The sequence below is a fragment of the Triturus cristatus genome, chromosome 10, assembly GCF_964204655.1.
Source record: "Triturus cristatus chromosome 10, aTriCri1.1, whole genome shotgun sequence".
Classification (NCBI taxonomy): domain Eukaryota; kingdom Metazoa; phylum Chordata; class Amphibia; order Caudata; family Salamandridae; genus Triturus; species Triturus cristatus.
Genome location: NC_140593.1, coordinates 825,573,173 through 825,645,261, shown reverse-complemented (window position 1 = coordinate 825,645,261; position 72,089 = coordinate 825,573,173).

Sequence of the window (72,089 nt, the reverse complement as noted above, 5' to 3'; positions counted from 1 at the left end):
ACCAATTTCAGGCATTAAAGTGACTCTAAACACACTTGTTTTTGTTCCAAAAGTGATAATTTACATGGAATAGTCATTTGCAGTCGAAAAATTAAACATTAAAAAATTTCCATTTCTGACCATCTGGAGAAATTTCGACAGGTCACGGGTCATCGTTTTTCATCAGAAAATTGATTTTTTGGACTGTTGAAAAATTGATTCAAAATGTCATTTGGAATGTGCCTCATGTTGAAAAACTACTTTTTAAAGCCTCAATGTGACCAAAATTGCCATTATTACAGACATTTTCTCCTATTCAGAAGCTTCTATTTCGACCAATTTCAGGCATTAAAGTGACTCTAAACACACTTGTTTTATTTCCAAAAGTGATAATTTACATGGAATAGTCATTTGCAGTAAAAAAATTAAACATTAAAAAATTTCCATTTCTGACCATCTGGAGAAATTTCGACAGGTCACGGGTCATCGTTTTTCATCAGAAAATTGATTTTTTGGACTGTTGAAAAATTGATTCAAAATGTCATTTGGAATGTGCCTCATGTTGAACTACTTTTTAAAGCCTCAATGTGACCAAAATTGCCATTATTACAGACTTTTTCTCCTATTCAGAAGCTTCTTTTTCGACCAATTTCAGGCATTAAAGTGACTCTAAACACACTTGTTTTTGTTCCAAAAGTGATAATTTACATGGAATAGTCATTTGCAGTCGAAAAATTAAACATTAAAAAATTTCCATTTCTGACCATCTGGAGAAATTTCGACAGGTCACGGGTCATCGTTTTTCAACAGAAAATTGATTTTTTGGACTGTAGAAAAATTGATTCAAAATGTCTTTTGGAATGTGCCTCATGTTGAATAACTACTTTTTAAAGCCTCAATGTGACCAAAATTGCCATTATTACAGACATTTTCTCCTATTCAGAAGCTTCTATTTCGACCAATTTCAGGCATTAAAGTGACTCTAAACACACTTGTTTTATTTCCAAAAGTGATAATTTACATGGAATAGTCATTTGCAGTAAAAAAATTAAACATTAAAAAATTTCCATTTCTGACCATCTGGAGAAATTTCGACAGGTCACGGGTCATCGTTTTTCATCAGAAAATTGATTTTTTGGACTGTTGAAAAATTGATTCAAAATGTCATTTGGAATGTGCCTCATGTTGAACTACTTTTTAAAGCCTCAATGTGACCAAAATTGCCATTATTACAGACTTTTTCTCCTATTCAGAAGCTTCTATTTCGACCAATTTCAGGCATTAAAGTGACTCTAAACACACTTGTTTTTGTTCCAAAAGTGATAATTTACATGGAATAGTCATTTGCAGTCGAAAAATTAAACATTAAAAAATTTCCATTTCTGACCATCTGGAGAAATTTCGACAGGTCACGGGTCATCGTTTTTCAACAGAAAATTGATTTTTTGGACTGTAGAAAAATTGATTCAAAATGTCTTTTGGAATGTGCCTCATGTTGAATAACTACTTTTTAAAGCCTCAATGTGACCAAAATTGCCATTATTACAGACATTTTCTCCTATTCAGAAGCTTCTATTTCGACCAATTTCAAGCATTAAAGTGACTCTAAACACACTTGTTTTTGTTCCAAAAGTGATAATTTACATGGAATAGTCATTTGCAGTAAAAAAATTAAACATTAAAAAATTTCCATTTCTGACCATCTGGAGAAATTTCGACAGGTCACGGGTCATCGTTTTTCATCAGAAAATTGATTTTTTTGGACTGTTGAAAAATTGATTCAAAATGTCATTTGGAATGTGCCTCATGTTGAAGAACTACTTTTTAAAGCCTCAATGTGACCAAAATTGCCATTATTACAGACTTTTTCTCCTGTTCAGGAGCTTCTATTTCGACCAATTTCAGGCATTAAAGTGACTCTAAACACACTTGTTTTTGTTCCAAAAGTGATAATTTACTTGGAATAGTCATTTGCAGTAAAAAAATTAAACATTAAAAAAATTTCCATTTCTGACCATCTGGAGAAATTTCGACAGGTCACGGGTCATCGTTTTTCATCAGAAAATTGATTTTTTTGGACTGTTGAAAAATTGATTCAAAATGTCATTTGGAATGTGCCTCATGTTGAATAACTACTTTTTAAAGCCTCAATGTGACCAAAATTGCCATTATTACAGACTTTTTCTCCTGTTCAGAAGCTTCTATTTCGACCAATTTCAGGCATTAAGTGACTCTAAACACACTTGTTTTTGTTCCAAAAGTGATAATTTACTTGGAATAGTCATTTGCAGTCGAAAAATTAAACATTAAAAAATTTCCATTTCTGACCATCTGGAGAAATTTCGACAGGTCACGGGTCATCGTTTTTCATCAGAAAATTGATTTTTTGGACTGTTGAAAGATTGATTCAAAATGTCATTTGGAATGTGCCTCATGTTGAAGAACTACTTTTTAAAGCCTCAATGTGACCAAAATTGCCATTATTACAGACTTTTTCTCCTATTCAGAAGCTTCTATTTCGACCAATTTAAGGCATTACAGTGACTCTAAACACACTTGTTTTTGTTCCAAAAGTGATAATTTACATGGAATAGTCATTTGCAGTCAAAAAATTAAACATAAAAAAATTTCCATTTCTGACCATCTGGAGAAATTTCGACAGGTCCCGGGTCATCGTTTTTCATCAGAAAATTGATTTTTTGGACTGTAGAAAAATTGATTCAAAATGTCATTTGGATTGTGCCTCATGTTGAAGAACTACTTTTTAAAGCCTCAATGTGACCAAAATTGCCATTATTACAGACTTTTTCTCCTATTCAGAAGCTTCTATTTCGACCAATTTCAGGCATTAAAGTGACTCTAAACACACTTGTTTTTGTTCCAAAAGTGATAATTTACATGGAATAGTCATTTGCAGTCAAAAAATTAAACATAAAAAAAAATCCATTTCTGACCATCTGGAGAAATTTCGACAGGTCCCGGGTCATCGTTTTTCATCAGAAAATTGATTTTTTGGACTGTAGAAAAATTGATTCAAAATGTAATTTGGATTGTGCCTCATGTTGAAGAACTACTTTTTAAAGCCTCAATGTGACCAAAATTGCCATTATTACAGACTTTTTCTCCTATTCAGAAGCTTCTATTTCGACCAATTTCAGGCATTAAAGTGACTCTAAACACACTTGTTTTATTTCCAAAAGTGATAATTTACATGGAATAGTCATTTGCAGTAAAAAAATTAAACATTAAAAAATTTCCATTTCTGACCATCTGGAGAAATTTCGACAGGTCACGGGTCATCGTTTTTCATCAGAAAATTGATTTTTTGGACTGTTGAAAAATTGATTCAAAATGTCATTTGGAATGTGCCTCATGTTGAACTACTTTTTAAAGCCTCAATGTGACCAAAATTGCCATTATTACAGACTTTTTCTCCTATTCAGAAGCTTCTTTTTCGACCAATTTCAGGCATTAAAGTGACTCTAAACACACTTGTTTTTGTTCCAAAAGTGATAATTTACATGGAATAGTCATTTGCAGTCGAAAAATTAAACATTAAAAAATTTCCATTTCTGACCATCTGGAGAAATTTCGACAGGTCACGGGTCATCGTTTTTCAACAGAAAATTGATTTTTTGGACTGTAGAAAAATTGATTCAAAATGTCTTTTGGAATGTGCCTCATGTTGAATAACTACTTTTTAAAGCCTCAATGTGACCAAAATTGCCATTATTACAGACATTTTCTCCTATTCAGAAGCTTCTATTTCGACCAATTTCAGGCATTAAAGTGAATCTAAACACACTTGTTTTATTTCCAAAAGTGATAATTTACATGGAATAGTCATTTGCAGTAAAAAAATTAAACATTAAAAAATTTCCATTTCTGACCATCTGGAGAAATTTCGACAGGTCACGGGTCATCGTTTTTCATCAGAAAATTGATTTTTTGGACTGTTGAAAAATTGATTCAAAATGTCATTTGGAATGTGCCTCATGTTGAACTACTTTTTAAAGCCTCAATGTGACCAAAATTGCCATTATTACAGACTTTTTCTCCTATTCAGAAGCTTCTATTTCGACCAATTTCAGGCATTAAAGTGACTCTAAACACACTTGTTTTTGTTCCAAAAGTGATAATTTACATGGAATAGTCATTTGCAGTCGAAAAATTAAACATTAAAAAATTTCCATTTCTGACCATCTGGAGAAATTTCGACAGGTCACGGGTCATCGTTTTTCAACAGAAAATTGATTTTTTGGACTGTAGAAAAATTGATTCAAAATGTCTTTTGGAATGTGCCTCATGTTGAATAACTACTTTTTAAAGCCTCAATGTGACCAAAATTGCCATTATTACAGACATTTTCTCCTATTCAGAAGCTTCTATTTCGACCAATTTCAGGCATTAAAGTGACTCTAAACACACTTGTTTTTGTTCCAAAAGTGATAATTTACATGGAATAGTCATTTGCAGTAAAAAAATTAAACATTAAAAAATTTCCATTTCTGACCATCTGGAGAAATTTCGACAGGTCACGGGTCATCGTTTTTCATCAGAAAATTGATTTTTTTGGACTGTTGAAAAATTGATTCAAAATGTCATTTGGAATGTGCCTCATGTTGAAGAACTACTTTTTAAAGCCTCAATGTGACCAAAATTGCCATTATTACAGACTTTTTCTCCTGTTCAGGAGCTTCTATTTCGACCAATTTCAGGCATTAAAGTGACTCTAAACACACTTGTTTTTGTTCCAAAAGTGATAATTTACTTGGAATAGTCATTTGCAGTAAAAAAATTAAACATTAAAAAAATTTCCATTTCTGACCATCTGGAGAAATTTCGACAGGTCACGGGTCATCGTTTTTCATCAGAAAATTGATTTTTTTGGACTGTTGAAAAATTGATTCAAAATGTCATTTGGAATGTGCCTCATGTTGAAGAACTACTTTTTAAAGCCTCAATGTGACCAAAATTGCCATTATTACAGACTTTTTCTCCTGTTCAGAAGCTTCTATTTCGACCAATTTCAGGCATTAAGTGACTCTAAACACACTTGTTTTTGTTCCAAAAGTGATAATTTACTTGGAATAGTCATTTGCAATCGAAAAATTAAACATTAAAAAATTTCCATTTCTGACCATCTGGAGAAATTTCGACAGGTCACGGGTCATCGTTTTTCATCAGAAAATTGATTTTTTGGACTGTTGAAAGATTGATTCAAAATGTCATTTGGAATGTGCCTCATGTTGAAGAACTACTTTTTAAAGCCTCAATGTGACCAAAATTGCCATTATTACAGACTTTTTCTCCTATTCAGAAGCTTCTATTTCGACCAATTTAAGGCATTACAGTGACTCTAAACACACTTGTTTTTGTTCCAAAAGTGATAATTTACATGGAATAGTCATTTGCAGTCAAAAAATTAAACATAAAAAAATTTCCATTTCTGACCATCTGGAGAAATTTCGACAGGTCCCGGGTCATCGTTTTTCATCAGAAAATTGATTTTTTGGACTGTAGAAAAATTGATTCAAAATGTCATTTGGATTGTGCCTCATGTTGAAGAACTACTTTTTAAAGCCTCAATGTGACCAAAATTGCCATTATTACAGACTTTTTCTCCTATTCAGAAGCTTCTATTTCGACCAATTTCAGGCATTAAAGTGACTCTAAACACACTTGTTTTTGTTCCAAAAGTGATAATTTACATGGAATAGTCATTTGCAGTCAAAAAATTAAACATAAAAAAAAATCCATTTCTGACCATCTGGAGAAATTTCGACAGGTCCCGGGTCATCGTTTTTCATCAGAAAATTGATTTTTTGGACTGTAGAAAAATTGATTCAAAATGTAATTTGGATTGTGCCTCATGTTGAAGAACTACTTTTTAAAGCCTCAATGTGACCAAAATTGCCATTATTACAGACATTTTCTCCTATTCAGAAGCTTCTATTTCGACAATTTCAGGCTTTAAAGTGACTCTAAACACACTTGTTTTTGTTCCAAAAGTGATAATTTACATGGAATAGTCATTTGCAGTCAAAAAATTAAACTTTAAAAAATTTCCATTTCTGACCATCTGGAGAAATTTCGACAGGTCACGGTTCATCGTTTTTCATCAGAAAATTCATTTTTTGGACTGTTGAAAAATTGATTCAAAATGTCATTTGGAATGTGCCTCATGTTGAAAAACTACTTTTTAAAGCCTCAATGTGACCAAAATTGCCATTATTACAGACTTTTTCTCCTATTCAGAAGCTTCTATTTCGACCAATTTCAGGCATTAAAGTGACTCTAAACACACTTGTTTTTGTTCCAAAAGTGATAATTTACATGGAATAGTAATTTGCAGTCAAAAAATTAAACATTAAAAAATTTCCATTTCTGACCATCTGGAGAAATTTCGACAGGTCACGGGTCATCGTTTTTCATCAGAAAATTGATTTTTTGGACTGTAGAAAAATTGATTCAAAATGTCATTTGGATTGTGCCTCATTTTGAATAACTACTTTTTAAAGCCTCAATGTGACCAAAATTGCCTTATTACAGACATTTTCTCCTATTCAGAAGCTTCTATTTCGACCAATTTCAGGCATTAAAGTGACTCTAAACACACTTGTTTTTGTTCCAAAAGTGATAATTTACATGGAATAGTCATTTGCAGTCGAAAAATGAAACATTAAAAAATTTCCATTTCTGACCATCTGGAGAAATTTCGACAGGTCACGGGTCATCGTTTTTCATCAGAAAATTGATTTTTTGGACTGTTGAAAAATTGATTCAAAATGTCATTTGGAATGTGCCTCATGTTGAAGAACTACTTTTTAAAGCCTCAATGTGACCAAAATTGCCATTATTACAGACTTTTTCTCCTATTCAGAAGCTTCTATTTCGACCAATTTAAGGCATTACAGTGACTCTAAACACACTTGTTTTTGTTCCAAAAGTGATAATTTACATGGAATAGTCATTTGCAGTCAAAAAATTAAACATAAAAAAATTTCCATTTCTGACCATCTGGAGAAATTTCGACAGGTCCCGGGTCATCGTTTTTCATCAGAAAATTGATTTTTTGGACTGTAGAAAAATTGATTCAAAATGTTATTTGGATTGTGCCTCATTTTGAATAACTACTTTTTAAAGCCTCAATGTGACCAAAATTGCCTTATTACAGACATTTTCTCCTATTCAGAAGCTTCTATTTCAAACAATTTCAGGCATTAAAGTGACTCTAAACACACTTGTTTTTGTTCCAAAAGTGATAATTTACATGGAATAGTCATTTGCAGTAAAAAAATTAAACTTTAAAAAAATTCCATTTCTGACCATCTGGAGAAATTTCGACAGGTCCCGGGTCATCGTTTTTCATCAGAAAATTGATTTTTTGGACTGTAGAAAAATTGATTCAAAATGTAATTTGGATTGTGCCTCATGTTGAAGAACTACTTTTTAAAGCCTCAATGTGACCAAAATTGCCATTATTACAGACATTTTCTCCTATTCAGAAGCTTCTATTTCGACAATTTCAGGCTTTAAAGTGACTCTAAACACACTTGTTTTTGTTCCAAAAGTGATAATTTACATGGAATAGTCATTTGCAGTCAAAAAATTAAACATAAAAAAAAATCCATTTCTGACCATCTGGAGAAATTTCGACAGGTCCCGGGTCATCGTTTTTCATCAGAAAATTGATTTTTTGGACTGTAGAAAAATTGATTCAAAATGTAATTTGGATTGTGCCTCATGTTGAAGAACTACTTTTTAAAGCCTCAATGTGACCAAAATTGCCATTATTACAGACATTTTCTCCTATTCAGAAGCTTCTATTTCGACAATTTCAGGCTTTAAAGTGACTCTAAACACACTTGTTTTTGTTCCAAAAGTGATAATTTACATGGAATAGTCATTTGCAGTCAAAAAATTAAACTTTAAAAAATTTCCATTTCTGACCATCTGGAGAAATTTCGACAGGTCACGGTTCATCGTTTTTCATCAGAAAATTCATTTTTTGGACTGTTGAAAAATTGATTCAAAATGTCATTTGGAATGTGCCTCATGTTGAAAAACTACTTTTTAAAGCCTCAATGTGACCAAAATTGCCATTATTACAGACTTTTTCTCCTATTCAGAAGCTTCTATTTCGACCAATTTCAGGCATTAAAGTGACTCTAAACACACTTGTTTTTGTTCCAAAAGTGATAATTTACATGGAATAGTAATTTGCAGTCAAAAAATTAAACATTAAAAAATTTCCATTTCTGACCATCTGGAGAAATTTCGACAGGTCACGGGTCATCGTTTTTCATCAGAAAATTGATTTTTTGGACTGTAGAAAAATTGATTCAAAATGTCATTTGGATTGTGCCTCATTTTGAATAACTACTTTTTAAAGCCTCAATGTGACCAAAATTGCCTTATTACAGACATTTTCTCCTATTCAGAAGCTTCTATTTCGACCAATTTCAGGCATTAAAGTGACTCTAAACACACTTGTTTTTGTTCCAAAAGTGATAATTTACATGGAATAGTCATTTGCAGTCGAAAAATGAAACATTAAAAAATTTCCATTTCTGACCATCTGGAGAAATTTCGACAGGTCACGGGTCATCGTTTTTCATCAGAAAATTGATTTTTTGGACTGTTGAAAAATTGATTCAAAATGTCATTTGGAATGTGCCTCATGTTGAAGAACTACTTTTTAAAGCCTCAATGTGACCAAAATTGCCATTATTACAGACTTTTTCTCCTATTCAGAAGCTTCTATTTCGACCAATTTAAGGCATTACAGTGACTCTAAACACACTTGTTTTTGTTCCAAAAGTGATAATTTACATGGAATAGTCATTTGCAGTCAAAAAATTAAACATAAAAAAATTTCCATTTCTGACCATCTGGAGAAATTTCGACAGGTCCCGGGTCATCGTTTTTCATCAGAAAATTGATTTTTTGGACTGTAGAAAAATTGATTCAAAATGTTATTTGGATTGTGCCTCATTTTGAATAACTACTTTTTAAAGCCTCAATGTGACCAAAATTGCCTTATTACAGACATTTTCTCCTATTCAGAAGCTTCTATTTCAAACAATTTCAGGCATTAAAGTGACTCTAAACACACTTGTTTTTGTTCCAAAAGTGATAATTTACATGGAATAGTCATTTGCAGTAAAAAAATTAAACTTTAAAAAAATTCCATTTCTGACCATCTGGAGAAATTTCGACAGGTCACGGGTCATCGTTTTTCAACAGAAAATTGATTTTTTGGACTGTAGAAAAATTGATTCAAAATGTCTTTTGGAATGTGCCTCATGTTGAATAACTACTTTTTAAAGCCTCAATGTGACCAAAATTGCCATTATTACAGACATTTTCTCCTATTCAGAAGCTTCTATTTCGACCAATTTCAGGCATTAAAGTGACTCTAAACACACTTGTTTTTGTTCCAAAAGTGATAATTTACATGGAATAGTCATTCGCAGTAAAAAAATTAAACATTAAAAAATTTCCATTTCTGACCATCTGGAGAAATTTCGACAGGTCACGGGTCATCGTTTTTCATCAGAAAATTGATTTTTTTGACTGTAGAAAATTGATTCAAAATGTCATTTGGAATATGCCTCATGTTGAAGAACTACTTTTTAAAGCCCCAATGTGACCAAAATTGCCATTATTACAGACTTTTTCTCCTATTCAGAAGCTTCTATTTCGACCAATTTCAGGCATTAAAGTGACTCTAAACACACTTGTTTTTGTTCCAAAAGTGATACTTTACATGGAATAGTCATTTGCAGTCAAAAAATTAAACATTAAAAACTTTCCATTTCTGACCATCTGGAGAAATTTCGACAGGTCACGGGTCATCGTTTTTCATCAGAAAATTGATTTTTGGGACTGTAGAAAAATTGATTCAAAATGTCATTTGGAATGTGCCTCATGTTGTAGCACTACTTTTTAAAGCCCCAACGTGACCAAAATTGCCATTATTACAGACTTTTTCTCCTATTCAGAAGCTTCTATTTCGACCAATTTAAGGCATTAAAGTGACTCTAAACACACTTGTTTTTGTTCCAAAAGTGATAATTTACATGGAATAGTCATTTGCAGTCAAAAAATTAAACATAAAAAAATTTCCATTTCTGACCATCTGGAGAAATTTCGACAGGTCCCGGGTCATCGTTTTTCATCAGAAAATTGATTTTTTGGACTGTAGAAAAATTGATTCAAAATGTCATTTGGATTGTGCCTCATGTTGAATAACTACTTTTTAAAGCTCAATGTGACCAAAATTGCCTTATTACAGACATTTTCTGATATTAAGAAGCTTCTATTTCGGCCTATTTTAGGCATTAAAGTGACTCTAAACACACTTGTTTTTGTTCCAAAAGTGATAATCTACATGGAATAGTCATTTGCAGTCAAAAAAACGAAACATTAAAAAGTTTCCATTTCGGACCATCTGGAGAAATTTCGACAGGTCACGGGTCATCGTTTTTCATCAGAAAATTGATTTTTTGGACTGTAGAAAAATTGATTCAAAATGTCATTTGGAATGTGCCTCATGTTGAAGAACTACTTTTTAAAGCCTCAATGTGACCAAAATTGCCATTATTACAGACTTTTTCTCCTATTCAGAAGCTTCTATTTCGACCAATTTAAGGCATTACAGTGACTCTAAACACACTTGTTTTTGTTCCAAAAGTGATAATTTACATGGAATAGTCATTTGCAGTCAAAAAATTAAACATTAAAAAATTTCCATTTCTGACCATCTGGAGAAATTTCGACAGGTCACGGGTCATCGTTTTTCATCAGAAAATTGATTTTTTGGACTGTAGAAAAATTGACTCCAAATGTCATTTGGAATGTGCCTCACGTTGAATAACTACTTTTTAAAGCCTCAATGTGACCAAAATTGCCATTATTACAGACTTTTTCTCCTATTCAGAAGCTTCTATTTCGACCAATTTAAGGCATTAAAGTGACTCTAAACACACTTGTTTTTGTTCCAAAAGTGATAATTTACATGGAATAGTCATTTGCAGTCAAAAACTTAAACATAAAAAAATTTCCATTTCTGACCATCTGGAGAAATTTCGACAGGTCCCGGGTCATCGTTTTTCATCAGAAAATTGATTTTTTGGACTGTAGAAAAATTGATTCAAAATGTCATTTGGATTGTGCCTCATGTTGAATAACTACTTTTTAAAGCTCAATGTGACCAAAATTGCCTTATTACAGACATTTTCTCCTATTCAGAAGCTTCTATTTCGGCCTATTTTAGGCATTAAAGTGACTCTAAACACACTTGTTTTTGTTCCAAAAGTGATAATCTACATGGAACAGTCATTTGCAGTCAAAAAATTAAACATAAAAAAATTTCCATTTCTGACCATCTGGAGAAATTTCGACAGGTCACGGGTCATCGTTTTTCATCAGAAAATTGATTTTTTTGACTGTAGAAAAATGATTCAAAATGTCATTTGGAATGTGCCTCATGTTGAAGAACTACTTTTTAAAGCCCCAATGTGACCAAAATTGCTATTATTACTGACTTTTTCTCCTATTCAGAAGCTTCTATTTCGACCAATTTCAGGCATTAAAGTGACTCTAAACACACTTGTTTTTGTTCCAAAAGTGATACTTTACATGGAATAGTCATTTGCAGTCAAAAAATTAAACATAAAAATTTTTCCATTTCTGACCATCTGGAGAAATTTCGACAGGTCACGGGTCATCGTTTTTCATCAGAAAATTGATTTTTTTGACTGTAGAAAATTGATTCAAAATGTCATTTGGAATATGCCTCATGTTGAAGAACTACTTTTTAAAGCCCCAATGTGACCAAAATTGCCATTATTACAGACTTTTTCTCCTATTCAGAAGCTTCTATTTCGACCAATTTCAGGCATTAAAGTGACTCTAAACACACTTGTTTTTGTTCCAAAAGTGATACTTTACATGGAATAGTCATTTGCAGTCAAAAAATTAAACATTAAAAAATTTCCATTTCTGACCATCTGGAGAAATTTCGACAGGTCACGGGTCATCGTTTTTCATCAGAAAATTGATTTTTGGGACTGTAGAAAAATTGATTCAAAATGTCATTTGGAATGTGCCTCATGTTGTAGCACTACTTTTTAAAGCCCCAACGTGACCAAAATTGCCATTATTACAGACTTTTTCTCCTATTCAGAAGCTTCTATTTCGACCAATTTAAGGCATTAAAGTGACTCTAAACACACTTGTTTTTGTTCCAAAAGTGATAATTTACATGGAATAGTCATTTGCAGTCAAAAAATTAAACATAAAAAAATTTCCATTTCTGACCATCTGGAGAAATTTCGACAGGTCCCGGGTCATCGTTTTTCATCAGAAAATTGATTTTTTGGACTGTAGAAAAATTGATTCAAAATGTCATTTGGATTGTGCCTCATGTTGAATAACTACTTTTTAAAGCTCAATGTGACCAAAATTGCCTTATTACAGACATTTTCTCCTATTCAGAAGCTTCTATTTCGGCCTATTTTAGGCATTAAAGTGACTCTAAACACACTTGTTTTTGTTCCAAAATTGATAATCTACATGGAATAGTCATTTGCAGTCAAAAAAACGAAACATTAAAAAGTTTCCATTTCGGACCATCTGGAGAAATTTCGACAGGTCACGGGTCATCGTTTTTCATCAGAAAATTGATTTTTTGGACTGTAGAAAAATTGATTCAAAATGTCATTTGGAATGTGCCTCATGTTGAAGAACTACTTTTTAAAGCCTCAATGTGACCAAAATTGCCATTATTTTAGACTTTTTCTCCTATTCAGAAGCTTCTATTTCGACCAATTTAAGGCATTACAGTGACTCTAAACACACTTGTTTTTGTTCCAAAAGTGATAATTTACATGGAATAGTCATTTGCAGTCAAAAAATTCAACATAAAAAAATTTCCATTTCTGACCATCTGGAGGATTTTCGACAGGTCCCGGGTCATCGTTTTTCATCAGAAAATTGATTTTTTGGACTGTAGAAAAATTAATTCAAAATGTCATTTGGATTGTGCCTCATGTTGAATAACTACTTTTTAAAGCCTCAATGTGACCAAAATTGCCTTATTACAGACTTTTTCTCCTATTCAGAAGCTTCTATTTCGACCAATTTAAGGCATTACAGTGACTCTAAACACACTTGTTTTTGTTCCAAAAGTGATAAATTACATGGAACAGTCATTTGCAGTCAAAAAATTAAACATAAAAAAATTTCCATTTCTGACCATCTGGAGAAATTTCGACAGGTCACGGGTCATCGTTTTTCATCAGAAAATTGATTTTTTTGACTGTAGAAAAATGATTCAAAATGTCATTTGGAATGTGCCTCATGTTGAAGAACTACTTTTTAAAGCCCCAATGTGACCAAAATTGCCATTATTACTGACTTTTTCTCCTATTCAGAAGCTTCTATTTCGACCAATTTCAGGCATTAAAGTGACTCTAAACACACTTGTTTTTGTTCCAAAAGTGATACTTTACATGGAATAGTCATTTGCAGTCAAAAAATTAAACATAAAAATTTTTCCATTTCTGACCATCTGGAGAAATTTCGACAGGTCACGGGTCATCGTTTTTCATCAGCAAATTGATTTTTTTGACTGTAGAAAATTGATTCAAAATGTCATTTGGAATATGCCTCATGTTGAAGAACTACTTTTTAAAGCCCAGATGTGACCATAATTGCCATTATTACAGACTTTTTCTCCTATTCAGAAGCTTCTATTTCGACCAATTTCAGGCATTAAAGTGACTCTAAACACACTTGTTTTTGTTCCAAAAGTGATACTTTACATGGAATAGTCATTTGCAGTCAAAAAATTAAACATTAAAAAATTTCCATTTCTGACCATCTGGAGAAATTTCGACAGGTCACGGGTCATCGTTTTTCATCAGAAAATTGATTTTTGGGACTGTAGAAAAATTGATTCAAAATGTCATTTGGAATGTGCCTCATGTTGTAGCACTACTTTTTAAAGCCCCAACGTGACCAAAATTGCCATTATTACAGACTTTTTCTCCTATTCAGAAGCTTCTATTTCGACCAATTTAAGGCATTAAAGTGACTCTAAACACACTTGTTTTTGTTCCAAAAGTGATAATTTACATGGAATAGTCATTTGCAGTCAAAAAATTAAACATAAAAAAATTTCCATTTCTGACCATCTGGAGAAATTTCGACAGGTCCCGGGTCATCGTTTTTCATCAGAAAATTGATTTTTTGGACTGTAGAAAAATTGATTCAAAATGTCATTTGGATTGTGCCTCATGTTGAATAACTACTTTTTAAAGCTCAATGTGACCAAAATTGCCTTATTACAGACATTTTCTCCTATTCAGAAGCTTCTATTTCGGCCTATTTTAGGCATTAAAGTGACTCTAAACACACTTGTTTTTGTTATAAAAGTGATAATCTACATGGAATAGTCATTTGCAGTCAAAAAAACGAAACATTAAAAAGTTTCCATTTCGGACCATCTGGAGAAATTTCGACAGGTCACGGGTCATCGTTTTTCATCAGAAAATTGATTTTTTGGACTGTAGAAAAATTGATTCAAAATCTCATTTGGAATGTGCCTCATGTTGAAGAACTACTTTTTAAAGCCTCAATGTGACCAAAATTGCCATTATTACAGACTTTTTCTCCTATTCAGAAGCTTCTATTTCGACCAATTTAAGGCATTACAGTGACTCTAAACACACTTGTTTTTGTTCCAAAAGTGATAATTTACATGGAATAGTCATTTGCAGTCAAAAAATTAAACATTAAAAAATTTCCATTTCTGACCATCTGGAGAAATTTCGACAGGTCACGGGTCATCGTTTTTCATCAGAAAATTGATTTTTTGGACTGTAGAAAAATTGACTCCAAATGTCATTTGGAATGTGCCTCACGTTGAATAACTACTTTTTAAAGCCTCAATGTGACCAAAATTGCCATTATTACAGACTTTTTCTCCTATTCAGAAGCTTCTATTTCGACCAATTTAAGGCATTAAAGTGACTCTAAACACACTTGTTTTTGTTCCAAAAGTGATAATTTACATGGAATAGTCATTTGCAGTCAAAAACTTAAACATAAAAAAATTTCCATTTCTGACCATCTGGAGAAATTTCGACAGGTCCCGGGTCATCGTTTTTCATCAGAAAATTGATTTTTTGGACTGTAGAAAAATTGATTCAAAATGTCATTTGGATTGTGCCTCATGTTGAATAACTACTTTTTAAAGCTCAATGTGACCAAAATTGCCTTATTACAGACATTTTCTCCTATTCAGAAGCTTCTATTTCGGCCTATTTTAGGCATTAAAGTGACTCTAAACACACTTGTTTTTGTTCCAAAAGTGATAATCTACATGGAATAGTCATTTGCAGTCAAAAAAACGAAACATTAAAAAGTTTCCATTTCGGACCATCTGGAGAAATTTCGACAGGTCACGGGTCATCGTTTTTCATCAGAAAATTGATTTTTTGGACTGTAGAAAAATTGATTCAAAATGTCATTTGGAATGTGCCTCATGTTGAAGAACTACTTTTTAAAGCCTCAATGTGACCAAAATTGCCATTATTACAGACTTTTTCTCCTATTCAGAAGCTTCTATTTCGACCAATTTAAGGCATTACAGTGACTCTAAACACACTTGTTTTTGTTCCAAAAGTGATAATTTACATGGAATAGTCATTTGCAGTCAAAAAATTCAACATAAAAAAATTTCCATTTCTGACCATCTGGAGGATTTTCGACAGGTCCCGGGTCATCGTTTTTCAACAGAAAATTGATTTTTTGGACTGTAGAAAAATTAATTCAAAATGTCATTTGGATTGTGCCTCATGTTGAATAACTACTTTTTAAAGCCTCAATGTGACCAAAATTGCCTTATTACAGACTTTTTCTCCTATTCAGAAGCTTCTATTTCGACCAATTTAAGGCATTACAGTGACTCTAAACACACTTGTTTTTGTTCCAAAAGTGATAAATTACATGGAACAGTCATTTGCAGTCAAAAAATTAAACATAAAAAATTTTCCATTTCTGACCATCTGGAGAAATTTCGACAGGTCACGGGTCATCGTTTTTCATCAGAAAATTGATTTTTTTGACTGTAGAAAAATGATTCAAAATGTCATTTGGAATGTGCCTCATGTTGAAGAACTACTTTTTAAAGCCCCAATGTGACCAAAATTGCCATTATTACTGACTTTTTCTCCTATTCAGAAGCTTCTATTTCGACCAATTTCAGGCATTAAAGTGACTCTAAACACACTTGTTTTTGTTCCAAAAGTGATACTTTACATGGAATAGTCATTTGCAGTCAAAAAATTAAACATAAAAATTTTTCCATTTCTGACCATCTGGAGAAATTTCGACAGGTCACGGGTCATCGTTTTTCATCAGAAAATTGATTTTTTTGACTGTAGAAAATTGATTCAAAATGTCATTTGGAATATGCCTCATGTTGAAGAACTACTTTTTAAAGCCCCAATGTGACCAAAATTGCCATTATTACAGACTTTTTCTCCTATTCAGAAGCTTCTATTTCGACCAATTTCAGGCATTAAAGTGACTCTAAACACACTTGTTTTTGTTCCAAAAGTGATACTTTACATGGAATAGTCATTTGCAGTCAAAAAATTAAACATTAAAAAATTTCCATTTCTGACCATCTGGAGAAATTTCGACAGGTCACGGGTCATCGTTTTTCATCAGAAAATTGATTTTTGGGACTGTAGAAAAATTGATTCAAAATGTCATTTGGAATGTGCCTCATGTTGTAGCACTACTTTTTAAAGCCCCAACGTGACCAAAATTGCCATTATTACAGACTTTTTCTCCTATTCAGAAGCTTCTATTTCGACCAATTTAAGGCATTAAAGTGACTCTAAACACACTTGTTTTTGTTCCAAAAGTGATAATTTACATGGAATAGTCATTTGCAGTCAAAAAATTAAACATAAAAAAATTTCCATTTCTGACCATCTGGAGAAATTTCGACAGGTCCCGGGTCATCGTTTTTCATCAGAAAATTGATTTTTTGGACTGTAGAAAAATTGATTCAAAATGTCATTTGGATTGTGCCTCATGTTGAATAACTACTCTTTAAAGCTCAATGTGACCAAAATTGCCTTATTACAGACATTTTCTCCTATTCAGAAGCTTCTATTTCGGCCTATTTTAGGCATTAAAGTGACTCTAAACACACTTGTTTTTGTTCCAAAAGTGATAATCTACATGGAATAGTCATTTGCAGTCAAAAAAACGAAACATTAAAAAGTTTCCATTTCGGACCATCTGGAGAAATTTCGACAGGTCACGGGTCATCGTTTTTCATCAGAAAATTGATTTTTTGGACTGTAGAAAAATTGATTCAAAATGTCATTTGGAATGTGCCTCATGTTGAAGAACTACTTTTTAAAGCCTCAATGTGACCAAAATTGCCATTATTACAGACTTTTTCTCCTATTCAGAAGCTTCTATTTCGACCAATTTAAGGCATTACAGTGACTCTAAACACACTTGTTTTTGTTCCAAAAGTGATAATTTACATGGAATAGTCATTTGCAGTCAAAAAATTCAACATAAAAAAAATTCCATTTCTGACCATCTGGAGAAATTTCGACAGGTCACGGGTCATCGTTTTTCATCAGAAAATTAATTTTTTTGACTGTAGAAAATTGATTCAAAATGTCATTTGGAATATGCCTCATGTTGAAGAACTACTTTTTAAAGCCCCAATGTGACCAAAATTGCCATTATTACAGACTTTTTCTCCTATTCAGAAGCTTCTATTTCGACCAATTTCAGGCATTAAAGTGACTCTAAACACACTTGTTTTTGTTCCAAAAGTGATACTTTACATGGAATAGTCATTTGCAGTCAAAAAATTAAACATTAAAAAATTTCCATTTCTGACCATCTGGAGAAATTTCGACAGGTCACGGGTCATCGTTTTTCATCAGAAAATTGATTTTTGGGACTGTAGAAAAATTGATTCAAAATGTCATTTGGAATGTGCCTCATGTTGTAGCACTACTTTTTAAAGCCCCAACGTGACCAAAATTGCCATTATTACAGACTTTTTCTCCTATTCAGAAGCTTCTATTTCGACCAATTTAAGGCATTAAAGTGACTCTAAACACACTTGTTTTTGTTCCAAAAGTGATAATTTACATGGAATAGTCATTTGCAGTCAAAAAATTAAACATAAAAATTTTTCCATTTCTGACCATCTGGAGGATTTTCGACAGGTCCCGGGTCATCGTTTTTCATCAGAAAATTGATTTTTTGGACTGTAGAAAAATTGATTCAAAATGTCATTTGGATTGTGCCTCATGTTGAATAACTACTTTTTAAAGCCTCAATGTGACCAAAATTGCCTTATTACAGACTTTTTCTCCTATTCAGAAGCTTCTATTTCGACCAATTTAAGGCATTACAGTGACTCTAAACACACTTGTTTTTGTTCCAAAAGTGATAATTTACATGGAACAGTAATTTGCAGTCAAAAAACTTAAACATAAAAAAATTTCCATTTCTGACCATCTGGAGAAATTTCGACAGGTCACGGGTCATCGTTTTTCATCAGAAAATTAATTTTTTGGACTGTAGAAAAATTGATTCAAAATGTCATTTGGAATGTGCCTCATGTTGAAGAACTACTTTTTAAAGCCCCAATGTGACCAAAATTGCCATTATTACAGACTTTTTCTCCTATTCAGAAGCTTCTATTTCGACCAATTTCAGGCATTAAAGTGACTCTAAACACACTTGTTTTTGTTCCAAAAGTGATACTTTACATGGAATAGTCATTTGCAGTCAAAAAATTAAACATTAAAAAATTTCCATTTCTGACCATCTGGAGAAATTTCGACAGGTCACGGGTCATCGTTTTTCATCAGAAAATTGATTTTTGGGACTGTAGAAAAATTGATTCAAAATGTCATTTGGAATGTGCCTCATGTTGTAGCACTACTTTTTAAAGCCCCAACGTGACCAAAATTGCCATTATTACAGACTTTTTCTCCTATTCAGAAGCTTCTATTTCGACCAATTTAAGGCATTAAAGTGACTCTAAACACACTTGTTTTTGTTCCAAAAGTGATAATTTACATGGAATAGTCATTTGCAGTCAAAAAATTAAACATAAAAAAATTTCCATTTCTGACCATCTGGAGGATTTTCGACAGGTCCCGGGTCAACGTTTTTCATCAGAAAATTGATTTTTTGGACTGTAGAAAAATTGATTCAAAATGTCATTTGGATTGTGCCTCATGTTGAATAACTACTTTTTAAAGCCTCAATGTGACCAAAATTGCCTTATTACAGACTTTTTCTCCTATTCAGAAGCTTCTATTTCGACCAATTTAAGGCATTACAGTGACTCTAAACACACTTGTTTTTGTTCCAAAAGTGATAATTTACATGGAACAGTCATTTGCAGTCAAAAAACTTAAACATAAAAATTTTTCCATTTCTGACCATCTGGAGAAATTTCGACAGGTCACGGGTCATCGTTTTTCATCAGAAAAATAATTTTTTGGACTGTAGAAAAATTGATTCAAAATGTCATTTGGAATGTGCCTCATGTTGAAGAACTACTTTTTAAAGCCCCAATGTGACCAAAATTGCCATTATTACAGACTTTTTCTCCTATTCAGAAGCTTCTATTTCGACCAATTTCAGGCATTAAAGTGACTCTAAACACACTTGTTTGTGTTCCAAAAGTGATACTTTACATGGAATAGTCATTTGCAGTCAAAAAATTAAACATAAAAAAATTTCCATTTCTGACCATCTGGAGAAATTTCGACAGGTCCCGGGTCATCGTTTTTCATCAGAAAATGGATTTTTTGGACTGTAGAAAAATTGATTCAAAATGTCATTTGGAGTGTGCCTCATGTTGAATAACTCCTTTTAAAGCATCAATGTGACCAAAATTGCCTTATTACAGACATTTTCTCCTATTCAGAAACTTCTATTTCGGCCTATTTCAGGCATTAAAGTGACTCTAAACACACTTGTTTTTGTTCCAAAAGTGATAATTTACATGGAATAGTCATTTGCAGTCAAAAAATTAAACATTAAAAAATTTCCATTTCTGACCATCTGGAGAAATTTCGACAGGTCACGGGTCATCGTTTTTCATCAGAAAATTGATTTTTTGGACTGTAGAAAAATTGATTCAAAATGTCATTTGGAATGTGCCTCATGTTGAAGAACTACTTTTTAAAGCCCCAATGTGACCAAAATTGCCATTATTACAGACTTTTTCTCCTATTCAGAAGCTTCTATTTCGACCAATTTCAGGCATTAAAGTGACTCTAAACACACTTGTTTTTGTTCTAAAAGTGATAATTTACATTGAATAGTCATTTGCAGTCAAAAAATTAAACTTTAAAAAATTTCCATTTCTGACCATCTGGAGAAATTTCGACAGGTCACGGGTCATCGTTTTTCGTCAGAAAATTGATTTTTTGGACTGTAGAAAAATTGATTCAAAATGTCATTTGGAATGTGCCTCATGTTGAAGAACTATTTTTTAAAGCCTCAATGTGACCAAAATTGCCATTATTATAGACTTTTTCTCCTATTCAGAAGCTTCTATTTCGACCAATTTAAGGCATTACAGTGACTCTAAACACACTTGTTTTTGTTCCAAAAGTGATAATTTACATGGAATAGTCATTTGCAGTCAAAAAATTCAACATAAAAAAATTTCCATTTCTGACCATCTGGAGAAATTTCGACAGGTCACGGGTCATCGTTTTTCATCAGAAAATTTATTTTTTTGACTGTAGAAAATTGATTCAAAATGTCATTTGGAATATGCCTCATGTTGAAGAACTACTTTTTAAAGCCCCAATGTGACCAAAATTGCCATTATTACAGACTTTTTCTCCTATTCAGAAGCTTCTATTTCGACCAATTTCAGGCATTAAAGTGACTCTAAACACACTTGTTTTTGTTCCAAAAGTGATACTTTACATGGAATAGTCATTTGCAGTCAAAAAATTAAACATTAAAAAATTTCCATTTCTGACCATCTGGAGAAATTTCGACAGGTCACGGGTCATCGTTTTTCATCAGAAAATTGATTTTTGGGACTGTAGAAAAATTGATTCAAAATGTCATTTGGAATGTGCCTCATGTTGTAGCACTACTTTTTAAAGCCCCAACGTGACCAAAATTGCCATTATTACAGACTTTTTCTCCTATTCAGAAGCTTCTATTTCGACCAATTTAAGGCATTAAAGTGACTCTAAACACACTTGTTTTTGTTCCAAAAGTGATAATTTACATGGAATAGTCATTTGCAGTCAAAAAATTAAACATAAAAAATTTTCCATTTCTGACCATCTGGAGGATTTTCGACAGGTCCCGGGTCATCGTTTTTCATCAGAAAATTGATTTTTTGGACTGTAGAAAAATTTATTCAAAATGTCATTTGGATTGTGCCTCATGTTGAATAACTACTTTTTAAAGCCTCAATGTGACCAAAATTGCCTTATTACAGACTTTTTCTCCTATTCAGAAGCTTCTATTTCGACCAATTTAAGGCATTACAGTGTCTCTAAACACACTTGTTTTTGTTCCAAAAGTGATAATTTACATGGAACAGTCATTTGCAGTCAAAAAACTTAAACATAAAAAAATTTCCATTTCTGACCATCTGGAGAAATTTCGACAGGTCACGGGTCATCGTTTTTCATCAGAAAATTAATTTTTTGGACTGTAGAAAAATTGATTCAAAATGTCATTTGGAATGTGCCTCATGTTGAAGAACTACTTTTTAAAGCCCCAATGTGACCAAAATTGCCATTATTACAGACTTTTTCTCCTATTCAGAAGCTTCTGTTTCGACCAATTTCAGGCATTAAAGTGACTCTAAACACACTTGTTTTTGTTCCAAAAGTGATACTTTACATGGAATAGTCATTTGCAGTCAAAAAATTAAACATTAAAAAATTTCCATTTCTGACCATCTGGAGAAATTTCGACAGGTCCCGGGTCATCGTTTTTCATCAGAAAATTGATTTTTGGGACTGTAGAAAAATTGATTCAAAATGTCATTTGGAGTGTGCCTCATGTTGAATAACTCCTTTTAAAGCATCAATGTGACCAAAATTGCCTTATTACAGACATTTTCTCCTATTCAGAAACTTCTATTTCGGCCTATTTCAGGCATTAAAGTGACTCTAAACACACTTGTTTTTGTTCCAAAAGTGATAATTTACATGGAATAGTCATTTGCAGTCAAAAAATTAAACATTAAAAAATTTCCATTTCTGACCATCTGGAGAAATTTCGACAGGTCACAGGTCATCGTTTTTCATCAGAAAATTGATTTTTTGGACTGTAGAAAAATTGATTCAAAATGTCATTTGGAATGTGCCTCATGTTGAAGAACTACTTTTTAAAGCCCCAATGTGACCAAAATTGCCATTATTACAGACTTTTTCTCCTATTCAGAAGCTTCTATTTCGACCAATTTCAGGCATTAAAGGGACTCTAAACGCACTTGTTTTTGTTCTAAAAGTGATAATTTACATTGAATAGTCATTTGCAGTCAAAAAATTAAACTTTAAAAAATTTCCATTTCTGACCATCTGGAGAAATTTCGACAGGTCACGGGTCATCGTTTTTCGTCAGAAAATTGATTTTTTGGACTGTAGAAAAATTGATTCAAAATGTCATTTGGAATGTGCCTCATGTTGAAGAACTATTTTTTAAAGCCTCAATGTGACCAAAATTGCCATTATTACAGACTTTTTCTCCTATTCAGAAGCTTCTATTTCGACCAATTTAAGGCATTACAGTGACTCTAAACACACTTGTTTTTGTTGCAAAAGTGATAATTTACATGGAATAGTCATTTGCAGTCAAAAAATTAAACATTAAAAAATGTCCATTTCTGACCATCTGGAGAAATTTCGAGAGGTCACGGGTCATCGTTTTTCATCAGAAAATTGATTTTTTGGACTGTAGAAAAATTGATTCAAAATGTCATTTGGAATGTGCCTCATGTTGAAGAACTACTTTTTAAAGCCCCAATGTGACCAAAATTGCCATTATTACAGACTTTTTCTCCTATTCAGAAGCTTCTATTTCGACCAATTTAAGGCATTAAAGTGACTCTAAACACACTTGTTTTTGTTCCAAAAGTGATAATTTACATGGAATAGTTATTTGCAGTCAAAAAATTAAACTTAAAAAAAATTCCCTTTCTGACCATCTGGAGAAATTTCCACAGGTCACGGGTCATCGTTTTTCAACAGAAAATTGATTTTTTGGACTGTAGAAAAATTTATTCAAAATGTCATTTGGATTGTGCCTCATGTTGAATAACTACTTTTTAAAGCCTCAATGTGACCAAAATTGCCTTATACAGACATTTTCTCCTATTCAGAAGCTTCTATTTTGACCAATTTCAGGCATTAAAGTGACTCTAAACACACTTGTTTTTGTTCCAAAAGTGATAATTTACATTGAATAGTCATTTGAAGTCGAAAAATTAAACTTTAAAAAATTTCCATTTCTGACCATCTGGAGAAATTTCGACAGGTCACGGGTCATCGTTTTTCATCAGAAAATTGATTTTTTGGACTGTAGAAAAATTGACTCCAAATGTCATTTGGAATGTGCCTCACGTTGAATAACTACTTTTTAAAGTCTCAATGTGACCAAAATTACCATTATTACAGACTTTTTCACCTATTCAGAAGCTTCTATTTCGACCAATTTCAGGCATTAAAGTGACTCTAAACACACTTGTTTTTGTTCCAAAAGTGATAATTTACATGGAATAGTCATTTGCAGTCAAACAATTAAACTTTAAAAAATTTCCATTTCTGACCATCTGGAGAAATTTCGACAGGTCACGGGTCATCGTTTTTCGTCAGAAAATTTATTTTTTGGACTGTAGAAAAATTGATTCAAAATGTCATTTGGAATGTGCCTCATGTTGAAGAACTATTTTTTAAAGCCTCAATGTGACCAAAATTGCCATTATTACAGACTTTTTCTCCTATTCAGAAGCTTCTATTTCGACGAATTTAAGGCATTACAGTGACTCTAAACACACTTGTTTTGTTGCAAAAGTGATAATTTACATGGAATAGTCATTTGCAGTCAAAAAATTAAACATAAAAAAATTTCCATTTCTGACCATCTGGAGAAATTTCGACAGGTCCCGGGTCATCGTTTTTCATCAGAAAATTGATTTTTTGGACTGTAGAAAAATTGATTCAAAATGTCATTTGGATTGTGCCTCATGTTGAATAACTACTTTTTAAAGCCTCAATGTGACCAAAATTGCCCTATTACAGACATTTTCTCCTATTCAGAAGCTTCTATTTCGACCAATTTCAGGCATTAAAGTGACTCTAAACACACTTGTTTTTGTTCCAAAAGTGATAATTTACATGGAATAGTCATTTGCAGTCAAAAAATTAAACTTTAAAAAATTTTCATTTCTGACCATCTGGAGAAATTTCGACAGGTCACGGGTCATCGTTTTTCATCAGAAAATTGATTTTTTGGACTGTAGAAAAATTGATTCAAAATGTCATTTGGAATGTGCCTCATGTTGAAGAACTATTTTTTAAAGCCTCATTATGACCAAAATTGCCATTATTACAGACTTTTTCTCCTATTCAGAAGCTTCTATTTCGACCAATTTAAGGCATTACAGTGACTCTAAACACACTTGTTTTTGTTCCAAAAGTGATAATTTACATGGAATAGTCATTTGCAGTCAAAAAATTAAACATAAAAAAATTTCCATTTCTGACCATCTGGAGAAATTTCGACAGGTCCCGGGTCATCGTTTTTCATCAGAAAATTGATTTTTTGTACTGTAGAAAAATTGATTCAAAATGTCATTCGGATTGTGCCTCATGTTGAATAACTACTTTTTAAAGCCTCAATGTGACCAAAATTGCCTTATTACAGACATTTTCTCCTATTCAGAAGCTTCTATTTCGACCAATTTCAGGCATTAAAGTGATTCTAAACACACTTGTTTTTGTTCCAAATGTGATAATTTACATTGAATAGTCATTTGCAGTCAAAAAATTAAACATTAAAAAATTTCCATTTCTGACCATCTGGAGAAATTTCGACAGGTCCCGGGTCATCGTTTTTCATCAGAAAATTGATTTTTGGGACTGTAGAAAAATTGATTCAAAATGTCATTTGGAGTGTGCCTCATGTTGAATAACTCCTTTTAAAGCATCAATGTGACCAAAATTGCCTTATTACAGACATTTTCTCCTATTCAGAAACTTCTATTTCGGCCTATTTCAGGCATTAAAGTGACTCTAAACACACTTGTTTTTGTTCCAAAAGTGATACTTTACATGGAATAGTCATTTGCAGTCAAAAAATTAAACATTAAAAAATTTCCATTTCTGACCATCTGGAGAAATTTCGACAGGTCACGGGTCATCGTTTTTCATCAGAAAATTGATTTTTGGGACTGTAGAAAAATTGATTCAAAATGTCATTTGGAATGTGCCTCATGTTGTAGCACTACTTTTTAAAGCCCCAACGTGACCAAAATTGCCATTATTACAGACTTTTTCTCCTATTCAGAAGCTTCTATTTCGACCAATTTAAGGCATTAAAGTGACTCTAAACACACTTGTTTTTGTTCCAAAAGTGATAATTTACATGGAATAGTCATTTGCAGTCAAAAAATTAAACATAAAAAAATTTCCATTTCTGACCATCTGGAGGATTTTCGACAGGTCCCGGGTCAACGTTTTTCATCAGAAAATTGATTTTTTGGACTGTAGAAAAATTGATTCAAAATGTCATTTGGATTGTGCCTCATGTTGAATAACTACTTTTTAAAGCCTCAATGTGACCAAAATTGCCTTATTACAGACTTTTTCTCCTATTCAGAAGCTTCTATTTCGACCAATTTAAGGCATTACAGTGACTCTAAACACACTTGTTTTTGTTCCAAAAGTGATAATTTACATGGAACAGTCATTTGCAGTCAAAAAACTTAAACATAAAAATTTTTCCATTTCTGACCATCTGGAGAAATTTCGACAGGTCACGGGTCATCGTTTTTCATCAGAAAAATAATTTTTTGGACTGTAGAAAAATTGATTCAAAATGTCATTTGGAATGTGCCTCATGTTGAAGAACTACTTTTTAAAGCCCCAATGTGACCAAAATTGCCATTATTACAGACTTTTTCTCCTATTCAGAAGCTTCTATTTCGACCAATTTCAGGCATTAAAGTGACTCTAAACACACTTGTTTGTGTTCCAAAAGTGATACTTTACATGGAATAGTCATTTGCAGTCAAAAAATTAAACATAAAAAAATTTCCATTTCTGACCATCTGGAGAAATTTCGACAGGTCCCGGGTCATCGTTTTTCATCAGAAAATGGATTTTTTGGACTGTAGAAAAATTGATTCAAAATGTCATTTGGAGTGTGCCTCATGTTGAATAACTCCTTTTAAAGCATCAATGTGACCAAAATTGCCTTATTACAGACATTTTCTCCTATTCAGAAACTTCTATTTCGGCCTATTTCAGGCATTAAAGTGACTCTAAACACACTTGTTTTTGTTCCAAAAGTGATAATTTACATGGAATAGTCATTTGCAGTCAAAAAATTAAACATTAAAAAATTTCCATTTCTGACCATCTGGAGAAATTTCGACAGGTCACGGGTCATCGTTTTTCATCAGAAAATTGATTTTTTGGACTGTAGAAAAATTGATTCAAAATGTCATTTGGAATGTGCCTCATGTTGAAGAACTACTTTTTAAAGCCCCAATGTGACCAAAATTGCCATTATTACAGACTTTTTCTCCTATTCAGAAGCTTCTATTTCGACCAATTTCAGGCATTAAAGTGACTCTAAACACACTTGTTTTTGTTCTAAAAGTGATAATTTACATTGAATAGTCATTTGCAGTCAAAAAATTAAACTTTAAAAAATTTCCATTTCTGACCATCTGGAGAAATTTCGACAGGTCACGGGTCATCGTTTTTCGTCAGAAAATTGATTTTTTTGGACTGTAGAAAAATTGATTCAAAATGTCATTTGGAATGTGCCTCATGTTGAAGAACTATTTTTTAAAGCCTCAATGTGACCAAAATTGCCATTATTATAGACTTTTTCTCCTATTCAGAAGCTTCTATTTCGACCAATTTAAGGCATTACAGTGACTCTAAACACACTTGTTTTTGTTCCAAAAGTGATAATTTACATGGAATAGTCATTTGCAGTCAAAAAATTCAACATAAAAAATTTCCATTTCTGACCATCTGGAGAAATTTCGACAGGTCACGGGTCATCGTTTTTCATCAGAAAATTTATTTTTTTGACTGTAGAAAATTGATTCAAAATGTCATTTGGAATATGCCTCATGTTGAAGAACTACTTTTTAAAGCCCCAATGTGACCAAAATTGCCATTATTACAGACTTTTTCTCCTATTCAGAAGCTTCTATTTCGACCAATTTCAGGCATTAAAGTGACTCTAAACACACTTGTTTTTGTTCCAAAAGTGATACTTTACATGGAATAGTCATTTGCAGTCAAAAAATTAAACATTAAAAAATTTCCATTTCTGACCATCTGGAGAAATTTCGACAGGTCACGGGTCATCGTTTTTCATCAGAAAATTGATTTTTGGGACTGTAGAAAAATTGATTCAAAATGTCATTTGGAATGTGCCTCATGTTGTAGCACTACTTTTTAAAGCCCCAACGTGACCAAAATTGCCATTATTACAGACTTTTTCTCCTATTCAGAAGCTTCTATTTCGACCAATTTAAGGCATTAAAGTGACTCTAAACACACTTGTTTTTGTTCCAAAAGTGATAATTTACATGGAATAGTCATTTGCAGTCAAAAAATTAAACATAAAAAATTTTCCATTTCTGACCATCTGGAGGATTTTCGACAGGTCCCGGGTCATCGTTTTTCATCAGAAAATTGATTTTTTGGACTGTAGAAAAATTTATTCAAAATGTCATTTGGATTGTGCCTCATGTTGAATAACTACTTTTTAAAGCCTCAATGTGACCAAAATTGCCTTATTACAGACTTTTTCTCCTATTCAGAAGCTTCTATTTCGACCAATTTAAGGCATTACAGTGTCTCTAAACACACTTGTTTTTGTTCCAAAAGTGATAATTTACATGGAACAGTCATTTGCAGTCAAAAAACTTAAACATAAAAAAATTTCCATTTCTGACCATCTGGAGAAATTTCGACAGGTCACGGGTCATCGTTTTTCATCAGAAAATTAATTTTTTGGACTGTAGAAAAATTGATTCAAAATGTCATTTGGAATGTGCCTCATGTTGAAGAACTACTTTTTAAAGCCCCAATGTGACCAAAATTGCCATTATTACAGACTTTTTCTCCTATTCAGAAGCTTCTGTTTCGACCAATTTCAGGCATTAAAGTGACTCTAAACACACTTGTTTTTGTTCCAAAAGTGATACTTTACATGGAATAGTCATTTGCAGTCAAAAAATTAAACATTAAAAAATTTCCATTTCTGACCATCTGGAGAAATTTCGACAGGTCCCGGGTCATCGTTTTTCATCAGAAAATTGATTTTTGGGACTGTAGAAAAATTGATTCAAAATGTCATTTGGAGTGTGCCTCATGTTGAATAACTCCTTTTAAAGCATCAATGTGACCAAAATTGCCTTATTACAGACATTTTCTCCTATTCAGAAGCTTCTATTTCGACCAATTTAAGGCATTAAAGTGACTCTAAACACACTTGTTTTTGTTCCAAAAGTGATAATTTACATGGAATAGTTATTTGCAGTCAAAAAATTAAACTTAAAAAAAATTCCCTTTCTGACCATCTGGAGAAATTTCCACAGGTCACGGGTCATCGTTTTTCAACAGAAAATTGATTTTTTGGACTGTAGAAAAATGTATTCAAAATGTCATTTGCATTGTGCCTCATGTTGAATAACTACTTTTTAAAGCCTCAATGTGACCAAAATTGCCTTATACAGACATTTTCTCCTATTCAGAAGCTTCTATTTTGACCAATTTCAGGCATTAAAGTGACTCTAAACACACTTGTTTTTGTTCCAAAAGTGATAATTTACATTGAATAGTCATTTGAAGTCGAAAAATTAAACTTTAAAAAATTTCCATTTCTGACCATCTGGAGAAATTTCGACAGGTCACGGGTCATCGTTTTTCATCAGAAAATTGATTTTTTGGACTGTAGAAAAATTGACTCCAAATGTCATTTGGAATGTGCCTCACGTTGAATAACTACTTTTTAAAGTCTCAATGTGACCAAAATTACCATTATTACAGACTTTTTCACCTATTCAGAAGCTTCTATTTCGACCAATTTCAGGCATTAAAGTGACTCTAAACACACTTGTTTTTGTTCCAAAAGTGATAATTTACATGGAATAGTCATTTGCAGTCAAACAATTAAACTTTAAAAAATTTCCATTTCTGACCATCTGGAGAAATTTCGACAGGTCACGGGTCATCGTTTTTCGTCAGAAAATTTATTTTTTGGACTGTAGAAAAATTGATTCAAAATGTCATTTGGAATGTGCCTCATGTTGAAGAACTATTTTTTAAAGCCTCAATGTGACCAAAATTGCCATTATTACAGACTTTTTCTCCTATTCAGAAGCTTCTATTTCGACGAATTTAAGGCATTACAGTGACTCTAAACACACTTGTTTTGTTGCAAAAGTGATAATTTACATGGAATAGTCATTTGCAGTCAAAAAATTAAACATAAAAAAATTTCCATTTCTGACCATCTGGAGAAATTTCGACAGGTCCCGGGTCATCGTTTTTCATCAGAAAATTGATTTTTTGGACTGTAGAAAAATTGATTCAAAATGTCATTTGGATTGTGCCTCATGTTGAATAACTACTTTTTAAAGCCTCAATGTGACCAAAATTGCCCTATTACAGACATTTTCTCCTATTCAGAAGCTTCTATTTCGACCAATTTCAGGCATTAAAGTGACTCTAAACACACTTGTTTTTGTTCCAAAAGTGATAATTTACATGGAATAGTCATTTGCAGTCAAAAAATTAAACTTTAAAAAATTTTCATTTCTGACCATCTGGAGAAATTTCGACAGGTCACGGGTCATCGTTTTTCATCAGAAAATTGATTTTTTGGACTGTAGAAAAATTGATTCAAAATGTCATTTGGAATGTGCCTCATGTTGAAGAACTATTTTTTAAAGCCTCATTATGACCAAAATTGCCATTATTACAGACTTTTTCTCCTATTCAGAAGCTTCTATTTCGACCAATTTAAGGCATTACAGTGACTCTAAACACACTTGTTTTTGTTCCAAAAGTGATAATTTACATGGAATAGTCATTTGCAGTCAAAAAATTAAACATAAAAAAATTTCCATTTCTGACCATCTGGAGAAATTTCGACAGGTCCCGGGTCATCGTTTTTCATCAGAAAATTGATTTTTTGTACTGTAGAAAAATTGATTCAAAATGTCATTCGGATTGTGCCTCATGTTGAATAACTACTTTTTAAAGCCTCAATGTGACCAAAATTGCCTTATTACAGACATTTTCTCCTATTCAGAAGCTTCTATTTCGACCAATTTCAGGCATTAAAGTGATTCTAAACACACTTGTTTTTGTTCCAAATGTGATAATTTACATTGAATAGTCATTTGCAGTCAAAAAATTAAACATTAAAAAATTTCCATTTCTGACCATCTGGAGAAATTTCGACAGGTCCCGGGTCATCGTTTTTCATCAGAAAATTGATTTTTGGGACTGTAGAAAAATTGATTCAAAATGTCATTTGGAGTGTGCCTCATGTTGAATAACTCCTTTTAAAGCATCAATGTGACCAAAATTGCCTTATTACAGACATTTTCTCCTATTCAGAAACTTCTATTTCGGCCTATTTCAGGCATTAAAGTGACTCTAAACACACTTGTTTTTGTTACTAAAGTGATAATTTACATGGAATAGTCATTTGCAGTCAAAAAATTAAACATTAAAAAATTTCCATTTCTGACCATCTGGAGAAATTTTGACAGGTCACAGGTCATCGTTTTTCATCAGAAAATTGATTTTTTGGACTGTAGAAAAATTGATTCAAAATGTCATTTGGAATGTGCCTCATGTTGAAGAACTATTTTTTAAAGCCTCAATGTGACCAAAATTGCCATTATTACAGACTTTTTCTCCTATTCAGAAGCTTCTATTTCGACCAATTTAAGGCATTACAGTGACTCTAAACACACTTGTTTTTGTTGCAAAAGTGATAATTTACATGGAATAGTCATTTGCAGTCAAAAAATTAAACATTAAAAAATGTCCATTTCTGACCATCTGGAGAAATTTCGAGAGGTCAGGGGTCATCGTTTTTCATCAGAAAATTGATTTTTTGGACTGTAGAAAAATTGATTCAAAATGTCATTTGGAATGTGCCTCATGTTGAAGAACTACTTTTTAAAGCCCCAATGTGACCAAAATTGCCATTATTACAGACTTTTTCTCCTATTCAGAAGCTTCTATTTCGACCAATTTAAGGCATTAAAGTGACTCTAAACACACTTGTTTTTGTTCCAAAAGTGATAATTTACATGGAATAGTTATTTGCAGTCAAAAAATTAAACTTAAAAAAAATTCCCTTTCTGACCATCTGGAGAAATTTCCACAGGTCACGGGTCATCGTTTTTCAACAGAAAATTGATTTTTTGGACTGTAGAAAAATTTATTCAAAATGTCATTTGGATTGTGCCTCATGTTGAATAACTACTTTTTAAAGCCTCAATGTGACCAAAATTGCCTTATACAGACATTTTCTCCTATTCAGAAGCTTCTATTTTGACCAATTTCAGGCATTAAAGTGACTCTAAACACACTTGTTTTTGTTCCAAAAGTGATAATTTACATTGAATAGTCATTTGAAGTCGAAAAATTAAACTTTAAAAAATTTCCATTTCTGACCATCTGGAGAAATTTCGACAGGTCACGGGTCATCGTTTTTCATCAGAAAATTGATTTTTTGGACTGTAGAAAAATTGACTCCAAATGTCATTTGGAATGTGCCTCACGTTGAATAACTACTTTTTAAAGTCTCAATGTGACCAAAATTACCATTATTACAGACTTTTTCACCTATTCAGAAGCTTCTATTTCGACCAATTTCAGGCATTAAAGTGACTCTAAACACACTTGTTTTTGTTCCAAAAGTGATAATTTACATGGAATAGTCATTTGCAGTCAAACAATTAAACTTTAAAAAATTTCCATTTCTGACCATCTGGAGAAATTTCGACAGGTCACGGGTCATCGTTTTTCGTCAGAAAATTTATTTTTTGGACTGTAGAAAAATTGATTCAAAATGTCATTTGGAATGTGCCTCATGTTGAAGAACTATTTTTTAAAGCCTCAATGTGACCAAAATTGCCATTATTACAGACTTTTTCTCCTATTCAGAAGCTTCTATTTCGATGAATTTAAGGCATTACAGTGACTCTAAACACACTTGTTTTGTTGCAAAAGTGATAATTTACATGGAATAGTCATTTGCAGTCAAAAAATTAAACATAAAAAAATTTCCATTTCTGACCATCTGGAGAAATTTCGACAGGTCCCGGGTCATCGTTTTTCATCAGAAAATTTATTTTTTGGACTGTAGAAAAATTGATTCAAAATGTCATTTGGATTGTGCCTCATGTTGAATAACTACTTTTTAAAGCCTCAATGTGACCAAAATTGCCCTATTACAGACATTTTCTCCTATTCAGAAGCTTCTATTTCGACCAATTTCAGGCATTAAAGTGACTCTAAACACACTTGTTTTTGTTCCAAAAGTGATAATTTACATGGAATAGTCATTTGCAGTCAAAAAATTAAACTTTAAAAAATTTCCATTTCTGACCATCTGGAGAAATTTCGACAGGTCACGGGTCATCGTTTTTCATCAGAAAATTGATTTTTTGGACTGTAGAAAAATTGATTCAAAATGTCATTTGGAATGTGCCTCATGTTGAAGAACTATTTTTTAAAGCCTCATTATGACCAAAATTGCCATTATTACAGACTTTTTCTCCTATTCAGAAGCTTCTATTTCGACCAATTTAAGGCATTACAGTGACTCTAAACACACTTGTTTTTGTTCCAAAAGTGATAATTTACATGGAATAGTCATTTGCAGTCAAAAAATTAAACATAAAAAAATTTCCATTTCTGACCATCTGGAGAAATTTCGACAGGTCCCGGGTCATCGTTTTTCATCAGAAAATTGATTTTTTGTACTGTAGAAAAATTGATTCAAAATGTCATTCGGATTGTGCCTCATGTTGAATAACTACTTTTTAAAGCCTCAATGTGACCAAAATTGCCTTATTACAGACATTTTCTCCTATTCAGAAGCTTCTATTTCGACCAATTTCAGGCATTAAAGTGATTCTAAACACACTTGTTTTTGTTCCAAATGTGATAATTTACATTGAATAGTCATTTGCAGTCGAAAAATTAAACTTTAAAAAATTTCCATTTCTGACCATCTGGAGAAATTTCGACAGGTCACGGGTCATCGTTTTTCATCAGAAAATTGATTTTTTGGACTGTAGAAAAATTGATTCAAAATGTCATTTGGAATGTGCCTCACGTTGAATAACTACTTTTTAAAGCCTCAATGTGACCAAAATTACCATTATTACAGACTTTTTCTCCTATTCAGAAGCTTCTATTTCGACCAATTTCAGGCATTAAAGTGACTCTAAACACACTTGTTTTTGTTCCAAAAGTGATAATTTACATGGAATAGTCATTTGCAGTCAAAAAATTAAACTTTAAAAATTTTCCATTTCTGACCATCTGGAGAAATTTCGACAGGTCACGGGTCATCGTTTTTCATCAGAAAATTGATTTTTTGGACTGTAGAAAAATTGATTCAAAATGTCATTTGGAATGTGCCTCATGTTGAAGAACTATTTTTTAAAGCCTCATTATGACCAAAATTGCCATTATTACAGACTTTTTCTCCTATTCAGAAGCTTCTATTTCGACCAATTTAAGGCATTACAGTGACTCTAAACACACTTGTTTTTGTTCCAAAAGTGATAATTTACATGGAATAGTCATTTGCAGTCAAATAATTAAACATAAAAAAATTTCCATTTCTGACCATCTGGAGAAATTTCGACAGGTCCCGGGTCATCGTTTTTCATCAGAAAATTGATTTTTTGTACTGTAGAAAAATTGATTCAAAATGTCATTCGGATTGTGCCTCATGTTGAATAACTACTTTTTAAAGCCTCAATGTGACCAAAATTGCCTTATTACAGACATTTTCTCCTATTCAGAAGCTTCTATTTCGACCAATTTCAGGCATTAAAGTGATTCTAAACACACTTGTTTTTGTTCCAAATGTGATAATTTACATTGAATAGTCATTTGCAGTCGAAAAATTAAACTTTAAAAAATTTCCATTTCTGACCATCTGGAGAAATTTCGACAGGTCACGGGTCATCGTTTTTCATCAGAAAATTGATTTTTTGGACTGTAGAAAAATTGATTCAAAATGTCATTTGGAATGTGCCTCACGTTGAATAACTACTTTTTAAAGCCTCAATGTGACCAAAATTACCATTATTACAGACTTTTTCTCCTATTCAGAAGCTTCTATTTCGACCAATTTCAGGCATTAAAGTGACTCTAAACACACTTGTTTTTGTTCCAAAAGTGATAATTTACATGGAATAGTCATTTGCAGTCAAAAAATAAACTTTAAAAAATTTCCATTTCTGACCATCTGGAGAAATTTCGACAGGTCACGGGTCATCGTCTTTCGTCAGAAAATTTATTTTTTGGACTGTAGAAAAATTGATTCAAAATGTCATTTGGAATGTGCCTCATGTTGAAGAACTATTTTTTAAAGCCTCAATGTGACCAAAATTGCCATTATTACAGACTTTTTCTCCTATTCAGAAGCTTCTATTTCGACAAATTTAAGGCATTACAGTGACTCTAAACACACTTGTTTTGTTGCAAAAGTGATAATTTACATGGAATAGTCATTTGCAGTCAAAAAATTAAACATAAAAAAATTTCCATTTCTGACCATCTGGAGAAATTTCGACAGGTCCCGGGTCATCGTTTTTCATCAGAAAATTGATTTTTTGGACTGTAGAAAAATTGATTCAAAATGTCATTTGGATTGTGCCTCATGTTGAATAACTACTTTTTAAAGCCTCAATGTGACCAAAATTGCCTTATTACAGACATTTTCTCCTATTCAGAAGCTTCTATTTCGACCAATTTCAGGCATTAAAGTGACTCTAAACACACTTGTTTTTGTTCCAAAAGTGATAATTTACATTGAATAGTCATTTGCAGTCGAAAAATTAAACTTTAAAAAATTTCCATTTCTGACCATCTGGAGAAATTTCGACAGGTCACGGGTCATCGTTTTTCATCAGAAAATTGATTTTTTGGACTGTAGAAAAATTGATTCAAAATGTCCTTTGGATTGTGCCTCACGTTGAATAACTACTTTTTAAAGCTCAATGTGACCAAAATTGCCTTATTACAGACATTTTCTCCTATTCAGAAGCTTCTATTTCGGCCTATTTTAGGCATTAAAGTGACTCTAAACACACTTGTTTTTGTTCCAAAAGTGATAATCTACATGGAATAGTCATTTGCAGTCAAAAAAACGAAACATTAAAAAGTTTCCATTTCGGACCATCTGGAGAAATTTCGACAGGTCCCGGGTCATCGTTTTTCATCAGAAAATGGATTTTTTGGACTGTAGAAAAATTGATTCAAAATGTCATTTGGAGTGTGCCTCATGTTGAATAACTCCTTTTAAAGCATCAATGTGACCAAAATTGCCTTATTACAGACATTTTCTCCTATTCAGAAACTTCTATTTCGGCCTATTTCAGGCATTAAAGTGACTCTAAACACACTTGTTTTTGTTCCAAAAGTGATAATTTACATGGAATAGTCATTTGCAGTCAAAAAATTAAACATTAAAAAATTTCCATTTCTGACCATCTGGAGAAATTTCGACAGGTCACAGGTCATCGTTTTTCATCAGAAAATTGATTTTTTGGACTGTAGAAAAATTGATTCAAAATGTCATTTGGAATGTGTCTCATGTTGAAGAACTACTTTTTAAAGCCCCAATGTGACCAAAATTGCCATTATTACAGACTTTTTCTCCTATTCAGAAGCTTCTATTTCGACCAATTTCAGGCATTAAAGTGACTCTAAACACACTTGTTTTTGTTCTAAAAGTGATAATTTACATTGAATAGTCATTTGCAGTCAAAAAATTAAACTTTAAAAAATTTCCATTTCTGACCATCTGGAGAAATTTCGACAGGTCACGGGTCATCGTTTTTCGTCAGAAAATTGATTTTTTGGACTGTAGAAAAATTGATTCAAAATGTCATTTGGAATGTGCCTCATGTTGAAGAACTATTTTTTAAAGCCTCAATGTGACCAAAATTGCCATTATTACAGACTTTTTCTCCTATTCAGAAGCTTCTATTTCGACCAATTTAAGGCATTACAGTGACTCTAAACACACTTGTTTTTGTTCCAAAAGTGATAATTTACATGGAATAGTTATTTGCAGTCAAAAAATTAAACTTAAAAAAAATTCCCTTTCTGACCATCTGGAGAAATTTCCACAGGTCACGGGTCATCGTTTTTCAACAGAAAATTGATTTTTTGGACTGTAGAAAAATTTATTCAAAATGTCATTTGGATTGTGCCTCATGTTGAATAACTACTTTTTAAAGCCTCAATGTGACCAAAATTGCCTTATTACAGACATTTTCTCCTATTCAGAAGCTTCTATTTTGACCAATTTCAGGCATTAAAGTGACTCTAAACACACTTGTTTTTGTTCCAAAAGTGATAATTTACATTGAATAGTCATTTGAAGTCGAAAAATTAAACTTTAAAAAATTTCCATTTCTGACCATCTGGAGAAATTTCGACAGGTCACGGGTCATCGTTTTTCATCAGAAAATTGATTTTTTGGACTGTTGAAAAATTGATTCAAAATGTCATTTGGAATGTGCCTCATGTTGAAGAACTACTTTTTTAAAGCCTTAATGTGACCAAAATTGCCATTATTACAGACTTTTTCTCCTATTCAGAAGCTTCTATTTCGACCAATTTAAGGCATTACAGTGACTCTAAACACACTTGTTTTTGTTCCAAAAGTGATAATTTACATGGAATAGTCATTTGCAGTCAAAAAATTAAACATAAAAAAATTTCCATTTCTGACCATCTGGAGAAATTTCGACAGGTCCCGGGTCATCGTTTTTCATCAGAAAATTGATTTTTTGTACTGTAGAAAAATTGATTCAAAATGTCATTCGGATTGTGCCTCATGTTGAATAACTACTTTTTAAAGCCTCAATGTGACCAAAATTGCCTTATTACAGACATTTTCTCCTATTCAGAAGCTTCTATTTCGACCAATTTCAGGCATTAAAGTGATTCTAAACACACTTGTTTTTGTTCCAAATGTGATAATTTACATTGAATAGTCATTTGCAGTCGAAAAATTAAACTTTAAAAAATTTCCATTTCTGACCATCTGGAGAAATTTCGACAGGTCACGGGTCATCGTTTTTCATCAGAAAATTGATTTTTTGGACTGTAGAAAAATTGATTCAAAATGTCATTTGGAATGTGCCTCACGTTGAATAACTACTTTTTAAAGCCTCAATGTGACCAAAATTACCATTATTACAGACTTTTTCTCCTATTCAGAAGCTTCTATTTCGACCAATTTCAGGCATTAAAGTGACTCTAAACACACTTGTTTTTGTTCCAAAAGTGATAATTTACATGGAATAGTCATTTGCAGTCAAAAAATTAAACTTTAAAAAATTTCCATTTCTGACCATCTGGAGAAATTTCGGCAGGTCACGGGTCATCGTTTTTCATCAGAAAATTGATTTTTTGGACTGTAGAAAAATTGATTCAAAATGTAATTTGGAATGTGCCTCATGTTGAAGAACTATTTTTTAAAGCCTCATTATGACCAAAATTGCCATTATTACAGACTTTTTCTCCTATTCAGAAGCTTCTATTTCGACCAATTTAAGGCATTACAGTGACTCTAAACACACTTGTTTTTGTTCCAAAAGTGATAATTTACATGGAATAGTCATTTGCAGTCAAAAAATTAAACATAAAAAAATTTCCATTTCTGACCATCTGGAGAAATTTCGACAGGTCCCGGGTCATCGTTTTTCATCAGAAAATTGATTTTTTGTACTGTAGAAAAATTGATTCAAAATGTCATTCGACTTGTGCCTCATGTTGAATAACTACTTTTTAAAGCCTCAATGTGACCAAAATTGCCTTATTACAGACATTTTCTCCTATTCAGAAGCTTCTATTTCGACCAATTTCAGGCATTAAAGTGATTCTAAACACACTTGTTTTTGTTCCAAATGTGATAATTTACATTGAATAGTCATTTGCAGTCGAAAAATTAAACTTTAAAAAATTTCCATTTCTGACCATCTGGAGAAATTTCGACAGGTCACGGGTCATCGTTTTTCATCAGAAAATTGATTTTTTGGACTGTAGAAAAATTGATTCAAAATGTCATTTGGAATGTGCCTCACGTTGAATAACTACTTTTTAAAGCCTCAATGTGACCAAAATTACCATTATTACAGACTTTTTCTCCTATTCAGAAGCTTCTATTTCGACCAATTTCAGGCATTAAAGTGACTCTAAACACACTTGTTTTTGTTCCAAAAGTGATAATTTACATGGAATAGTCATTTGCAGTCAAAAAATTAAACTTTAAAAAATTTCCATTTCTGACCATCTGGAGAAATTTCGACAGGTCACGGGTCATCGTTTTTCATCAGAAAATTGATTTTTTGGACTGTAGAAAAATTGATTCAAAATGTCATTTGGAATGTGCCTCATGTTGAAGAACTATTTTTTAAAGCCTCATTATGACCAAAATTGCCATTATTACAGACTTTTTCTCCTATTCAGAAGCTTCTATTTCGACAAATTTAAGGCATTACAGTGACTCTAAACACACTTGTTTTGTTGCAAAAGTGATAATTTACATGGAATAGTCATTTGCAGTCAAAAAATTAAACATAAAAAAATTTCCATTTCTGACCATCTGGAGAAATTTCGACAGGTCCCGGGTCATCGTTTTTCATTAGAAAATTGATTTTTTGGACTGTAGAAAAATTGATTCAAAATGTCATTTGGATTGTGCCTCATGTTGAATAACTACTTTTTAAAGCCTCAATGTGACTAAAATTGCCTTATTACAGACATTTTCTCCTATTCAGAAGCTTCTATTTCGACCAATTTCAGGCATTAAAGTGACTCTAAACACACTTGTTTTTGTTCCAAAAGTGATAATTTACATTGAATAGTCATTTGCAGTCGAAAAATTAAACTTTAAAAAATTTCCATTTCTGACCATCTGGAGAAATTTCGACAGGTCACGGGTCATCGTTTTTCATCAGAAAATTGATTTTTTGGACTGTAGAAAAATTGATTCAAAATGTCCTTTGGATTGTGCCTCACGTTGAATAACTACTTTTTAAAGCCTCAATGTGACCAAAATTACCATTATTACAGACTTTTTCTCCTATTCAGAAGCTTCTATTTCGACCAATTTCAGGCAATAAAGTGACTCTAAACACACTTGTTTTTGTTCCAAAAGTGATAATTTACATTGAATAGTCATTTGCAGTCGAAAAATTAAACTTTAAAAAATTTCCATTTCTGACCATCTGGAGAAATTTCGACAGGTCACGGATCATCGTTTTTCATCAGAAAATTGATTTTTTGGACTGTAGAAAAATTGATTCAAAATGTCATTTGGAATGTGCCTCATGTTGAAGAACTATTTTTTAAAGCCTCATTATGACCAAAATTGCCATTATTACAGACTTTTTCTCCTATTCAGAAGCTTCTATTTCGACCAATTTAAGGCATTACAGTGACTCTAAACACACTTGTTTTTGTTCCAAAAGTGATAATTTACATGGAATAGTCATTTGCAGTCAAAAAATTAAACATAAAAAAATTTACATTTCTGACCATCTGGAGAAATTTCGACAGGTCCCGCGTCATCGTTTTTCATCAGAAAATTGATTTTTTGTACTGTAGAAAAATTGATTCAAAATGTCATTCGGATTGTGCCTCATGTTGAATAATTACTTTTTAAAGCCTCAATGTGACCAAAATTGCCTTATAACAGACATTTTCTCCTATTCAGAAGCTTCTATTTCGACCAATTTCAGGCATTAAAGTGACTCTAAACACACTTGTTTTTGTTCCAAATGTGATAATTTACATTGAATAGTCATTTGCAGTCGAAAAATTAAACTTTAAAAAATTTCCATTTCTGACCATCTGGAGAAATTTCGACAGGTCACGGGTCATCGTTTTTCATCAGAAAATTGATTTTTTGGACTGTAGAAAAATTGATTCAAAATGTCATTTGGAATGTGCCTCACGTTGAATAACTACTTTTTAAAGCCTCAATGTGACCAAAATTACCATTATTACAGACTTTTTCTCCTATTCAGAAGCTTCTATTTCGACCAATTTCAGGCATTAAAGTGACTCTAAACACACGTGTTTTTGTTCCAAAAGTGATAATTTACATGGAATAGTCATTTGCAGTCAAAAAATTAAACTTTAAAAAATTTCCATTTCTGACCATCTGGAGAAATTTCGACAGGTCACGGGTCATCGTTTTTCGTCAGAAAACTTATTTTTTGGACTGTAGAAAAATTGATTCAAAATGTCATTTGGAATGTGCCTCATGTTGAAGAACTATTTTTTAAAGCCTCAATGTGACCAAAATTGCCATTATTACAGACTTTTTCTCCTATTCAGAAGCTTCTATTTCGACGAATTTAAGGCATTACAGTGACTCTAAACACACTTGTTTTGTTGCAAAAGTGATAATTTACATGGAATAGTCATTTGCAGTCAAAAAATTAAACATAAAAAAATTTCCATTTCTGACCATCTGGAGAAATTTCGACAGGTCCCGGGTCATCGTTTTTCATCAGAAAATTGATTTTTTGGACTGTAGAAAAATTGATTCAAAATGTCATTTGGATTGTGCCTCATGTTGAATAACTACTTTTTAAAGCCTCAATGTGACCAAAATTGCCTTATTACAGACATTTTCTCCTATTCAGAAGCTTCTATTTCGACCAATTTCAGGCATTAAAGTGACTCTAAACACACTTGTTTTTGTTCCAAAAGTGATAATTTACATTGAATAGTCATTTGCAGTCGAAAAATTAAACTTTAAAAAATTTCCATTTCTGACCATCTGGAGAAATTTCGACAGGTCACGGGTCATCGTTTTTCATCAGAAAATTGATTTTTTGGACTGTAGAAAAATTGATTCAAAATGTCCTTTGGATTGTGCCTCACGTTGAATAACTACTTTTTAAAGCCTCAATGTGACCAAAATTACCATTATTACAGACTTTTTCTCCTATTCAGAAGCTTCTATTTCGACCAATTTCAGGCAATAAAGTGACTCTAAACACACTTGTTTTTGTTCCAAAAGTGATAATTTACATTGAATAGTCATTTGCAGTCGAAAAATTAAACTTTAAAAAATTTCCATTTCTGACCATCTGGAGAAATTTCGACAGGTCACGGGTCATCGTTTTTCATCAGAAAATTGATTTTTTGGACTGTAGAAAAATTGATTCAAAATGTCATTTGGAATGTGCCTCATGTTGAAGAACTATTTTTTAAAGCCTCATTATGACCAAAATTGCCATTATTACAGACTTTTTCTCCTATTCAGAAGCTTCTATTTCGACCAATTTAAGGCATTACAGTGACTCTAAACACACTTGTTTTTGTTCCAAAAGTGATAATTTACATGGAATAGTCATTTGCAGTCAAAAAATTAAACATAAAAAAATTTCCATTTCTGACCATCTGGAGAAATTTCGACAGGTCCCGGGTCATCGTTTTTCATCAGAAAATTGATTTTTTGTACTGTAGAAAAATTGATTCAAAATGTCATTCGGATTGTGCCTCATGTTGAATAACTACTTTTTAAAGCCTCAATGTGACCAAAATTGCCTTATTACAGACATTTTCTCCTATTCAGAAGCTTCTATTTCGACCAATTTCAGGCATTAAAGTGACTCTAAACACACGTGTTTTTGTTCCAAATGTGATAATTTACATTGAATAGTCATTTGCAGTCGAAAAATTAAACTTTAAAAAATTTCCATTTCTGACCATCTGGAGAAATTTCGACAGGTCCCGGGTCATCGTTTTTCATCAGAAAATTGATTTTTTGGACTGTAGAAAAATTGATTCAAAATGTCATTTGGAATGTGCCTCACGTTGAATAACTACTTTTTAAAGCCTCAATGTGACCAAAATTACCATTATTACAGACTTTTTCTCCTATTCAGAAGCTTCTATTTCGACCAATTTCAGGCAATAAAGTGACTCTAAACACACTTGTTTTTGTTCCAAAAGTGATAATTTACATTGAATAGTCATTTGCAGTCAAAAAATTAAACTTTAAAAAATTTCCATTTCTGACCATCTGGAGAAATTTCGACAGGTCACGGGTCATCGTTTTTCATCAGAAAATTGATTTTTTGGACTGTAGAAAAATTGATTCAAAATGTCATTTGGAATGTGCCTCATGTTGAAGAACTATTTTTTAAAGCCTCATTATGACCAAAATTGCCATTATTACAGACTTTTTCTCCTATTCAGAAGCTTCTATTTCGACAAATTTAAGGCATTACAGTGACTCTAAACACACTTGTTTTGTTGCAAAAGTGATAATTTACATGGAATAGTCATTTGCAGTCAAAAAATTAAACATAAAAAAATTTCCATTTCTGACCATCTGGAGAAATTTCGACAGGTCCCGGGTCATCGTTTTTCATTAGAAAATTGATTTTTTGGACTGTAGAAAAATTGATTCAAAATGTCATTTGGATTGTGCCTCATGTTGAATAACTACTTTTTAAAGCCTCAATGTGACCAAAATTGCCTTATTACAGACATTTTCTCCTATTCAGAAGCTTCTATTTCGACCAATTTCAGGCATTAAAGTGACTCTAAACACACTTGTTTTTGTTCCAAAAGTGATAATTTACATTGAATAGTCATTTGCAGTCGAAAAATTAAACTTTAAAAAATTTCCATTTCTGACCATCTGGAGAAATTTCGACAGGTCACGGGTCATCGTTTTTCATCAGAAAATTGATTTTTTGGACTGTAGAAAAATTGATTCAAAATGTCCTTTGGATTGTGCCTCACGTTGAATAACTACTTTTTAAAGCCTCAATGTGACCAAAATTACCATTATTACAGACTTTTTCTCCTATTCAGAAGCTTCTATTTCGACCAATTTCAGGCAATAAAGTGACTCTAAACACACTTGTTTTTGTTCCAAAAGTGATAATTTACATTGAATAGTCATTTGCAGTCGAAAAATTAAACTTTAAAAAATTTCCATTTCTGACCATCTGGAGAAATTTCGACAGGTCACGGATCATCGTTTTTCATCAGAAAATTGATTTTTTGGACTGTAGAAAAATTGATTCAAAATGTCATTTGGAATGTGCCTCATGTTGAAGAACTATTTTTTAAAGCCTCATTATGACCAAAATTGCCATTATTACAGACTTTTTCTCCTATTCAGAAGCTTCTATTTCGACCAATTTAAGGCATTACAGTGACTCTAAACACACTTGTTTTTGTTCCAAAAGTGATAATTTACATGGAATAGTCATTTGCAGTCAAAAAATTAAACATAAAAAAATTTACATTTCTGACCATCTGGAGAAATTTCGACAGGTCCCGCGTCATCGTTTTTCATCAGAAAATTGATTTTTTGTACTGTAGAAAAATTGATTCAAAATGTCATTCGGATTGTGCCTCATGTTGAATAACTACTTTTTAAAGCCTCAATGTGACCAAAATTGCCTTATAACAGACATTTTCTCCTATTCAGAAGCTTCTATTTCGACCAATTTCAGGCATTAAAGTGACTCTAAACACACTTGTTTTTGTTCCAAATGTGATAATTTACATTGAATAGTCATTTGCAGTCGAAAAATTAAACTTTAAAAAATTTCCATTTCTGACCATCTGGAGAAATTTCGACAGGTCACGGGTCATCGTTTTTCATCAGAAAATTGATTTTTTGGACTGTAGAAAAATTGATTCAAAATGTCATTTGGAATGTGCCTCACGTTGAATAACTACTTTTTAAAGCCTCAATGTGACCAAAATTACCATTATTACAGACTTTTTCTCCTATTCAGAAGCTTCTATTTCGACCAATTTCAGGCATTAAAGTGACTCTAAACACACTTGTTTTTGTTCCAAAAGTGATAATTTACATGGAATAGTCATTTGCAGTCAAAAAATTAAACTTTAAAAAATTTCCATTTCTGACCATCTGGAGAAATTTCGACAGGTCACGGGTCATCGTTTTTCGTCAGAAAACTTATTTTTTGGACTGTAGAAAAATTGATTCAAAATGTCATTTGGAATGTGCCTCATGTTGAAGAACTATTTTTTAAAGCCTCAATGTGACCAAAATTGCCATTATTACAGACTTTTTCTCCTATTCAGAAGCTTCTATTTCGACGAATTTAAGGCATTACAGTGACTCTAAACACACTTGTTTTGTTGCAAAAGTGATAATTTACATGGAATAGTCATTTGCAGTCAAAAAATTAAACATAAAAAAATTTCCATTTCTGACCATCTGGAGAAATTTCGACAGGTCCCGGGTCATCGTTTTTCATCAGAAAATTGATTTTTTGGACTGTAGAAAAATTGATTCAAAATGTCATTTGGATTGTGCCTCATGTTGAATAACTACTTTTTAAAGCCTCAATGTGACCAAAATTGCCTTATTACAGACATTTTCTCCTATTCAGAAGCTTCTATTTCGACCAATTTCAGGCATTAAAGTGACTCTAAACACACTTGTTTTTGTTCCAAAAGTGATAATTTACATTGAATAGTCATTTGCAGTCGAAAAATTAAACTTTAAAAAATTTCCATTTCTGACCATCTGGAGAAATTTCGACAGGTCACGGGTCATCGTTTTTCATCAGAAAATTGATTTTTTGGACTGTAGAAAAATTGATTCAAAATGTCCTTTGGATTGTGCCTCACGTTGAATAACTACTTTTTAAAGCCTCAATGTGACCAAAATTACCATTATTACAGACTTTTTCTCCTATTCAGAAGCTTCTATTTCGACCAATTTCAGGCAATAAAGTGACTCTAAACACACTTGTTTTTGTTCCAAAAGTGATAATTTACATTGAATAGTCATTTGCAGTCGAAAAATTAAACTTTAAAAAATTTCCATTTCTGACCATCTGGAGAAATTTCGACAGGTCACGGGTCATCGTTTTTCATCAGAAAATTGATTTTTTGGACTGTAGAAAAATTGATTCAAAATGTCATTTGGAATGTGCCTCATGTTGAAGAACTATTTTTTAAAGCCTCATTATGACCAAAATTGCCATTATTACAGACTTTTTCTCCTATTCAGAAGCTTCTATTTCGACCAATTTAAGGCATTACAGTGACTCTAAACACACTTGTTTTTGTTCCAAAAGTGATAATTTACATGGAATAGTCATTTGCAGTCAAAAAATTAAACATAAAAAAATTTCCATTTCTGACCATCTGGAGAAATTTCGACAGGTCCCGGGTCATCGTTTTTCATCAGAAAATTGATTTTTTGTACTGTAGAAAAATTGATTCAAAATGTCATTCGGATTGTGCCTCATGTTGAATAACTACTTTTTAAAGCCTCAATGTGACCAAAATTGCCTTATTACAGACATTTTCTCCTATTCAGAAGCTTCTATTTCGACCAATTTCAGGCATTAAAGTGACTCTAAACACACGTGTTTTTGTTCCAAATGTGATAATTTACATTGAATAGTCATTTGCAGTCGAAAAATTAAACTTTAAAAAATTTCCATTTCTGACCATCTGGAGAAATTTCGACAGGTCCCGGGTCATCGTTTTTCATCAGAAAATTGATTTTTTGGACTGTAGAAAAATTGATTCAAAATGTCATTTGGAATGTGCCTCACGTTGAATAACTACTTTTTAAAGCCTCAATGTGACCAAAATTACCATTATTACAGACTTTTTCTCCTATTCAGAAGCTTCTATTTCGACCAATTTCAGGCATTAAAGTGACTCTAAACACACTTGTTTTTGTTCCAAAAGTGATAATTTACATGGAATAGTCATTTGCAGTCAAAAAATTAAACTTTAAAATATTTCCATTTCTGACCATCTGGAGAAATTTCGACAGGTCACGGGTCATCGTTTTTCATCAGAAAATTGATTTTTTGGACTGTAGAAAAATTGATTCAAAATGTCATTTGGAATGTGCCTCATGTTGAAGAACTATTTTTTAAAGCCTCATTATGACCAAAATTGCCATTATTACAGACTTTTTCTCCTATTCAGAAGCTTCTATTTCGACCAATTTAAGGCATTACAGTGACTCTAAACACACTTGTTTTTGTTCCAAAAGTGATAATTTACATGGAATAGTCATTTGCAGTCAAAAAATTAAACATAAAAAAATTTCCATTTCTGACCATCTGGAGAAATTTCGACAGGTCCCGGGTCATCGTTTTTCATCAGAAAATTGATTTTTTGTACTGTAGAAAAATTGATTCAAAATGTCATTCGGATTGTGCCTCATGTTGAATAACTACTTTTTAAAGCCTCAATGTGACCAAAATTGCCTTATTACAGACATTTTCTCCTATTCAGAAGCTTCTATTTCGACCAATTTCAGGCATTAAAGTGACTCTAAACACACTTGTTTTTGTTCCAAATGTGATAATTTACATTGAATAGTCATTTGCAGTCGAAAAATTAAACTTTAAAAAATTTCCATTTCTGACCATCTGGAGAAATTTCGACAGGTCACGGGTCATCGTTTTTCATCAGAAAATTGATTTTTTGGACTGTAGAAAAATTGATTCAAAATGTCATTTGGAATGTGCCTCACGTTGAATAACTACTTTTTAAAGCCTCAATGTGACCAAAATTACCATTATTACAGACTTTTTCTCCTATTCAGAAGCTTCTATTTCGACCAATTTCAGGCATTAAAGTGACTCTAAACACACTTGTTTTTGTTCCAAAAGTGATAATTTACATGGAATAGTCATTTGCAGTCAAAAAATAAACTTTAAAAAATTTCCATTTCTGACCATCTGGAGAAATTTCGACAGGTCACGGGTCATCGTTTTTCGTCAGAAAATTTATTTTTTGGACTGTAGAAAAATTGATTCAAAATGTCATTTGGAATGTGCCTCATGTTGAAGAACTATTTTTTAAAGCCTCAATGTGACCAAAATTGCCATTATTACAGACTTTTTCTCCTATTCAGAAGCTTCTATTTCGAAAATTTAAGGCATTACAGTGACTCTAAACACACTTGCTTTTGTTCCAAAAGTGATCATTTACATGGAATAGTCATTTGCAGTCAAAAAATAAACTTTAAAAAATTTCCATTTCTGACCATCTGGAGAAATTTCGACAGGTCCCGGGTCATCGTTTTTCATCAGAAAATTGATTTTTTGGACTGTAGAAAAATTGATTCAAAATGTCATTTGGATTGTGCCTCATGTTGAATAACTACTTTTTAAAGCCTCAATGTGACCAAAATTGCCTTATTACAGACATTTTCTCCTATTCAGAAGCTTCTATTTCGACCAATTTCAGGCATTAAAGTGACTCTAAACACACTTGCTTTTGTTCCAAAAGTGATCATTTACATGGAATAGTCATTTGCAGTCAAAAAATAAACTTTAAAAAATTTCCATTTCTGACCATCTGGAGAAATTTCGACAGGTCCCGGGTCATCGTTTTTCATCAGAAAATTGATTTTTTGGACTGTAGAAAAATTGATTCAAAATGTCATTTGGATTGTGCCTCATGTTGAATAACTACTTTTTAAAGCCTCAATGTGACCAAAATTACCATTATTACAGACTTTTTCTCCTATTCAGAAGCTTCTATTTCGACCAATTTCAGGCAATAAAGTGACTCTAAACACACTTGTTTTTGTTCCAAAAGTGATAATTTACATTGAATAGTCATTTGCAGTCGAAAAATTAAACTTTAAAAAATTTCCATTTCTGACCATCTGGAGAAATTTCGACAGGTCACGGGTCATCGTTTTTCATCAGAAAATTGATTTTTTGGACTGTAGAAAAATTGATTCAAAATGTCATTTGGAATGTGCCTCATGTTGAAGAACTATTTTTTAAAGCCTCATTATGACCAAAATTGCCATTATTACAGACTTTTTCTCCTATTCAGAAGCTTCTATTTCGACCAATTTAAGGCATTACAGTGACTCTAAACACACTTGTTTTTGTTCCAAAAGTGATAATTTACATGGAATAGTCATTTGCAGTCAAAAAATTAAACATAAAAAAATTTACATTTCTGACCATCTGGAGAAATTTCGACAGGTCCCGGGTCATCGTTTTTCATCAGAAAATTGATTTTTTGTACTGTAGAAAAATTGATTCAAAATGTCATTCGGATTGTGCCTCATGTTGAATAACTACTTTTTAAAGCCTCAATGTGACCAAAATTGCCTTATTACAGACATTTTCTCTTATTCAGAAGCTTCTATTTTGACCAATTTCAGGCATTAAAGTGACTCTAAACACACTTGTTTTTGTTCCAAAAGTGATAATTTACATTGAATAGTCATTTGCAGTCGAAAAATTAAACTTTAAAAAATTTCCATTTCTGACCATCTGGAGAAATTTCGACAGGTCACGGGTCATCGTTTTTCATCAGAAAATTGATTTTTTGGACTGTAGAAAAATTGATTCAAAATGTCATTTGGAATGTGCCTCACGTTGAATAACTACTTTTTAAAGCCTCAATGTGACCAAAATTACCATTATTACAGACTTTTTCTCCTATTCAGAAGCTTCTATTTCGACCAATTTCAGGCATTAAAGTGACTCTAAACACACTTGTTTTTGTTCCAAAAGTGATAATTTACATGGAATAGTCATTTGCAGTCAAAAAATTAAACTTTAAAACATTTCCATTTCTGACCATCTGGAGAAATTTCGACAGGTCACGGGTCATCGTTTTTCGTCAGAAAATTTATTTTTTGGACTGTAGAAAAATTGATTCAAAATGTCATTTGGAATGTGCCTCATGTTGAAGAACTATTTTTTAAAGCCTCAATGTGACCAAAATTGCCATTATTACAGACTTTTTCTCCTATTCAGAAGCTTCTATTTCGACGAATTTAAGGCATTACAGTGACTCTAAACACACTTGTTTTGTTGCAAAAGTGATAATTTACATGGAATAGTCATTTGCAGTCAAAAAATTAAACATAAAAAAATTTCCATTTCTGACCATCTGGAGAAATTTCGACAGGTCCCGGGTCATCGTTTTTCATCAGAAAATTGATTTTTTGGACTGTAGAAAAATTGATTCAAAATGTCATTTGGATTGTGCCTCATGTTGAATAACTACTTTTTAAAGCCTCAATGTGACCAAAATTGCCTTATTACAGACATTTTCTCCTATTCAGAAGCTTCTATTTCGACCAATTTCAGGCATTAAAGTGACTCTAAACACACTTGTTTTTGTTCCAAAAGTGATAATTTACATTGAATAGTCATTTGCAGTCGAAAAATTAAACTTTAAAAAATTTCCATTTCTGACCATCTGGAGAAATTTCGACAGGTCACGGGTCATCGTTTTTCATCAGAAAATTGATTTTTTGGACTGTAGAAAAATTGATTCAAAATGTCCTTTGGATTGTGCCTCACGTTGAATAACTACTTTTTAAAGCCTCAATGTGACCAAAATTACCATTATTACAGACTTTTTCTCCTATTCAGAAGCTTCTATTTCGACCAATTTCAGGCAATAAAGTGACTCTAAACACACTTGTTTTTGTTCCAAAAGTGATAATTTACATTGAATAGTCATTTGCAGTCGAAAAATTAAACTTTAAAAAATTTCCATTTCTGACCATCTGGAGAAATTTCGACAGGTCACGGGTCATCGTTTTTCATCAGAAAATTGATTTTTTGGACTGTAGAAAAATTGACTCCAAATGTCATTTGGAATGTGCCTCATGTTGAAGAACTACTTTTTAAAGCCTCAATGTGACCAAAATTGCCTTATTACAGACATTTTCTCCTATTCAGAAACTTCTATTTCGGCCTATTTCAGGCATTAAAGTGACTCTAAACACACTTGTTTTTGTTCCAAAAGTGATAATTTACATGGAATAGTCATTTGCAGTCAAAAAATTAAACATAAAAAAATTCCCATTTCTGACCATCTTGAGGATTTTCGACAGGTCCCGGGTCATCGTTTTTCATCAGAAAATTGATTTTTTGGACTGTAGAAAAATTAATTCAAAATGTCATTTGGATTGTGCCTCATGTTGAATAACTACTTTTTAAAGCCTCAATGTGACCAAAATTGCCTTATTACAGACATTTTCTCCTATTCAGAAGCTTCTATTTCGACCAATTTCAGGCATTAAAGTGACTCTAAACACACTTGTTTTTGTTCCAAAAGTGATAATTTACATTGATTAGTCATTTGCAGTCGAAAAATTAAACTTTAAAAAATTTCCATTTCTGACCATCTGGAGAAATTTCAACAGGTCACGGGTCATCGTTTTTCATCAGAAAATTGATTTTTTGGACTGTAGAAAAATTGACTCCAAATGTCATTTGGAATGTGCCTCACGTTGAATAACTACTTTTTAAAGCCTCAATGTGACCAAAATTACCATTATTACAGACTTTTTCTCCTATTCAGAAGCTTCTATTTCGACCAATTTTAGGCAATAAAGTGACTCTAAACACACCTGTTTTTGTTCCAAAAGTGATAATTTACATGGAATAGTCATTTGCAGTCAAAAAATTCAACTTTAAAAAATTTCCATTTCTGACCATCTGGAGAAATTTCGACAGGTCCCGGGTCATCGTTTTTCATCAGAAAATTGAGTTTTTGGACTGTAGAAAAATTGATTCAAAATGTCATTTGGAATGTGCCTCATGTTGAAGAACTACTTTTTAAAGCCTCAATGTGACCAAAATTGCCATTATTACAGACTTTTTCTCCTATTCAGAAGCTTCTATTTCGACCGATTTAAGGCATTACAGTGACTCTAAACACACGTGTTTTGTTCCAAAAGTGATAATTTACATGGAATAGTCATTTGCAGTCAAAAAACTTAAACATAAAAAAATTTCCATTTCTGACCATCTTGAGGATTTTCGACAGGTCCCGGGTCATCGTTTTTCATCAGAAAATTGATTTTTTGGACTGTAGAAAAATTAATTCAAAATGTCATTTGGATTGTGCCTCATGTTGAATAACTACTTTTTAAAGCCTCAATGTGACCAAAATTGCCTTATTACAGACTTTTTCTCCTATTCAGAAGCTTCTATTTCGACCAATTTAAGGCATTACAGTGACTCTAAACACACTTGTTTTTGTTCCAAAAGTGATACTTTACATGGAATAGTCATTTGCAGTCAAAAAATTAAACATTAAAAAATGTCCATTTCTGACCATCTGGAGAAATTTCGACAGGTCACGGGTCATCGTTTTTCATCAGAAAATTGATTTTTGGGACTGTAGAAAAATTGATTCAAAATGTCATTTGGAATGTGCCTTATGTTGTAGCACTACTTTTTAAAGCCCCAACGTGACCAAAATTGCCATTATTACAGACTTTTTCTCCTATTCAGAAGCTTCTATTTCGACCAATTTAAGGCATTAAAGTGACTCTAAACACACTTGTTTTTGTTCCAAAAGTGATAATTTACATGGAATAGTCATTTGCAGTCAAAAAATTAAACATAAAATTTTTTCCATTTCTGACCATCTGGAGGATTTTCGACAGGTCCCGGGTCATCGTTTTTCATCAGAAAATTGATTTTTTGGACTGTAGAAAAATTGATTCAAAATGTCATTTGGATTGTGCCTCATGTTGAATAACTAATTTTTAAAGCCTCAATGTGACCAAAATTGCCTTATTACAGACTTTTTCTCCTATTCAGAAGCTTCTATTTCGACCAATTTAAGGCATTACAGTGACTCTAAACACACTTGTTTTTGTTCCAAAAGTGATAATTTACATGGAACAGTCATTTGCAGTGAAAAAATTAAACATAAAAAAATTTCCATTTCTGACCATCTGGAGAAATTTCGACAGGTCACGGGTCATCGTTTTTCATCAGAAAATTAATTTTTTGGACTGTAGAAAAATTGATTCAAAATGTCATTTGGAATGTGCCTCATGTTGAAGAACTACTTTTTAAAGCCCCAATGTGACCAAAATTGCCATTATTACAGACTTTTTCTCCTATTCAGAAGCTTCTATTTCCACCAATTTCAGGCATTAAAGTGACTCTAAACACACTTGTTTTTGTTCCAAAAGTGATACTTTACATGGAATAGTCATTTGCAGTCAAAAAATTTAACATAAAAAAATTTCCATTTCTGACCATCTGGAGAAATTTCGACAGGTCCCGGGTCATCGTTTTTCATCAGAAAATGGATTTTTTGGACTGTAGAAAAATTGATTCAAAATGTCATTTGGAGTGTGCCTCATGTTGAATAACTCCTTTTAAAGCCTCAATGTGACCAAAATTGCCTTATTACAGACATTTTCTCCTATTCAGAAGCTTCTATTTCGGCCTATTTCAGGCATTAAAGTGACTCTAAACACACTTTTTTTTGTTCCAAAAGTGATAATTTACATGGAATAGTCATTTGCAGTCAAAAAATTAAACATTAAAAAATTTCCATTTCTGACCATCTGGAGAAATTTCGACAGGTCACAGGTCATCGTTTTTCGTCAGAAAATTGATTTTTTGGACTGTAGAAAAATTGATTCAAAATGTCATTTGGAATGTGCCTCATGTTGAAGAACTATTTTTTAAAGCCTCAATGTGACCAAAATTGCCATTATTACAGACTTTTTCTCCTATTCAGAAGCTTCTATTTCGACCAATTTCAGGCATTATAGTGATTCTAAACACACTTGTTTTTGTTCCAAAAGTGATAATTTACATGGAATAGTCATTTGCAGTCAAAAAATTAAACTTTAAAAAATTTCCATTTCTGACCATCTGGAGAAATTTCGACAGGTCACTCACGGGTCATCGTTTTTCATCAGAAAATTGATTTTTTGGACGGTAGAAAAATTGATTCAAAATGTCATTTGGAATGTGCCTCATGTTGAAGAACTATTTTTTAAAGCCTCAATGTGACCAAAATTGCCATTATTACAGACTTTTTCTCCTATTCAGAAGCTTCTATTTCGACCAATTTAAGGCATTACAGTGACTCTAAACACACTTGTTTTTGTTGCAAAAGTGATAATTTACATGGAATAGTCATTTGCAGTCAAAAAATTAAACATAAAAACATTTCCATTTCTGACCATCTGGAGAAATTTCGACAGGTCACTCACGGGTCATCGTTTTTCATCAGAAAATTGATTTTTTGTACTGTAGATAAATTGATTCACAATGTCATTTGGATTGTGCCTCATGTTGAATAACTACTTTTTAAAGCCTCAATGTGACCAAAATTGCCTTATTACAGACATTTTCTCCTATTCAGAAGCTTCTATTTCGACCAATTTAAAGCATTAAAGTGACTCTAAACACACTTGTTTTTGTTCCAAAAGTGATAATTTACATGGAATAGTCATTTGCAGTCAAAAAATTAAACTTTAAAAAATTTCCATTTCTGACCATCTGGAGAAATTTCGACAGGTCACAGGTCATCGTTTTTCATCAGAAAATTGATTTTTTGGACTGTAGAAAAATTGATTCAAAATGTCAAATGGAATGTGCCTCATGTTGAAGAACTATTTTTTAAAGCCTCAATGTGACCAAAATTGCCATTATTACAGACATTTTCTCCTATTCAGAAGCTTCTATTTCGACCAATTTCAGGCATTAAAGTGACTCTAAACACACTTGTTTTTGTTCCAAAAGTGATAATTTACATTGAATAGTCATTTGCAGTTGAAAAATTAAACTTTAAAAAATTTCCATTTCTGACCATCTGGAGAAATTTCGACAGGTAACGGGTCATCGTTTTTCATCAGAAAATTGATTTTTTGGACTGTAGAAAAATTGACTCCAAATGTCATTTGGAATGTGCCTCACGTTGAATAACTAATTTTTAAAGCCTCAATGTGACCAAAATTACCATTATTACAGACTTTTTCTCCTATTCAGAAGCTTCTATTTCGACCAATTTCAGGCATTAAAGTGACTCTAAACACACTTGTTTTTGTTCCAAAAGTGATAATTTACATGGAATAGTCATTTGCAATCAAAAAATTAAACTTTAAAAAATTTCCATTTCTGACCATCTGGAGAAATTTCGACAGGTCACGGGTCATCGTTTTTCGTCAGAAAATTTATTTTTTGGACTGTAGAAAAATTGATTCAAAATGTCATTTGGAATGTGCCTCATGTTGAAGAACTATTTTTTAAAGCCTCAATGTGACCAAAATTGCCATTATTACAGACTTTTTCTCCTATTCAGAAGCTTCTATTTCGACGAATTTAAGGCATTACAGTGACTCTAAACACACTTGTTTTGTTGCAAAAGTGATAATTTACATGGAATAGTCATTTGCAGTCAAAAAATTAAATATAAAAAAATTTCCATTTCTGACCATCTGGAGAAATTTCGACAGGTCCCGGGTCATCGTTTTTCATCAGAAAATTGATTTTTTGGACTGTAGAAAAATTGATTCAAAATGTCATTTGGATTGTGCCTCATGTTGAATAACTACTTTTTAAAGCCTCAATGTGACCAAAATTGCCTTATTACAGACATTTTCTCCTATTCAGAAGCTTCTATTTCGACCAATTTCAGGCATTAAAGTGACTCTAAACACACTTGTTTTTGTTCCAAAAGTGATAATTTACATGGAATAGTCATTTGCAGTCAAAAAATTAAACTTTAAAAAATTTCCATTTCTGACCATCTGGAGAAATTTCGACAGGTCACGGGTCATCGTTTTTCATCAGAAAATTGATTTTTTGGACTGTAGAAAAATTGATTCAAAATGTCATTTGGAATGTGCCTCATGTTGAAGAACTATTTTTTAAAGCCTCATTATGACCAAAATTGCCATTATTACAGACTTTTTCTCCTATTCAGAAGCTTCTATTTCGACCAATTTAAGGCATTACAGTGACTCTAAACACACTTGTTTTTTTTCCAAAAGTGATAATTTACATGGAATAGTCATTTGCAGTCAAAAAATTAAACATAAAAAAATTTCCATTTCTGACCATCTGGAGAAATTTCGACAGGTCCCGGGTCATCGTTTTTCATCAGAAAATTGATTTTTTGTACTGTAGAAAAATTGATTCAAAATGTCATTTGGATTGTGCCTCATGTTGAATAACTACTTTTTAAAGCCTCAATGTGACCAAAATTGCCTTATTACAGACATTTTCTCCTATTCAGAAGCTTCTATTTCGACCAATTTCAGGCATTAAAGTGACTCTAAACACACTTGTTTTTGTTCCAAAAGTGATAATTTACATGGAATAGTCATTTGCAGTCGAAAAATTAAACATAAAAAAATTTCCATTTCTGACCATCTGGAGAAATTTCGACAGGTCCCGGGTCATCGTTTTTCATCAGAAAATTGATTTTTTGTACTGTAGAAAAATTGATTCAAAATGTCATTTGGATTGTGCCTCATGTTGAATAACTACTTTTTAAAGCCTCAATGTGACCAAAATTGCCTTATTACAGACATTTTCTCCTATTCAGAAGCTTCTATTTCGACCAATTTCAGGCATTAAAGTGACTCTAAACACACTTGTTTTTGTTCCAAAAGTGATAATTTACATTGAATAGTCATTTGCAGTCGAAAAATTAAACTTTAAAAAATTTCCATTTCTGACCATCTGGAGAAATTTCGACAGGTCACGGGTCATCGTTTTTCATCAGAAAATTGATTTTTTGGACTGTAGAAAAATTGATTCAAAATGTCCTTTGGATTGTGCCTCACGTTGAATAACTACTTTTTAAAGCCTCAATGTGACCAAAATTACCATTATTACAGACTTTTTCTCCTATTCAGAAGCTTCTATTTCGACCAATTTCAGGCAATAAAGTGACTCTAAACACACTTGTTTTTGTTCCAAAAGTGATAATTTACATTGAATAGTCATTTGCAGTTGAAAAATTAAACTTTAAAAAATTTCCATTTCTGACCATCTGGAGAAATTTCGACAGGTCACGGGTCATCGTTTTTCATCAGAAAATTGATTTTTTGGACTGTAGAAAAATTGATTCAAAATGTCATTTGGAATGTGCCTCACGTTGAATAACTACTTTTTAAAGCCTCAATGTGACCAAAATTACCATTATTACAGACTTTTTCTCCTATTCAGAAGCTTCTATTTCGACCAATTTCAGGCATTAAAGTGACTCTAAACACACTTGTTTTTGTTCCAAAAGTGATAATTTACATGGAATAGTCATTTGCAGTCGAAAAATTAAACTTTAAAAAATTTCCATTTCTGACCATCTGGAGAAATTTCGACAGGTCCCGGGTCATCGTTTTTCATCAGAAAATTGATTTTTTGGACTGTAGAAAAATTGATTCAAAATGTCATTTGGAATGTGCCTCACGTTGAATAACTACTTTTTAAAGCCTCAATGTGACCAAAATTACCATTATTACAGACTTTTTCTCCTATTCAGAAGCTTCTATTTCGACCAATTTCAGGCATTAAAGTGACTCTAAACACACTTGTTTTTGTTCCAAAAGTGATAATTTACATGGAATAGTCATTTGCAGTCGAAAAATTAAACTTTAAAAAATTTCCATTTCTGACCATCTGGAGAAATTTCAACAGGTCACGGGTCATCGTTTTTCATCAGAAAATTGATTTTTTGGACTGTAGAAAAATTGACTCCAAATGTCATTTGGAATGTGCCTCACGTTGAATAACTACTTTTTAAAGCCTCAATGTGACCAAAATTACCATTACAGACTTTTTCTCCTATTCAGAAGCTTCTATTTCGACCAATTTTAGGCAATAAAGTGACTCTAAACACACTTGTTTTTGTTCCAAAAGTGATAATTTACATGGAATAGTCATTTGCAGTCAAAAAATTCAACTTTAAAAAATTTCCATTTCTGACCATCTGGAGAAATTTCGACAGGTCCCGGATCATCGTTTTTCATCAGAAAATTGAGTTTTTGGACTGTAGAAAAATTGATTCAAAATGTCATTTGGAATGTGCCTCATGTTGAAGAACTACTTTTTAAAGCCTCAATGTGACCAAAATTGCCATTATTACAGACTTTTTCTCCTATTCAGAAGCTTCTATTTCGACCAATTTAAGGCATTACAGTGACTCTAAACACACGTGTTTTGTTCCAAAAGTGATAATTTACATGGAATAGTCATTTGCAGTCAAAAAACTTAAACATAAAAAAATTTCCATTTCTGACCATCTTGAGGATTTTCGACAGGTCCCGGGTCATCGTTTTTCATCAGAAAATTGATTTTTTGGACTGTAGAAAAATTAATTCAAAATGTCATTTGGATTGTGCCTCATGTTGAATAACTACTTTTTAAAGCCTCAATGTGACCAAAATTGCCTTATTACAGACTTTTTCTCCTATTCAGAAGCTTCTATTTCGACCAATTTAAGGCATTACAGTGACTCTAAACACACTTGTTTTTGTTCTAAAAGTGATAAATTACATGGAACAGTCATTTGCAGTCAAAAAATTAAACATAAAAAAAATTCCATTTCTGACCATCTGGAGAAATTTCGACAGGTTACGGGTCATCGTTTTTCATCAGAAAATTGATTTTTTGGACTGTAGAAAAATTGATTCAAAATGTCATTTGGAATGTGCCTCATGTTGAAGAACTACTTTTTAAAGCCCCAATGTGACCAAAATTGCCATTATTACAGACTTTTTCTCCTATTCAGAAGCTTCTATTTCGACCAATTTCAGGCAATAAAGTGACTCTAAACACACTTGTTTTTGTTCCAAAAGTGATAATTTACATTGAATAGTCATTTGCAGTCGAAAAATTAAACTTTAAAAAATTTCCATTTCTGACCATCTGGAGAAATTTCGACAGGTCACGGGTCATCGTTTTTCATCAGAAAATTGATTTTTTGGACTGTAGAAAAATTGATTCAAAATGTCATTTGGAATGTGCCTCATGTTGAAGAACTATTTTTTAAAGCCTCATTATGACCAAAATTGCCATTATTACAGACATTTTCTCCTATTCAGAAGCTTCTATTTCGACCAATTTCAGGCATTAAAGTGACTCTAAACACACTTGTTTTTGTTCCAAAAGTGATAATTTACATTGAATAGTCATTTGCAGTCGAAAAATTAAACTTTAAAAAATGTCCATTTCTGACCATCTGGAGAAATTTCGACAGGTCACGGGTCATCGTTTTTCATCAGAAAATTGATTTTTTGGACTGTAGAAAAATTGATTCAAAATGTCATTTGGAATGTGCCTCATGTTGAAGAACTATTTTTTAAAGCCTCATTATGACCAAAATTGCCATTATTACAGACATTTTCTCCTATTCAGAAGCTTCTATTTCGACCAATTTCAGGCATTAAAGTGACTCTAAACACACTTGTTTTTGTTCCAAAAGTGATAATTTACATTGAATAGTCATTTGCAGTCGAAAAATTAAACTTTAAAAAATTTCCATTTCTGACCATCTGGAGAAATTTCGACAGGTCACGGGTCATCGTTTTTCATCAGAAAATTGATTTTTTGGACTGTAGAAAAATTGACTCCAAATGTCATTTGGAATGTGCCTCATGTTGAAGAACTACTTTTTAAAGCCTCAATGTGACCAAAATTGCCTTATTACAGACATTTTCTCCTATTCAGAAACTTCTATTTCGGCCTATTTCAGGCATTAAAGTGACTCTAAACACACTTGTTTTTGTTCCAAAAGTGATAATTTACATGGAATAGTCATTTGCAGTCAAAAAATTAAACATAAAAAAATTCCCATTTCTGACCATCTTGAGGATTTTCGACAGGTCCCGGGTCATCGTTTTTCATCAGAAAATTGATTTTTTGGACTGTAGAAAAATTAATTCAAAATGTCATTTGGATTGTGCCTCATGTTGAATAACTACTTTTTAAAGCCTCAATGTGACCAAAATTGCCTTATTACAGACATTTTCTCCTATTCAGAAGCTTCTATTTCGACCAATTTCAGGCATTAAAGTGACTCTAAACACACTTGTTTTTGTTCCAAAAGTGATAATTTACATTGAATAGTCATTTGCAGTCGAAAAATTAAACTTTAAAAAATTTCCATTTCTGACCATCTGGAGAAATTTCAACAGGTCACGGGTCATCGTTTTTCATCAGAAAATTGATTTTTTGGACTGTAGAAAAATTGACTCCAAATGTCATTTGGAATGTGCCTCACGTTGAATAACTACTTTTTAAAGCCTCAATGTGACCAAAATTACCATTATTACAGACTTTTTCTCCTATTCAGAAGCTTCTATTTTGACCAATTTTAGGCAATAAAGTGACTCTAAACACACTTGTTTTTGTTCCAAAAGTGATAATTTACATGGAATAGTCATTTGCAGTCAAAAAATTCAACTTTAAAAAATTTCCATTTCTGACCATCTGGAGAAATTTCGACAGGTCCCGGATCATCGTTTTTCATCAGAAAATTGAGTTTTTGGACTGTAGAAAAATTGATTCAAAATGTCATTTGGAATGTGCCTCATGTTGAAGAACTACTTTTTAAAGCCTCAATGTGACCAAAATTGCCATTATTACAGACTTTTTCTCCTATTCAGAAGCTTCTATTTCGACCAATTTAAGGCATTACAGTGACTCTAAACACACGTGTTTTGTTCCAAAAGTGATAATTTACATGGAATAGTCATTTGCAGTCAAAAAACTTAAACATAAAAAAATTTCCATTTCTGACCATCTTGAGGATTTTCGACAGGTCCCGGGTCATCGTTTTTCATCAGAAAATTGATTTTTTGGACTGTAGAAAAATTAATTCAAAATGTCATTTGGATTGTGCCTCATGTTGAATAACTACTTTTTAAAGCCTCAATGTGACCAAAATTGCCTTATTACAGACTTTTTCTCCTATTCAGAAGCTTCTATTTCGACCAATTTAAGGCATTACAGTGACTCTAAACACACTTGTTTTTGTTCTAAAAGTGATAAATTACATGGAACAGTCATTTGCAGTCAAAAAATTAAACATAAAAAAAATTCAATTTCTGACCATCTGGAGAAATTTCGACAGGTTACGGGTCATCGTTTTTCATCAGAAAATTGATTTTTTGGACTGTAGAAAAATTGATTCAAAATGTCATTTGGAATGTGCCTCATGTTGAAGAACTACTTTTTAAAGCCTCAATGTGACCAAAATTGCCTTATTACAGACATTTTCTCCTATTCAGAAGCTTCTATTTCGACCAATTTCAGGCATTAAAGTGATTCTAAACACACTTGTTTTTGTTCCAAATGTGATAATTTACATTGAATAGTCATTTGCAGTCGAAAAATTAAACTTTAAAAAATTTCCATTTCTGACCATCTGGAGAAATTTCGACAGGTCACGGGTCATCGTTTTTCATCAGAAAATTGATTTTTTGGACTGTAGAAAAATTGATTCAAAATGTCATTTGGAATGTGCCTCACGTTGAATAACTACTTTTTAAAGCCTCAATGTGACCAAAATTACCATTATTACAGACTTTTTCTCCTATTCAGAAGCTTCTATTTCGACCAATTTCAGGCATTAAAGTGACTCTAAACACACTTGTTTTTGTTCCAAAAGTGATAATTTACATGGAATAGTCATTTGCAGTCAAAAAATAAACTTTAAAAAATTTCCATTTCTGACCATCTGGAGAAATTTCGACAGGTCACGGGTCATCGTCTTTCGTCAGAAAATTTATTTTTTGGACTGTAGAAAAATTGATTCAAAATGTCATTTGGAATGTGCCTCATGTTGAAGAACTATTTTTTAAAGCCTCAATGTGACCAAAATTGCCATTATTACAGACTTTTTCTCCTATTCAGAAGCTTCTATTTCGACAAATTTAAGGCATTACAGTGACTCTAAACACACTTGTTTTGTTGCAAAAGTGATAATTTACATGGAATAGTCATTTGCAGTCAAAAAATTAAACATAAAAAAATTTCCATTTCTGACCATCTGGAGAAATTTCGACAGGTCCCGGGTCATCGTTTTTCATCAGAAAATTGATTTTTTGGACTGTAGAAAAATTGATTCAAAATGTCATTTGGATTGTGCCTCATGTTGAATAACTACTTTTTAAAGCCTCAATGTGACCAAAATTGCCTTATTACAGACATTTTCTCCTATTCAGAAGCTTCTATTTCGACCAATTTCAGGCATTAAAGTGACTCTAAACACACTTGTTTTTGTTCCAAAAGTGATAATTTACATTGAATAGTCATTTGCAGTCGAAAAATTAAACTTTAAAAAATTTCCATTTCTGACCATCTGGAGAAATTTCGACAGGTCACGGGTCATCGTTTTTCATCAGAAAATTGATTTTTTGGACTGTAGAAAAATTGATTCAAAATGTCATTTGGAATGTGCCTCATGTTGAAGAACTATTTTTTAAAGCCTCATTATGACCAAAATTGCCATTATTACAGACTTTTTCTCCTATTCAGAAGCTTCTATTTCGACCAATTTAAGGCATTACAGTGACTCTAAACACACTTGTTTTTGTTCCAAAAGTGATAATTTACATGGAATAGTCATTTGCAGTCAAAAAATTAAACATAAAAAAATTTCCATTTCTGACCATCTGGAGAAATTTCGACAGGTCCCGGGTCATCGTTTTTCATCAGAAAATTGATTTTTTGTACTGTAGAAAAATTGATTCAAAATGTCATTCGGATTGTGCCTCATGTTGAATAACTACTTTTTAAAGCCTCAATGTGACCAAAATTGCCTTATTACAGACATTTTCTCCTATTCAGAAGCTTCTATTTCGACCAATTTCAGGCATTAAAGTGACTCTAAACACACTTGTTTTTGTTCCAAAAGTGATAATTTACATTGAATAGTCATTTGCAGTCGAAAAATTAAACTTTAAAAAATTTCCATTTCTGACCATCTGGAGAAATTTCAACAGGTCACGGGTCATCGTTTTTCATCAGAAAATTGATTTTTTGGACTGTAGAAAAATTGACTCCAAATGTCATTTGGAATGTGCCTCACGTTGAATAACTACTTTTTAAAGCCTCAATGTGACCAAAATTACCATTATTACAGACTTTTTCTCCTATTCAGAAGCTTCTATTTCGACCAATTTTAGGCAATAAAGTGACTCTAAACACACTTGTTTTTGTTCCAAAAGTGATAATTTACATGGAATAGTCATTTGCAGTCAAAAAATTCAACTTTAAAAAATTTCCATTTCTGACCATCTGGAGAAATTTCGACAGGTCCCGGATCATCGTTTTTCATCAGAAAATTGAGTTTTTGGACTGTAGAAAAATTGATTCAAAATGTCATTTGGAATGTGCCTCATGTTGAAGAACTACTTTTTAAAGCCTCAATGTGACCAAAATTGCCATTATTACAGACTTTTTCTCCTATTCAGAAGCTTCTATTTCGACCAATTTAAGGCATTACAGTGACTCTAAACACACGTGTTTTGTTCCAAAAGTGATAATTTACATGGAATAGTCATTTGCAGTCAAAAAACTTAAACATAAAAAAATTTCCATTTCTGACCATCTTGAGGATTTTCGACAGGTCCCGGGTCATCGTTTTTCATCAGAAAATTGATTTTTTGGACTGTAGAAAAATTAATTCAAAATGTCATTTGGATTGTGCCTCATGTTGAATAACTACTTTTTAAAGCCTCAATGTGACCAAAATTGCCTTATTACAGACTTTTTCTCCTATTCAGAAGCTTCTATTTCGACCAATTTAAGGCATTACCGTGACTCTAAACACACTTGTTTTTGTTCTAAAAGTGATAAATTACATGGAACAGTCATTTGCAGTCAAAAAATTAAACATAAAAAAAATTCCATTTCTGACCATCTGGAGAAATTTCGACAGGTTACGGGTCATCGTTTTTCATCAGAAAATTGATTTTTTGGACTGTAGAAAAATTGATTCAAAATGTCATTTGGAATGTGCCTCATGTTGAAGAACTACTTTTTAAAGCCTCAATGTGACCAAAATTGCCTTATTACAGACATTTTCTCCTATTCAGAAGCTTCTATTTCGACCAATTTCAGGCATTAAAGTGACTCTAAACACACTTGTTTTTGTTCCAAAAGTGATAATTTACATTGAATAGTCATTTGCAGTCGAAAAATTAAACTTTAAAAAATTTCCATTTCTGACCATCTGGAGAAATTTCGACAGGTCACGGGTCATCGTTTTTCATCAGAAAATTGATTTTTTGGACTGTAGAAAAATTGATTCAAAATGTCATTTGGAATGTGCCTCATGTTGAAGAACTATTTTTTAAAGCCTCATTATGACCAAAATTGCCATTATTACAGACTTTTTCTCCTATTCAGAAGCTTCTATTTCGACCAATTTAAGGCATTACAGTGACTCTAAACACACTTGTTTTTGTTCCAAAAGTGATAATTTACATGGAATAGTCATTTGCAGTCAAAAAATTAAACATAAAAAAATTTCCATTTCTGACCATCTGGAGAAATTTCGACAGGTCCCGGGTCATCGTTTTTCATCAGAAAATTGATTTTTTGTACTGTAGAAAAATTGATTCAAAATGTCATTCGGATTGTGCCTCATGTTGAATAACTACTTTTTAAAGCCTCAATGTGACCAAAATTGCCTTATTACAGACATTTTCTCCTATTCAGAAGCTTCTATTTCGACCAATTTCAGGCATTAAAGTGACTCTAAACACACTTGTTTTTGTTCCAAATGTGATAATTTACATTGAATAGTCATTTGCAGTCGAAAAATTAAACTTTAAAAAATTTCCATTTCTGACCATCTGGAGAAATTTCGACAGGTCACGGGTCATCGTTTTTCATCAGAAAATTGATTTTTTGGACTGTAGAAAAATTGATTCAAAATGTCATTTGGAATGTGCCTCATGTTGAAGAACTATTTTTTAAAGCCTCAATGTGACCAAAATTGCCATTATTACAGACTTTTTCTCCTATTCAGAAGCTTCTATTTCGACGAATTTAAGGCATTACAGTGACTCTAAACACACTTGTTTTGTTGCAAAAGTGATAATTTACATGGAATAGTCATTTGCAGTCAAAAAATTCAACATAAAAAAATTTCCATTTCTGACCATCTGGAGAAATTTCGACAGGTCCCGGGTCATCGTTTTTCATCAGAAAATTGATTTTTTGGACTGTAGAAAAATTGATTCAAAATGTCATTTGGATTGTGCCTCATGTTGAATAACTACTTTTTAAAGCCTCAATGTGACCAAAATTGCCTTATTACAGACATTTTCTCCTATTCAGAAGCTTCTATTTCGACCAATTTCAGGCATTAAAGTGACTCTAAACACACTTGTTTTTGTTCCAAAAGTGATAATTTACATTGAATAGTCATTTGCAGTCGAAAAATTAAACTTTAAAAAATTTCCATTTCTGACCATCTGGAGAAATTTCGACAGGTCACGGGTCATCGTTTTTCATCAGAAAATTGATTTTTTGGACTGTAGAAAAATTGATTCAAAATGTCCTTTGGATTGTGCCTCACGTTGAATAACTACTTTTTAAAGCCTCAATGTGACCAAAATTACCATTATTACAGACTTTTTCTCCTATTCAGAAGCTTCTATTTCGACCAATTTCAGGCAATAAAGTGACTCTAAACACACTTGTTTTTGTTCCAAAAGTGATAATTTACATTGAATAGTCATTTGCAGTCGAAAAATTAAACTTTAAAAAATTTCCATTTCTGACCATCTGGAGAAATTTCGACAGGTCACGGGTCATCGTTTTTCATCAGAAAATTGATTTTTTGGACTGTAGAAAAATTGACTCCAAATGTCATTTGGAATGTGCCTCATGTTGAAGAACTACTTTTTAAAGCCTCAATGTGACCAAAATTGCCTTATTACAGACATTTTCTCCTATTCAGAAACTTCTATTTCGGCCTATTTCAGGCATTAAAGTGACTCTAAACACACTTGTTTTTGTTCCAAAAGTGATAATTTACATGGAATAGTCATTTGCAGTCAAAAAATTAAACATAAAAAAATTCCTATTTCTGACCATCTTGAGGATTTTCGACAGGTCCCGGGTCATCGTTTTTCATCAGAAAATTGATTTTTTGGACTGTAGAAAAATTAATTCAAAATGTCATTTGGATTGTGCCTCATGTTGAATAACTACTTTTTAAAGCCTCAATGTGACCAAAATTGCCTTATTACAGACATTTTCTCCTATTCAGAAGCTTCTATTTCGACCAATTTCAGGCATTAAAGTGACTCTAAACACACTTGTTTTTGTTCCAAAAGTGATAATTTACATTGAATAGTCATTTGCAGTCGAAAAATTAAACTTTAAAAAATTTCCATTTCTGACCATCTGGAGAAATTTCAACAGGTCACGGGTCATCGTTTTTCATCAGAAAATTGATTTTTTGGACTGTAGAAAAATTGACTCCAAATGTCATTTGGAATGTGCCTCACGTTGAATAACTACTTTTTAAAGCCTCAATGTGACCAAAATTACCATTATTACAGACTTTTTCTCCTATTCAGAAGCTTCTATTTCGACCAATTTTAGGCAATAAAGTGACTCTAAACACACCTGTTTTTGTTCCAAAAGTGATAATTTACATGGAATAGTCATTTGCAGTCAAAAAATTCAACTTTAAAAAATTTCCATTTCTGACCATCTGGAGAAATTTCGACAGGTCCCGGGTCATCGTTTTTCATCAGAAAATTGAGTTTTTGGACTGTAGAAAAATTGATTCAAAATGTCATTTGGAATGTGCCTCATGTTGAAGAACTACTTTTTAAAGCCTCAATGTGACCAAAATTGCCATTATTACAGACTTTTTCTCCTATTCAGAAGCTTCTATTTCGACCAATTTAAGGCATTACAGTGACTCTAAACACACGTGTTTTGTTCCAAAAGTGATAATTTACATGGAATAGTCATTTGCAGTCAAAAAACTTAAACATAAAAAAATTTCCATTTCTGACCATCTTGAGGATTTTCGACAGGTCCCGGGTCATCGTTTTTCATCAGAAAATTGATTTTTTGGACTGTAGAAAAATTAATTCAAAATGTCATTTGGATTGTGCCTCATGTTGAATAACTACTTTTTAAAGCCTCAATGTGACCAAAATTGCCTTATTACAGACTTTTTCTCCTATTCAGAAGCTTCTATTTCGACCAATTTAAGGCATTACAGTGACTCTAAACACACTTGTTTTTGTTCCAAAAGTGATACTTTACATGGAATAGTCATTTGCAGTCAAAAAATTAAACATTAAAAAATTTCCATTTCTGACCATCTGGAGAAATTTCGACAGGTCACGGGTCATCGTTTTTCATCAGAAAATTGATTTTTGGGACTGTAGAAAAATTGATTCAAAATGTCATTTGGAATGTGCCTTATGTTGTAGCACTACTTTTTAAAGCCCCAACGTGACCAAAATTGCCATTATTACAGACTTTTTCTCCTATTCAGAAGCTTCTATTTCGACCAATTTAAGGCATTAAAGTGACTCTAAACACACTTGTTTTTGTTCCAAAAGTGATAATTTACATGGAATAGTCATTTGCAGTCAAAAAATTAAACATAAAATTTTTTCCATTTCTGACCATCTGGAGGATTTTCGACAGGTCCCGGGTCATCGTTTTTCATCAGAAAATTGATTTTTTGGACTGTAGAAAAATTGATTCAAAATGTCATTTGGATTGTGCCTCATGTTGAATAACTAATTTTTAAAGCCTCAATGTGACCAAAATTGCCTTATTACAGACTTTTTCTCCTATTCAGAAGCTTCTATTTCGACCAATTTAAGGCATTACAGTGACTCTAAACACACTTGTTTTTGTTCCAAAAGTGATAATTTACATGGAACAGTCATTTGCAGTGAAAAAATTAAACATAAAAAAATTTCCATTTCTGACCATCTGGAGAAATTTCGACAGGTCACGGGTCATCGTTTTTCATCAGAAAATTAATTTTTTGGACTGTAGAAAAATTGATTCAAAATGTCATTTGGAATGTGCCTCATGTTGAAGAACTACTTTTTAAAGCCCCAATGTGACCAAAATTGCCATTATTACAGACTTTTTCTCCTATTCAGAAGCTTCTATTTCCACCAATTTCAGGCATTAAAGTGACTCTAAACACACTTGTTTTTGTTCCAAAAGTGATACTTTACATGGAATAGTCATTTGCAGTCAAAAAATTAAACATAAAAAAATTTCCATTTCTGACCATCTGGAGAAATTTTGACAGGTCCCGGGTCATCGTTTTTCATCAGAAAATGGATTTTTTGGACTGTAGAAAAATTGATTCAAAATGTCATTTGGAGTGTGCCTCATGTTGAATAACTCCTTTTAAAGCCTCAATGTGACCAAAATTGCCTTATTACAGACATTTTCTCCTATTCAGAAGCTTCTATTTCGGCCTATTTCAGGCATTAAAGTGACTCTAAACACACTTGTTTTTGTTCCAAAAGTGATAATTTACATGGAATAGTCATTTGCAGTCAAAAGATTAAACATTAAAAAATTTCCATTTCTGACCATCTGGAGAAATTTCGACAGGTCACAGGTCATCGTTTTTCGTCAGAAAATTGATTTTTTGGACTGTAGAAAAATTGATTCAAAATGTCATTTGGAATGTGCCTCATGTTGAAGAACTATTTTTTAAAGCCTCAATGTGACCAAAATTGCCATTATTACAGACTTTTTCTCCTATTCAGAAGCTTCTATTTCGACCAATTTCAGGCATTATAGTGATTCTAAACACACTTGTTTTTGTTCCAAAAGTGATAATTTACATGGAATAGTCATTTGCAGTCAAAAAATTAAACTTTAAAAAATTTCCATTTCTGACCATCTGGAGAAATTTCGACAGGTCACTCACGGGTCATCGTTTTTCATCAGAAAATTGATTTTTTGGACTGTAGAAAAATTGATTCAAAATGTCATTTGGAATGTGCCTCATGTTGAAGAACTATTTTTTAAAGCCTCAATGTGACCAAAATTGCCATTATTACAGACTTTTTCTCCTATTCAGAAGCTTCTATTTCGACCAATTTAAGGCATTACAGTGACTCTAAACACACTTGTTTTTGTTGCAAAAGTGATAATTTACATGGAATAGTCATTTGCAGTCAAAAAATTAAACATAAAAACATTTCCATTTCTGACCATCTGGAGAAATTTCGACAGGTCACTCACGGGTCATCGTTTTTCATCAGAAAATTGATTTTTTGTACTGTAGATAAATTGATTCACAATGTCATTTGGATTGTGCCTCATGTTGAATAACTACTTTTTAAAGCCTCAATGTGACCAAAATTGCCTTATTACAGACATTTTCTCCTATTCAGAAGCTTCTATTTCGACCAATTTAAAGCATTAAAGTGACTCTAAACACACTTGTTTTTGTTCCAAAAGTGATAATTTACATGGAATAGTCATTTGCAGTCAAAAAATTAAACTTTAAAAAATTTCCATTTCTGACCATCTGGAGAAATTTCGACAGGTCACACAGGTCATCGTTTTTCATCAGAAAATTGATTTTTTGGACTGTAGAAAAATTGATTCAAAATGTCAAATGGAATGTGCCTCATGTTGAAGAACTATTTTTTAAAGCCTCAATGTGACCAAAATTGCCATTATTACAGACATTTTCTCCTATTCGGAAGCTTCTATTTCGACCAATTTCAGGCATTAAAGTGACTCTAAACACACTTGTTTTTGTTCCAAAAGTGATAATTTACATTGAATAGTCATTTGCAGTTGAAAAATTAAACTTTAAAAAATTTCCATTTCTGACCATCTGGAGAAATTTCGACAGGTCACGGGTCATCGTTTTTCATCAGAAAATTGATTTTTTGGACTGTAGAAAAATTGACTCCAAATGTCATTTGGAATGTGCCTCACGTTGAATAACTACTTTTTAAAGCCTCAATGTGACCAAAATTACCATTATTACAGACTTTTTCTCCTATTCAGAAGCTTCTATTTCGACCAATTTCAGGCATTAAAGTGACTCTAAACACACTTGTTTTTGTTCCAAAAGTGATAATTTACATGGAATAGTCATTTGCAATCAAAAAATTAAACTTTAAAAAATTTCCATTTCTGACCATCTGGAGAAATTTCGACAGGTCACGGGTCATCGTTTTTCGTCAGAAAATTTATTTTTTGGACTGTAGAAAAATTGATTCAAAATGTCATTTGGAATGTGCCTCATGTTGAAGAACTATTTTTTAAAGCCTCAATGTGACCAAAATTGCCATTATTACAGACTTTTTCTCCTATTCAGAAGCTTCTATTTCGACCAATTTTAGGCAATAAAGTGACTCTAAACACACCTGTTTTTGTTCCAAAAGTGATAATTTACATGGAATAGTCATTTGCAGTCAAAAAATTCAACTTTAAAAAATTTCCATTTCTGACCATCTGGAGAAATTTCGACAGGTCCCGGGTCATCGTTTTTCATCAGAAAATTGAGTTTTTGGACTGTAGAAAAATTGATTCAAAATGTCATTTGGAATGTGCCTCATGTTGAAGAACTACTTTTTAAAGCCTCAATGTGACCAAAATTGCCATTATTACAGACTTTTTCTCCTATTCAGAAGCTTCTATTTCGACCAATTTAAGGCATTACAGTGACTCTAAACACACGTGTTTTGTTCCAAAAGTGATAATTTACATGGAATAGTCATTTGCAGTCAAAAAACTTAAACATAAAAAAATTTCCATTTCTGACCATCTTGAGGATTTTCGACAGGTCCCGGGTCATCGTTTTTCATCAGAAAATTGATTTTTTGGACTGTAGAAAAATTAATTCAAAATGTCATTTGGATTGTGCCTCATGTTGAATAACTACTTTTTAAAGCCTCAATGTGACCAAAATTGCCTTATTACAGACTTTTTCTCCTATTCAGAAGCTTCTATTTCGACCAATTTAAGGCATTACAGTGACTCTAAACACACTTGTTTTTGTTCCAAAAGTGATACTTTACATGGAATAGTCATTTGCAGTCAAAAAATTAAACATTAAAAAATTTCCATTTCTGACCATCTGGAGAAATTTCGACAGGTCACGGGTCATCGTTTTTCATCAGAAAATTGATTTTTGGGACTGTAGAAAAATTGATTCAAAATGTCATTTGGAATGTGCCTTATGTTGTAGCACTACTTTTTAAAGCCCCAACGTGACCAAAATTGCCATTATTACAGACTTTTTCTCCTATTCAGAAGCTTCTATTTCGACCAATTTAAGGCATTAAAGTGACTCTAAACACACTTGTTTTTGTTCCAAAAGTGATAATTTACATGGAATAGTCATTTGCAGTCAAAAAATTAAACATAAAATTTTTTCCATTTCTGACCATCTGGAGGATTTTCGACAGGTCCCGGGTCATCGTTTTTCATCAGAAAATTGATTTTTTGGACTGTAGAAAAATTGATTCAAAATGTCATTTGGATTGTGCCTCATGTTGAATAACTAATTTTTAAAGCCTCAATGTGACCAAAATTGCCTTATTACAGACTTTTTCTCCTATTCAGAAGCTTCTATTTCGACCAATTTAAGGCATTACAGTGACTCTAAACACACTTGTTTTTGTTCCAAAAGTGATAATTTACATGGAACAGTCATTTGCAGTGAAAAAATTAAACATAAAAAAATTTCCATTTCTGACCATCTGGAGAAATTTCGACAGGTCACGGGTCATCGTTTTTCATCAGAAAATTAATTTTTTGGACTGTAGAAAAATTGATTCAAAATGTCATTTGGAATGTGCCTCATGTTGAAGAACTACTTTTTAAAGCCCCAATGTGACCAAAATTGCCATTATTACAGACTTTTTCTCCTATTCAGAAGCTTCTATTTCCACCAATTTCAGGCATTAAAGTGACTCTAAACACACTTGTTTTTGTTCCAAAAGTGATACTTTACATGGAATAGTCATTTGCAGTCAAAAAATTAAACATAAAAAAATTTCCATTTCTGACCATCTGGAGAAATTTCGACAGGTCCCGGGTCATCGTTTTTCATCAGAAAATGGATTTTTTGGACTGTAGAAAAATTGATTCAAAATGTCATTTGGAGTGTGCCTCATGTTGAATAACTCCTTTTAAAGCCTCAATGTGACCAAAATTGCCTTATTACAGACATTTTCTCCTATTCAGAAGCTTCTATTTCGACCAATTTCAGGCATTAAAGTGACTCTAAACACACTTGCTTTTGTTCCAAAAGTGATCATTTACATTGAATAGTCATTTGCAGTCGAAAAATTAAACATAAAAAAATTTACATTTCTGACCATCTGGAGAAATTTCGACAGGTCCCGGGTCATCGTTTTTCATCAGAAAATTGATTTTTTGTACTGTAGAAAAATTGATTCAAAATGTCATTCGGATTGTGCCTCATGTTGAATAACTACTTTTTAAAGCCTCAATGTGACCAAAATTGCCTTATTACTGACATTTTCTCCTATTCAGAAGCTTCTATTTCGACCAATTTCAGGCATTAAAGTGACTCTAAACACACTTGTTTTTGTTCCAAATGTGATAATTTACATTGAATAGTCATTTGCAGTCGAAAAATTAAACTTTAAAAAATTTCCATTTCTGACCATCTGGAGAAATTTCGACAGGTCACGGGTCATCGTTTTTCATCAGAAAATTGATTTTTTGGACTGTAGAAAAATTGATTCAAAATGTCATT